At 32.8% G+C, this 72,089-nt stretch overlaps 2 pseudogenes; one reads left to right on the forward strand and one right to left on the reverse strand.

Moving 5' to 3' along the window:
• Nucleotides 1-878: 878 nt before the first annotated feature.
• LOC113187268 (short coiled-coil protein B pseudogene) lies at nt 879-1,238 on the reverse strand (annotated as a pseudogene).
• Nucleotides 1,239-42,306: 41,068 nt separating this feature from the next.
• Nucleotides 42,307-43,640, forward strand: LOC144257240 (pyruvate dehydrogenase E1 component subunit alpha, somatic form, mitochondrial pseudogene; annotated as a pseudogene).
• Nucleotides 43,641-72,089: the final 28,449 nt, after the last annotated feature.

Below are 72,089 nucleotides of genomic sequence, written 5' to 3' on the forward strand. Positions count from 1 at the left end.
ACAGGGCAGATTGTGTGCAAGCTTTTAGAATGTTTTAGAACATTCCACCACAGATAATCTCCTCATGTTAGTCTTTTTTCTGATAATGCACTGTATTTCCAAAATAGATGAGAAGAAAACACTGTGGGTGATTTTTTTTCTTTTTTTCTCCTCTGAAATAGCTTTTTATTAAACAGCAAAGCAGAACAGCAAAATACTTTTAAATATTTGTAAATTAGGTCACAAAAGGGATGCAAAATGTTTGTAGTTATTATGTATTCATACAGCTAAAGTCACATATCAAATCTTAACACTAATACATAAGATTATTTCGTGAGTAAAAGTAGCCCAAAGCTAAAACTGTAAGCTGTATTAATGGATCTCTTTTCCTGTTATAGCATCTTAATATTATTTCCAATACTAATTCTTCACCAAATGCAATCTACAAATTTTTAAAAATTCTTGAAGAATGACTAAATCTCTTCAAACTAAATGATTGAATTTATAGAACATTCTGGGAGAATAAGAGATCTAAAATACTAAGCTTAAGATTACCAATTAGTATACATTTAAATTCTACCACAGTGATAAACCTATATAGTAAAGCAAATTCATCTTCAAGAAAACATTCATCTTCAAGTCTCATACACACATGCAGTTCTAATTATACAGTCTCTATAATACATTTTTGCATTTACATAGACTAACATAATACTCAAACTCATGGAAATATCTTGTTATGCAGTTAATTTTGCCTATATCTGCCATTATCTTCATAAATATTCAATGAAGCCACAGACAAAGGTACTATAACTTTTGGACTCTATCCAAGTTTTAAAGGAAAACAGGAAAAAAAAAAAACAGCAGCAATTCAATAAAACAGAAGGAGAATCAATCCCTTACTTTCTTTTGCTTTTTGAGTCAGTTGTTTGAAAAACACTAGAAGCTGAAAAGGGGTTTCCTATACATTGTCCAAGAACTTGATTTTCTGATTTTAGCTTCAGATTTTTTTCTTTAACTGCATCTGTTCTTGCAGAGAGAACTTCAGGCATGTGTTGGAGTTTCAACACTTGATTAATAAATCGTGTATTTTCCTCCAGTTCCACCAAATTTTCAGCATCCACGTCAGCACTCATCATCTTGGGTAACAAACTTTTAGGCATTCAATGCAAAATTCTTGATGAATGATCCTTGTCATCCACTACAGAAATGTTAGTGAATGTGCTGTCCTCCTCTTTTCTGCTGGACCTGTCCATCTTAGGCAATTTGCAGATCTGGACATGGTGGCACATGCCTATCATCCCAATTACTTGGGGGTGATGAAGTAAGATTATTACCCATTTGAAGCCAACCTGGGCAACATAGTGAGACCCTCAAAGGGCTCTTATGAAGAATCAATGAAATAATGTACATCTAGTGCAGAGCTAGCTCAGACTTGGGAACGTTCTTTTGCACAGTTCTATCCTTCTTAAGGATGTTTGCTGGACAATGGTGAGGAGGGTGAGGTAAGGTGCCAGCCGCAGGGCACAAAGTCTACAAAGTCTCTATAGGAATGTGGTGATAACATTTTAAAAATGGTGCTTAACTTAGCAAGAGGCCTGGCATGGATTAACTATCATTCTTAACAACTGGCTTTTCTTGGAGGAGGAGGAAGATACCCAGTCAACAGAGTCTGAGAGAGATCTGGCATACCTGTTGCCCAAGTAGAGGAGGACGGGTTCAACTGAATGGCCAAGACAGTGGTCCTCAGAGGGGCAGCTCCTAACAGGAGATCACATTCTCCTATGAATGACTACATTTTTGCTAACTGGTGACAAAATTTCTAATTGTAATTTAAAACATCCTTTTCTCTTAAAATCAAAATTAATGTACAAAACTGATATTCCTTGTGGAAATATAGGAAAATTGAAATAAGTAAAGTAAGGCGAAACATTCATTATTTCACTAACCATTTGTTTCAACAATAATCTCTTGCTATGTGTCTTATCTGAAATCCTGTGAATCCTGGGATGTAGTTCATTCAGTGTAGAGCACTTCCCTAGTATTCCTGATACTCTGGAATTCAAAGCCCAACACCACAAAAATAAATAAATTAATTAATTAATTAATTAATTAAAAAAGAAAAGACAAAAAGAATTTATTCCAGGAATATAGAGTAAATGAGTATACTGCTTCAGAACACATCCTTCAAATTTGCAATACTTTCCATCTTTACTTAAAAATTAACAATTGACACATTTTTTCCATTATTTCTTATATACGTGACAATAGTGGAGTGCATTACATTCATAATTTTTTTGCATTACAGTTCTTAAGACACATTTAATGACTAAATATATTTATCATATGCTAAATTATTAGATGTTTATATTATTTCTATGTTATGAATATTATTTATTTATTTATTCATTCATTTAGGGTAGGGGATTGAACCCAGAGAGGCATCACCACTGAGCCACATCTCCAATCCTTTATACTATTTATTTTGAGACAAGGTTTCACTAAGTTGCTCAGGGCCTTACTAAATTGCTGAAGCTGGCATCAAACTCATGATCCTCCTGCCTCAACTTCCTGAGTTGCTGAGATTATAGGCATGTTCCATTGTACCTAACTTTATTCATTATAAAATATTATGAATATTTTAATCAAACATTGTAGCTAATCGTTTGGTTAGAAACCCAAGTATACCTTCATGCTGTCTTCTTGAAGGTGGAAAATATGTGGCACAGTCATGTGTACTTTTCCAATTTTTCAAACATATTACACAGTTGATCTTCAATGTGGGTTTAATTTGTTCTTCTTTTCAAATTTAAGCAAAGTCATTAAAATTAAAACTTTTTCATATATTTTATGTCTGTGTGATTTTACATTGTAATTATTTTATAGAAATGCTTTTATGAAAGTTACAGAAAAGCTTATGAAACACATATTATTCTCATTTTATAAAACTAATACAAACAAACTTAAACAATTTTCCCATTATTATGTTATTTTGCAATTAGAAAGTGAGAAAACTGATTTAAATCTAAGAAAGCTTAATCCAGAATCTATATTCTTAGATCTATTGTATGTACTTAAGTACATTTTGAATTATAATTTCATGATATGTTAATATCATGAAAACATTTTATAAGACACAAGCAAGTTAATGTCCAAGACACCAGAAATCAGCAACTTGCCATCAATGCTTGTTTTTCTATACTACATTTTGCATCTAAACTAATTCTACATGTCTGAAACAGAGCAAATATGTTGTCACTAGCAAGCCATGTAATAGATATAAACACCTCTTGGAAGTTTTGTGATCTAAAAGCTTAAAAAAGTTGCTTTAATGAAGGATAGATATTGAACATTGTTTGTAATATCAATAGACTATATTCTCTATTAAGATCAAGTTTTAAGCAAGCATTTCTTCCCTCTTATATGGCATATCTAAGTTATTCTTATATTATTATCTGTTTCCAGGTATTTGTTTGCTACTACATTAGGGGCTACATAATCGTTGGAACTATCCATGCTGATCATTGGGTCCCTAGTATGGAGCAGGCTGCCATGTTTCATTTATTGATTTGATAAAAATTTATTTAGCTTACACTTGGAAACTACCAATAGATTAGCACTGAGAGATATAGGACAGGCAAACCTTCTATACTTGCAGGTCTCATGCATTATTGGAAAGGATACGTTAACTTGTAAGTAGCTGAGCCATCTGAATGTATTCTTGGAATAAATTGCCTTACCAAGTAGGTTGGTATCAACATAGTCAGGATATATTCTGAGTATGGTCAGAGTTTGATGCCCAAATATCCAGATTCAGGTGTTGACCTGATACACGGACTTAGGGCCATTTACCAGGGATTTAGTAGATTCAAGAAAAGCTTCTCTACAGAGTACAGCTTTACCTGTATCATGTTAAGCAGCCTAGGTAAGAAAACCCAGAGGGAACAGTTCACAAGGAGGAAGCAGAAAACATAAAAGCCCTGAAGCAGGAGAGAAACTGAGGTATTTTAGAATTAATGGGGGAAAAAAAAACTAAAAGAGAGTGGAAAGTAATGAACATGCAAGATAGATGAAGAGATTCATGAAACCAAAAGTTGGAATGAAAGCAGAAATAAATTCATTCAGTCACAACAGACTAAGAAATTTATATTCTAACAAAGGTTAAAATCCAATGATATTTTAAGTGGAGAGAACGTTGATACTACCAGATTTACAATTTCAAATACATCACCCTGACTTCCCCAGTTGATTAGAGAGGAGGACATGGTGTTTGTTAAAAAGAACATCCTATAAGAAGGTTCTATGGACAAGGCTGAAGCAAAGGCATTTGAACTAAGTTGGAAATAGTAAAGGTGGCATAAATGAGTCTCTTTGAGATCTTCTTTAAAGTTAGAAATGATAGAATTTTGTGAAGTTTAAAGTGGTTCTTTTGTTCTATATAAATTTTGAGCTCCTTGAAAAAATGGACTATTTTTAAGTTGTCTTTTAATGCCTCATGTCTATAACAGAGCATAACCAAACAAAATGTTCAAAGATTTTTTTTTTAAATGAATGTTTTCTCATAGATAGTAAATGTCAGAACTTATCTGTAATTGAAGCCTCGACTTGACCTCCACATATAAAATCTTAACTTTTTTTTTCATTTCCAAATAATCACATCCACTATTTTATTTCTTTATTTTCTGGTATCAAATCTAATTTAATTCCAATAGAGAAAGTAGAGTAGAATCTATGTTTCAGACATTATGTTTTATGTTGAGAATCAAGGGTGAATAAGTCATATACTCATTTTTTCAAAGAGTTTATAATCCAAAAAGAAAAAAGAAATTGTGAAGTTTAATTGATAGTTACCTTTCCTTTAATATTAAACGTGACATATTTCCAACCAAATTTTTTTGAGAAAAGTTGGGTATTTATTTTTAAACCCTATTTGAAGGTATTAGATAGCTTCCCAAAATGATAGGACCAGCCAAGGTGAAATCCTAGAGAAAAAGAAATCTCAGAAAGAAGAGATGTTACTTTTTCCCTTGAGATATTGATCTATATAAAAAAAAACTGAATTAATATGCTTAGAAGCTAAAAGGAAAAAACTAGCAATATAGATGCTGAGGACTAGAGAAATAAGCCTGTACAGAATTCCTAATGGTTTCATGCATCTGGAGACAAAAATTGAAGTTCAGTGTCAGCCCAGAAAGAGAAAACTGTGATAAACACTCCAAGTTTGTACTGTAATCATGAAGCAATATGCCCTAAGAATAAAAATGAATCAGAACTGGTACACTATCACACCTTCAACACCAGCTACTTGGGAGACTAAGATGGGAGAATCACCTAAGCCCAGCCTCTGCAATTTAGGCAGACTCTGTATCAAACTAAAAAAAGAAAAGTTCTGGGTTTGAGGATCCATAGTGAGACTAAGTCCATCATAGGAACAAAGGGAAAATGCACTTCTGGGCCTTGGCTCATGGCCTGACAGCTCACCCCAGGAGACTTAATGAGTGTCACCTTTGACCAGTTTCAGCTTTGCATGGTTTAAGTTGAGGTGCCCTAACTATGTTCTCTTAAAGAGCTGCAGAATTTTTTCTTTACCACAGGGTAAAATCCTTGGGTTGAGTTTACCTAATGTCAATTACCATTCTATCCCTTCATTCACCCAATCTGCCTAACATCTTCTTATCAGAGCTGTGCCTCACTTTTTAATGGAAACCCCAATAGGAGCCTTCTCTGCATGCTCATCCACCTGACTTTATTTCATTTCCATTGCCATATATCCAAGAGTTCCAGGATCCAACATCAGTAGAGGGCTACTGGATTCAATCCTCAGTATCAAAACAATTTAAGTGAACCAAAAATTGACTTCCCACAAAAGGCTTCCATTGGGACTAAAGGAATATTATTTTGCAACTGAAAATCAATTTAACAAAAATTATCATCTTTTTAGTTTTGGTTTACCCTTTTAGAAAAATTTCTGGAAAAAATATCCACTTGATAAGTCTTCTCTCACATCCTACATGTGTAATATAATTTTGTGCCGCAGTCTGGCTGGGCACAAATCAAGAGCCAAACTTTATTTTTGAACTTCACCAGCAACTCCTCCCGAACGCCACGCAGCTCATCCAGGAACCAGCCACCGGAAATATCTCCTCCGGAAATCCCTCCTCCTGCACTTCCCCAACCAATGGGAACTCTTGGGGAATCCCCAGGAGAACTCCAAAGTAGCCCGAGAACTCAAAAGTAGCGGCCCAGGCGGATAGTAATGCCTCACCTGTCAACCAATACTGTTGGCAAAATGCCAGGGGCCATACCAACTCGGCTGTGGCTCTCAGCAATTTTGCTCTACATCATCATAATGGGTGAATCACCAGCTCTTGTTATGTGCTATTATCATTCAACTGAAGCACCAACACTGTAGACCTTTCTGAATCAAAGCATAGCAACTTAGTAAAGCAATTTACCATTGGCAATAGAAAACATTCCTCAGGGAACTTACTTCACCCAGATAGATAATTATGATGTTAAAATCTGACAAATCCCCTTTGAAGCATATTGGCACTTGGGAATTTCCATTGAAGTTAAATAAAGGAAACCGTTCCAAAGGAATCTTCCATGGAACAGCCAGATCATTAAAATGATGAGCATTTTTTGCAAATGAAACTTTGAAAGAATTCTCACTCCATCATGCTCCTACAGTTACATATGAATGACAGATGGGTAAGAAAAAAATCATAGGGCAGACCTTTGGAAAATGAGCTGGTGATTACCAAGGTCTTTATGATAAAAAGAGGCAAGGGAAAGAACTGTGGTCTCCCCAGTCTCCTCTGCACTTAACACTGGCTCTGAGGCATAATTCTAGCCAAAACACTGAAAGAAGGAAAGAGCTAATAGCATTCTGAGAAGTATTTTTGATTACTGATGAAAAGAGGGGCATAAACAGTTGGTGTAGCCAATGATTTCTCTTATGCCCTCTTCTCGTCATTTGTCATATATATGATGCCTGGAAACACAGAAGCTATTTTACAACTTTATGGTAATGATAGTGAAAAGTTAGAAAATGTTAGGTTTCTTTAATTTATTGTTGATTGCGTAAAACGGTACCTGAAACTGTTCAGTTTCAGAGTTTTTGTTGTTGTGGAAAGATGTCTCTATTTGGTTGCTTCACTGTTATTCAGGTTTTCTGTTGATTGCTGGTATATTCTAGATAACAGGAACAAATTTAAAAAGTGAATCAAAAATTGACTAATATCAATTAGTCCTAGATATATAACAAAATACCCCAAACATTGGTGGCTTGTAAAACAATAATCCTGTTGGTTGGCAATTTGAGCAGGTCTTGCCTGAACTCCTTCTATCAGTGACAGTTGGGCTGAGTTGGTATAACAGGCTGTCAGCAAGGGATGTTGGGTTGGGTTATTTTCAAAAAAAGGACTGTGTAATAGGTAAGCTAAAACGTCTCACACCATGATTTTTAGGTTCCTTACAGAAAAAAAAACCCACAGGATATATTTCTATATATTAGTTTTTCTGTAATATTTTAAAAATGTTAATAGGGAAAAAGGATTTAAACAGTTTAAATATGGTTATTTCAGGGGTCTTATTATATTGAACACAAAATTTGGGCAGTCTAGATAATAAGAGGTTGTTATTCAAATTTTAGAATTTCATACTCAGTACTTGAAGGGAACAACATATTTATAAGAAAGTCAGAACTTCTGGTCTTCTATATTTTTGATGAAAGTTAAATTTCTTATAAAGCAGCTACAAAGACATACCATTGTGAAATAAGAGAATACCTTAAGTGGATATTTAATTACAGGCTAGTTTGGCCTATCAAAAATTCAAAGGTAACAAAGGTAACATCATCAGGAATAGAAATCATATTTCTGAGCATATTACTGAATTAAAGACCTTATGTATTTATCCTGAAAAACATGACCAGAGATAAATTTAATGAAGGAAGTTTTCAAAGTGATTATTACCAGTTTTCTTACAAAAACTATAGGATAATTTAATTATTGTTCATAATAAAGGATTGAGCTTTGAGTGACAATTTTGATAACTTTTCTAAACTGAAAGCTGTGTAATTCACTTCAATTAACTAAAAATTATAGCCCTTAATGATTATCAGGACTCTTGTTAAAATTTTTAGTTCTATTTATATTTTTTCATAGCACTCATCACATATTGATACATATATATATAATGTTATATACATTGTACATATGCATATATGATTCATTGCTTTCAATTTTTCTTTCCTCTATAGGCATATAAGCTCCATACAGAGGGGGAGCTGTTACATATTTTGTGTAGTTTCTCCCATAGTGCTCACAGAAACTTTTTCTCATTATTTGCTGAAATTAGATACCTACTTCTTTGTTTTAACATTTCCTGGAAATATACATTTCTTAGAAATAGCTTATATCTTGAATTATATCCTTCTATTCCTATTCAGTATATTTTAAAATTTTCACCCCCATTCTTTCTGAAATTCCTGTGTCATTTTATTTCTCTGTCTCTTGAAAGAATCTAAATTTCTGAGCTCAGTTATGTTTGACAGTCTCTCCAATTCCATTTCAAAATCTTACAATAAGTAAACAAACAAACAAACATACATCAATATGATGGCCACAGATTCTTTAACAAAGCTTGGAGTTCTTTATATTTGTATTTTAAAAATATTATTATGTAAATAAAACAATGTTGTCAATATTTTCATGCACTAGAGAATTTCTAAGAATATCATTATAGGTCCTACATCTATGTGTTGTTTAATCCTACTGAGTATTAAGCTGGTTTTGTTATATTTCTGGAATGCTGTTTAGGGTTTAAATAACACCATTTTCAAGAGAAAATCACATAGATACGCTAATTCCAGCTGGGTTCTGCCAAAGAGGCAAAGTGTTGTTATGTCTACTTCTATTGTCTGTGCCAAACGCAGTGGCGCCCTTTCAGTAAGCAGAAGATGGTCTTCATATTCATTTATTAAAAATATGAACTTTGCCTTTTCAATAAATAAGACAAATAAACAGCTTTTTTGTATCACTTACCAAAAAATAATATTTTTTCTTAAATAAATTAAGCTAACAAAACAAGACTGTTGGTTACTTGCACTTTGTGAGATCTAGTGCACAGAATATTGGCACTTGTACCCAAAAGAGACCTATAAAATATTTGAATTTTCTGTTTGGTTTTACTTTTATTGTTGTTTTGTTTTACAAACAACAAACTTAAGCAACTGTTAGAATTATTCATTAAAATATTTTTTTAAAGAGAGAGTGAGAGACAGAGAGAGAGAGAGAGAGAGAGAGAGAGAGAGAGAGAGAGAGAATTTTTTAATATTTATTTTTCAGTTTTCGGCGTACACAACATCTTTGTTTGTATGTGGTGCTGAGGATCGAACCTGGGCCGCACGCATGCCAGGCGAGCACGCTACTGCTTGAGCCACATCCACAGCCCCATATTCATTAAAATCTAAGCAACTGTTAGAAATATTTATCAAAACCATATTAGCAGAAATGTGTAAAAGAGGATTAAATTTAATTTTGAGACATGTTAAAGCTCTTCTTTTTAAATATAAATCTATTTCCAAGTAATCAAACTGCATGAAACTTATGTTTTATTAAATATATAATAAAAGTACTCACTGTAAAACAGAAGCCAATTTACTCTTTAAGGGAAAAAATACATTTCTATAAGTCATGGGTATAGTATGAGAATTTGTCAAATGAGATAGAGACTGAAAAAGTGGCCCAAATAAGATAAAAAAAAAAATATTTCTTGCTTGCTAAAAGACCAAGATAATTAACATATTTCTTGTGGCCCTATATCCCTCTCTTTTCTTAGAAATCTGCTTCTAGGATTTTGATGTTGCCTGAATCAGCAGCATCTAGTATGGAGAAAAGGAAAAAAAAAATGGAAAGGGGATCTTCTGTCTCTCAGCTTAGAAAAGACTTAGCTACAAATCTAAGATAGAATTTAAGCTTGGGGTTTGCTAAAGTACATTATATGCTAAATTCACAATCTATGCAGGTCATTAAATAAAAGACTGAGCTGAGGAAGATTCCAAGCAAAAGAGAAGACTTGTCAATATGTTGGACTGGCTCAGTAATCTGATACCAAAATGCCACTGCATTTTCCTTAGAAGAAGAAGAAACTACTTCTTCATTCTGAAATAGGATGTTAGGGAATGATTAAGGAACTCAAAAATAACTTACTTGAGGTCATTATTTTGCAACGGGATGTCAATCTTTTTAGGCCCTATCTATAACATTGAATTTCCAAACTAATGTAAAGGTTTAGCCTGTCTTAAACAGACAAGTATAAAATCTAAACTGTGGTAGAATGTGTACACCAAAATACTGTAAGACTTTTATGCAACAAAATATGAACTCATATAGAAATTGATACTCATGGTACTGAATTTAGGAGTAAAAAAAACACATATTTTCATATCAGACTTAAAAAACTAATGGAGCTCATTTGTTTAGTAGCAAATCTGTAGTGGTAGGTCACTCAGCAAATGGTAGGTCTGCTTTTTAGTCAGCGGATTGAAACTAGCATTTAATTGCACCCTACTCCAAGTTGAGATGCAAAATATTCCTTAATAAAATGTACATAATATAAAGTGTTAAGAAGATACAAAAACTGGAGAAGTGCTTAATAAACCACCGAGTCCTCAAAACTGTGTCTACTGAAAGGGTTTAAAGAACAGTTTATCCACCATCACTGAGATATGGACTGGTGAGCAAAGCATGAGCATCTTTGAAATGTGCTTGTGGAATAGTAATTTGCAAAGTACGGATGATAATAGCAGATGGGATTTTTTTCCATTGAATTGATTCCTTAACTTCATTGGAAGTGGTGGGATCTCACAAGGTCAGAGAGAAAGTGGTAGCAATTAATTGCCAGAATCAAGGGAATGGTGATGACATAATCTACATGAATGGTGGAACTCAGAACAGTGAGCACATAGGATCTCTGGTTAATTTAGATTATAAAAGAATTTCTAGGACTTAAATATAACACCATCTGTCTTAACTGGGATTACTTAAAACCCAAAACTGAGATTAAAGTGTAGGTTTTAATTCTTTATCATTGAATGCAACTCCCGAGAAACAAAACTAGAGGTGAAACACAAGGTAAAGATGTCCATTTTGCTACTTTCATTCAGTATTCTGTTACTGTTCAGTATGTGCTGGCCAATGAAATGCTGAAGACAAAGAACAGATATAAGGATCAAAAATAATCTTTCATTATTTATGTAAGGAAGAAAATACATAAAATAGAAGCAGTCCAAATCCAAGATCTAGGGCACCTGAATGATGAAAAATCATTCCATGCAAGTGAAGAGTAATTGCAAAGAGAGCCATTGATGAAGCATATCAAACCTGCTGATAGTTCAAAAATATTAAAGATTTTAGCAAAGTAAAGGTAAAAAAATATAAACTTGGAATTATTAATTTTGGCATGGTGGGACAAAGTCTGAACAGAAGATATTTTAAAAAAAGGGAAAAAAACAATGAGGACAGCAAGAATAAGGTAAGCATTTAATGCATTGTTAAATACAGATCCATTTGTCCTGATAAAACTCTGTATCAGTTGGAGCAACAGATACAATTTATCTCAGCTAAAGGAGATAGATGGATCGTCCCTGATACAATATATAATTCATGTAATGAGTTTTCCTTCACAGGGAATAAAATAAACATGGCAAAAACAGGAGAGAGAGGGTTCAGACACAGGTTTGTTTTGTGTATTTGCAGATGGCAGTTTTGTATTTTGGTGAAGATGAAACTGCAAGGAGGAAAAATTACACTTACATGACAAAGAGAGCAGAATCCTGGGGATATTTTAGATTCAAACTATAGAAATAAATAAACTAAAGCTTTTTATATCAGTGTAAAGTAGGTTTATCTAATGTAGCTAATAACATTTAATTAATGTGGTGGAACTTGTGATTATCCATGCCACAATTAAAACCAAATTTGTACTATAAGGGAAATCACACTATCTATAGTTTGAAAAAATATAGTAATCTATTATTTGTCATAAAAATAATACTAGATATAATATTATACTATGTTGTACTTTTGTGACAAATGATAAATTTGTCACAATATATTTTTTAAACACATCATCTCACAATGACAAAAAGAAGGAAAATACAGCCACGAATATGTGAAATTTACATAAGTAATGCTGGTAGAAAATGTTTAAAAAAAGGAATCTTCAAAATAATATTTAATCACACTAATGAGCAAAAATATTTTAAATAAAGTAGGATATTTTCATATTTAATTAGCAATAATGCTTTATATAAATTGCTTTACAGGATAGGTGGGTCTCAAAGAAATCTCTACAGTTCTCAATTGGAAATTAAACCCAGGAGAAAAGTTCTTAAATTTATGAATGTCACTCATAATTTTTGATCCAGTAAACTTCCATAATTCCTGTTATAGGAAATTCTCTATAGTACTCCTTAAAATTATGAAAAATTAAAATTGTTAAAATAAGAAATGGGTTACATATTTGTATATCAATATATTGGAATATTCTGCAGTTTAAGGACATGGAAAATGCAGCTAGTTGTGAAATTTATAAAATATTATTGACTGAATTGGTAATATGATACAAAATATATTCCTTTCAACTATCTTTTGTCTGGATTAATGCATAGATTGATAAATGGAAGGTAAAAAGCACGAAAGAAATAGAAAGAAGGAAAGAAACAAGATTTATAAAATGTATATCAAAGTGAAAGAATTAGAAATGGATTATAAATTAAATTTTTCTTATAATATTTCAAGTATAATATGTTAATATCAATATTATTTATAGGAAGTATTTGCATGATACAATTATTTATATAATATAGAAGGTATCAAATCACTTCAAAGATGAAGTAAATATCTGCTAGTGACATTCACTTTAGTTTTTAGTGATGCCATTCACCTTTACAACATTTTTTTTTCCGTGTGTCAAGCACTTCAAGGCATATCATTGCATCGAAAAAATATTTTTTAATACAACTCAGTTCATATAATCTAGATAAAAACATTTAATATTCTGTGATGTTAGTAATAGACGGTATTGCAATTTGAGACTTAAATTGACCTTTTTACATTTCAGTTGGGGTGAAATTTTCTAATCAAGAACATCTATACTTCATTCCATTTGCCTCACAGTGCAGTTATTAAGATGTTAATAATCTCTGAACTATTTGTCTAAGAGCAAATCTTTGTATCTGTATGCGTTCTAATAGACTTTGTGTTTGGGCCATCTGACTTTGTCCACAATCTCTATACACATTTGGTTAGTGAATACTGGTGTATTGTCCCCTGAGCACTCAATAAAAACAATCTATGAAGCATTTCTGAGTTGTGGTTTAGCATGTGCATCCTGTTGTTTATATTTAGTTTCAGGCAAACATGTTTTATATATAAAGCAAGCACACAAAGAATGAGACTGAGACTACAACAAAGTAATAAGAGAAAATTCTAGTTTAGAAATAAAAATACATTTTTGCAGATGGTCCAAGGGTCCTTCAATGGAAAGGTCAGAGGAGATAAAATGATTATTAGATCTGTATATAACTCTTTTTTTTATTAGTTACACATGACAGTACAATGATCTTGACATATCATACATTTGAATCAAATGGGGTATAATTTCTCATTTTTCTGAGTGTACAGGTTGCAGAATCACATTGGTTATACTGTCATGTATATACATACAGCAATACTACTGTCTATTTTACTCTTATAGTGCTATAAGTGCATAATTCTCTTTGCATTCTACTAGTATGTTTCAGAAAAAAAATCAGAGCTAAGAAACAGAACAGAGATGGTTCATGATTAGAGACAGAATCAGAAATAAAGGTATTCAGAATAAATACCTGTGGACAAATACCATGAAATGATACTCTATGAAAATGATTTTAAGATGTTTGCCTATGCGGTAAAGCTTGCCTGCAATGCAGGAATATGCTCATGAGGCTGAGGCCAGAGAATTGAAAGTTCAAGGCCAGCCTCAGTAACTTAGTGAGGCCCTAGGGAAGTCACTGGGTACTGAGACCCTGTCTCAAAATTTAAAATAATAATAATAATAATAATAATAATAATAATAGGCTGAGAGTGTTGCACAGTGGTTAAGTGCCCCTGGGTTCAATTCCTGGTACAAAAAAAAATCTTGTAATTGTATAAAGTTGATTTTATGTGTATTTGTGGATGGTGCACATGCTCTTTCAATGTTACAATGTAATTAGAAAGACATCTCTGTTTTCACTGAGATTAGGTGCGTCTTTAAAAAAGAGAAAAAGAAAAAGGAGGGGAGACAAAAGAAAAAGAAAACCTCGAAATTTTGTTTCATATTTTGAAGAACCTGTTATTAACTTGCAGTTACCCATCCTATTTTGCATTTTAAATTTATTTGAAAATGAAATGGGCAAAATAAATCACTGAAATAATTAAATAGTATTTAACTGGTTATTGCACATTTTCCCTAACTATAATAAACTAAGCTCCATAGGTTGAATTAACGCTCCTTTTGCGGAAAAAGAAGTAAGAATGAGGCTTAAAAATACAGATTGAAAGCCTGGTGTTTGACAGTCCCATCATTCTAAAGGATTGTTTTATGATGTGCCTATAATTAATAATAGTTCTTTGGAGGCTCATAACCCTTTTTGTGATTTACCATGGTATCCCTCACAACACCTGTGCATGATATTAATTAAGAACTAGGGAGACAGTGTTATAAAAATGAAGAATTTTCTTAGTCATGGGGTTAAAAAAAAAATCACTAGATAGGTTCTTTGTTCATCAAACTTTAGTCATGCTCCAATCACTCGTTCCAAGGTTAGAGTTCTATATCTCTATGGCTTGAGGCAATAGAGCAGCAGACAAATAAAGCTTGCAGTTCAATAGTCAACTTAAATATATAACCATGCATTTCTTTGCACTCGGATTAAATGTGCCTAGAGGCCTGAATGTGGTGTGCATCCTTTCAAGCACAAATCTGAAGTACAACATAGTGCAACCAAGGTGCCACCTACCTATTAATCTACTAAGTAGTCCATTAATTTCTGTCACTTCACATTAATGAAGTTTTTATATTCCTCATGCATTTAACCATACTGATTTACAGATGGATTTGCAGATGGATTAAATATTTCTTCTTTAATTCTCAGAAAGCTTTCCTACTGAGAATTTTATAAATTAATAGTGTTTTCTGCTCATACAACCCCATAAAATGTGATTTTGCTTGATAGATCATTACATAGAAAAAGAATAACAGTTTACAGATTCTAGCTTCCACTATTTAAGAATTTTTTTAAAAAAACTAAAAGAGGGAGTCATTTAGAATAAAGAGTATGCAATAAATGTAGGTTATTTATTAATATTGACTCTGCTGTTATATTCTTCTGGGCATTTAAATATATTAATTTTCTAGACTGGAGATTTAAATTCTTATATTCTATGTTTCTTTTAAAATTTTCAAAACCAAAATATTATTTTGTAACAATTAAATAAAAGTAAAATGTATAAACACAGAAATAGTTTCTCTCTAATTTCTCATATCTAAGGTAATTGTTGCTACCAATCAGATAATTTTCTGCTACACACACACATGCACACACAAACACACACATATATATATATATACAAAAATAAAATATTAATTTAGCATACATAATTGGATAAAATAAGCCATATTTGCTTTTTAACTAAAATAGGATCAAAATACAATGACTTTGGCAATTAATATATCAAACTTGTTTATTTTAATGGCAGCATAATATTTTATAGTTATTATTCATAGAATTTGGATTGGTTTATGTGGAGATTTATAACAATGATACAAAGTGAACCATATGTTTATATATCTGTGTACATACATATTCACATTTATTTTTGTTATGAGTTAGATTAACTAAGTAGCAATTGATTGGTTAAAAGTACACACATTTTTAATAAGTACTTTTAATTAGTTTTTATTTTTATTTATTTATTTTTGTACTGGGGATCGAACCCAGGGGCACTTAACCAATGAGACCCACCTCTAGCCCTTTTTAGGAGGGATTGAACTCAAGAGCCCTCAACCATTGAGCCACATCCCCAGCCCTATTTTGTATTTTATTTTGAGACAAGGTGTTATAGTTTGGATATGAGATGTCCCCCAAAAGCTCACGTGTGAGAAAATGCAAGAAGACTCAAAGGATAAATGATTGGATTGTGAGAGTCTTAACCCAATCAGTTAATTAATCCCTGATGGAATTAACTGAGTGGGAACTAGAGGCAAGTAGGGTGTGGCTGGGGGAAGTGGTTAATTGGGGGCATGGATATGGGGGTATATATTTTGTATCTAGAGCTAGAGTCTCTCTCTCTCTCTGCTTCTTGATCACCATGACGGGAGCTGCTTTCCTCTGTTGCCTTCTCCCACTATGATATTCTGCCTCACCTCAAGCCCCAAGGAATAAAGACAACCTTCTCTGGACTAAGGTGTCTGAAACTGTGAACTCTCAAACAAACTCTCCCTCCCCCTACAGTTGTGCTGGTCAGATCCTTTAGTCACAGCAGGGAAAAACCTGACTAAAACACTAAAGCTTAGCATCTTGCTTTTACCAGCTTTGAACTTGCAATCTTCCTGCCTCAGGCTCTTAAACTGCTAGGATTACAGGCACGAACTACTGTGCCCAGGCTCAAATAGTTTTTAAATGTACTGAAGAAACTTACATTTCCCACTATTTCTTGGGAAAATTCATTTATTCCATACATTAGAAAATTGGAAATATAAGTTATTTTTCTATACTACTTAAGAAGTTGAAACAGTTATCACAGCATGGGATTTCTTCTGGTTAAATGTTGAGGGCCACAGCCAGAAGGGAGTGGTTGAGAGGTGACACCAGCGAGCCATTGAGATGATGATGGTTATGTTAAGCTGTATATTCAGTAGTATATGGACCCCTGCTGTCCGGCAATAGGGTGGCTCCAGGGTGGCCTGCTACTTTGGAGTTCCCTTTGAGTTCTCTGGGGGTCCCAGTGGGGTAGAGGTGGAGCCGGGGGAGAGCTGAGAGAGTTCACGAAGAGTGTATGTGGAGTGCTGGTGGAGTTTGGGCAATAAAGTTTCCTGTTTGAACATACAAGTGTTTTGTGGTGGCTTGGTGATTTGTGCCCAGCCAGACTGCGGCAGTTAAAATTAAGAACAAATTTAAGAAAAAACTATAATGTTTAGTAAAGTAAATTCTACATGTTATAAAGATTTTTCCATACAATCTAAATTTTACCCAAACTTTGAGAATTTTACACTATACTAATTTTAGAGGAAAATGAAAGAGGCTGAAGTACAGTAATTATAATCACTTTCAACTAGGGATTCTGAAAAGCAGGGTGTAAATTGTATCTCACTAGGCTCATCTTAACTGAAGAAATGGGAACAAAATGTTGACCTCTATATACTATTAATCTAATAGCAGATTTATCATTAACAAGTATAGAAAAATGTTTGGAAGAGAGAACTAAAAATTTACACATTTTAGCATAGAAGCCTCTTGGCGAATTTAAATAGAATAATGCCATCAGAAGCTTTGTTGGTGCTCATTCTTTTACAGATATTATTCCCGTGGAGAACTTCTAATAATTTTCCTTTAAAATGCTACCAGAGTGCTTCTCAGTTATAATAAAGAGTAGCTTGATTATAATTATAGAAGTTTGGGCAGAAAATTTTAATACAGAGGTCATCTAATGTATAATTGGAAGATAATTGTATTTGACATTACATTGAAGTCAATAAGGATAATTATTGTCATTAAAATGACATTAAAACCTCACAACTTTAAAGGCACAAATTTTCAAACTTGAATATTTTGAATGACTTTTCTTGTAACTTAAATGCAATTAGTTATTTTCTTTTAAAATTAGTATATCTAGAGGCTGGGATTGTAACTCAGTGGTAGAGTGGTTGCCTCACCTGTTGGGTTCAATCCTCAGCACTACATTTAAAAAATAATAAAATAAAATAAAGATATTGTGTCCATCTACAACTAAAAATTTCAAATAAATAAGTAAATAAATAAATAAATAAATAAATAAATAAAATTAGTGTATCTAAGCTGGGTATGGTGACACAAGTCTGTAATCCCAGTGGCTCTGGAAGCTGAGGCAGGAGGATCCCTAGTTCAAAGTCAGCCTCAGCAAAATTGATGTGCTAAGCAACTCAGTGAGACCCTGTCTCTAAATAAAATACAAAATAGGGCTGGGGATGTGGCTCAGTGATTGAGTGCCCCTGAATTCAATTCCTAGTACCAAACAAAAAAAAAAATAGTATCATATAAATCTCTCAGGATACTAAAAGTATAGACATATACTTAACAACAATAAAATTTCATTTTATGAAATTTCATGTTGAGAGAAACATAATCGTAATTAGGATCCAAATTTCTTTTTTTATGTTTTTTAACTAAAACTTAAATGAAATGCAGTAGCTTGTATCTTGCTAATATTCATGGATACTGTTATGAGCATTTTTAAGGCAATAAAATGTTTTGATTATTTAAACACAATTAAATCTTTTCCTTTCATATGTTTCAGTCAATATAAAACCCTATCTCTTCACACAATGAGTATATCTTTAAAGTAAAAAAAAAATGAACTGAAAAGACATTAAAAGGTAAGATAATGATACTTCTAGGTATAATATTTACTTGAGAAAGATGTTCATCACAGATCCAAATTGAAATAACCAGAATACTCCAGAATACTGCTACAAATGTGGGGGAAGGAGCAAAGATTGAGTTGATTTTAAAATGTTAAGAAATACATCATTCAGAGTCTAGTATCTTCAGACAAATTTCTAGTAAAAAGGGAGATAGAACCATAATAAAGGATGCATTGAAAATTGAATCATTCTTTTTCATTCCAAGAAAGTGATTCAATGTCAGAAGAAATAGGCTTGAGTTAGTGTATAACCCTTCTAAGCAATTTAGAAGGACCCACACTTAAATCAGAATAGGAACTCTGTGAAAGCTTTTGAACATATCAGTTGGAATGATTTTCAATGACTTGTAAGGATGTTATTGACATATTTCTGAGTACAAAATAGAAGCAGCACAATCTTCAGAAGGATTGCTGTTCTAGAAGTTAAAATGCCTGAATTAAAATTCTTGGTCTGTCATTTGCTTTTTAATTATTCAAAGCCTCAATTTCCTCATCTGAAAAAAAGAATGATTACCTTATACAATTTTAGCCATGCTGTTTTGATAATAAAACACCAAATAATCTGAAATTTTCGAAGTTACCCAACAAATTATATTATGAAAATGTAAGTTATAATTTCTAAAATATATAAATATGTAATGAACTTTCATTAGAAATTTGATAGAAAGATATTGCTCAGGTATAATTTTCTTTCACTTTTCCAAATAAAATATTGTGTTTCACTAAATAAAGGAATCATCTTAAATTAATAATTTAAGCTTCCATCTTAGGAAACTAGAAAAATAAAAATAAAATAAATTCAAAACTAAGCAGAAGAAATAATACAAATTAGAACCGTAATAAATGAAATTGAAAATAGAAATAAAACAGATACAATCAACAAAATCAAAAGCTGACTCTCAAAGAATGAGTAAAATCAATACAATTCTAATCATGCTAAAATAAGAGGAAGATACAAATTAAAAATGAATTAGAATACATCACTACAGATTCCATAGACATTAAAAAGATAATGAAGGAAGATTATAAACAATTTTATGCCCACAAAATTCGATTTGAACCAATTCTTTGAATGACATAATTATGTTGTCTAAAATCCACTGAAGAAGAAATAGACATAATGAATAGGCATATATATATATATATATATATATATATATATATATATATTAAAAGAAACAAAGTCAGTAGTAAATAACATTTCAAAATTGAAACACCAAGCACACGTGGGTTCCCTGGTAAAAATCTTCTAAACAATTAAAAAAAATTAGACAGATTCTCTATAATTCTTCCAGCAGATAAAAACAGAAGGAATATTTCCTAGATTATTCTATGAAAAAAAAACAAATACCCTCATATCGTAATTAACAACACCATATAAGAAAGGAAAACTACAAACCAATATTTCTTATGAATATGCAAACTTGTGTGAAAGTTAGCAGTATATAATAACTCTTATTACTTTCCATTTAATTTTGCTGCAAACATAAACTGCTCTTTAAACAAAGTTTATTACTTTAAAAATAGCATTTTAATAAATGATACTGGCTGTATTGACCCAGCCTTGATTCCCTGCAATTTCACTGTCCTTCAGTGTTTTTTTTTAATTTTTTTAAGACAGAGAGAGAATTTTTTTTAATATTTATTTTTTAGTTCTCGGCAGACACCACATTGAGGATTGAACCTGGGCCACACGCATGCCAGGCGAGTGCACTACCACTTGAGCCACATCCCCAGCCCTCCTTCAGTGTTTTAATTCCCAAAGGCATGCCTCCAATTACCCACTTCCTCCAGCCCCTCCTACCTATCTACTATTACTAACAGGTAATACATATCAATGAATTAATCTATTGATTAAGTTACAAATATCACAAATCGAACTATGACCCCTCTGAACAATTCTTCCATTCTCTCACACATGAGTTTTTGGGTGACACTTCATATTTAAACCATAACATTCAGGCCTGACCTCCAGAAGCTCATGAGCGTTGCACAATAAAAAATATATTCAGGGGCTGGGGATGTGGCTCAAGCGGTAGCACGCTCGCCTGGCATGCGTGCGGCCCGGTTCGATCCTCAGCACCACATACCAACATAGATGTTGTGTCCGCCGAGAACTAAGGAAAAAATAAATAAATGTTAAAATTCTCTCTCTCTCTCTCTCTCTGTCCCCCCTCTCTCTCACTCTCTCTTTAAAAAAAAAGAAAAAGAAATCAGTTCTTTTGAAGACCTATTAAAATAACTTCATAACTATCTTACTCTTTAAAAAAAAAAAATATATATATATATATATTCAGTCCATTTTTTAAGAATTTCCTTCCTTTTAACAGTTCCAGCATTACCTTATATCCAAGACAAAAATCTCATTTGAGACTCAAGGCAAACTCATGGATGTCTTTCCCGGTAGACAGCAAAAATAGTTACCTATGTACAACATATAATGGCAGAGTAAATATTTTCATTTCACAAGTGAGAAATAGGCATAGACAGAAGGATAGGACTGAAGCAAGACTGAAATCCAACTAAGCAAACAAGTTTTGTAGCTTCACCTCCAACACTGGAGCACATAGTATCATGATGTTCTCAACAAAGGGCTTGTATCAATCATTAGGCCTCATTGGAGTTGCAGCCCACATGACCTCTCTCTTGTTTCTGCTTGATTCCTGCAGCTTTCCTTAGCAGGTGTTCAACATTGCTGGCATCTATTCATCTCAGGATGTCGCCACTGCAGCTTTAGCTTCCTTCTCATATCTTCACGTGTCATGGGCAGCCTGCAGGAACTCTGACCCTATTTCACATTGACTAGCTTCCCCGGCCTTCCTTTGAAATCTCAGTGGAAGCCTCCATGACCCCTTAACTCCAGCATTATGCATTCCTCCAGAACCAGGATGAGGTAGTTGATACCAAGCCCTGCCACCATTTTGAGTACTTGCCAAGCTTCTGGGGATTATTGTTGAAGCAGCACAGGTAAGCACGGTGAAAAAAACTTCTTAAGCACCACTATGCAACCAGGTTACCCCCAGGTTACCTTTTCAAGGAAATTTCATTTTTACACGATTGTTACTGAGATGGATATGTCTTTGCAAATTCATGAGAAACCCTCAAGCCAGCTTTCTTCTTCCTGATAAAGTACTTTGTATCTTCTTTGTAACTATAATCTCCTTAACAATCATATATTCCCAGCCTCAGTTTTATTTCCACTTTTCTGGTTGAACTTTAAGTTTTTCAAATATTTCTGCTGTGCTTTCTCTTCCTGATCGTGGCTAAATGCTGACAATATCCATGCCACTACCTGAATGCTTTGATGCCTCAAAATTTCCACCACCAGAGTACTGAATCTATCACCTTTAAATTCAGCTTCACAAAAGGTCTCGAGATCTGAGAAAATGTAGGTAACTTTTTAACCAGAATGTAATATGAATGGCCTCTAGCCCAATTTCCAATAGTCTTCCTCCTCTGAAATCTCATAAGCTCAACCTTTACTCTCCACAATCTCATTGGCATTTTGTTCTTCTGAACTCCCTCCAGAATTGACCATGAAGTTCTGCTTCTAACAATCTAAATGTTTACCAGATTGCATATCTAAACTTTTCAAAATTCCTCCCTCCACAAACCAGTTCTAAAGGCTTCTGAACTACATGGTCAAATTAGTCACAGGAGTAGACCGACTTCCCAGTGCTAACTTCTACCTTAGTTAGCCTTTTCATTGCGGTGACCAAAAGATTTGATGAGAATAACATAGAGGAGGGAAAGTTTATTTTGGCTCACAGTTTCAGAAATTCAAATTATGGTCAGTTAACTCCATAACTGTGGTGGCAAGGTAAGACAGAACATCAGGTTTATTCATGTGCAAGATAATCTTAGCTCTTCTTTTTGTTACAGTAACAATGGTGTAAGTATTTGAAGGATACTTATTTAAAATGAAAACAGAAATTCTGGCAAGCACAGTGAATATTTTGAAGAAATATCATTGGACAAACTTTTCCCAAAAAACATGACATGAAATCAGATGATGTAAAGCTGCATCATAGATAAATTTTCATGATTGACACTCAGGAGTTGAGGAATTTTTTAAGACCTGCCATTTGTTATGAACAACAAATGTCAAATGTCATTGGTGATCATCTAACCAAGCCTGTCTCAAGTAACTTAAGGTCTTTCAAACTTTTGAATTCAGTACTTACGTCTTTATTTCTCCAGGAAAACAGATAAATAGAACAGAATGAATAGGAAAAGAAAATGGGAAGTAAATATTGGCTAAATTCCTGTAAAATGTTGTGGCAACATTTAAAGTTTGATATCTCATTTATTCAAATATAAACTGTCTCTAACATCAGATTTTATTAGATGTTAACATTTATTAGACAAGTTGGTCTGTAACTATAACACATTGATTTAAATTGAACTGATGTAAACCAAAACCCTACTTTGGCTTTGAGAACCGCTTTTCATTACTTAACCACCTGTTTCATTATAGTTAAATCTATTTGTAGTATTTTATTAAACAAACTGGACTTGGTGAAGTAAAATCATGGCCTAGCTTTATTTATCCTGTGATAGATATTTCATTTTTCTCTTAATGCTATGTTTGCAAGACCAAATATTCTTTTATTTTCCATTTAGGCAATTAAAAATATCTTTATTTAAGGTAATAGAGAGTAAAGGGTAATATAAAACAATAACGAGTTCTCACTAGGTTTAAATATTCATCCATGTTCCTTAACTAGACTTAGAATCTTAACTTGAAAAGGACAGATATTGTCTTTTTCTTCCCTTTTTGCTCTCTCTCCTATTACCTCCACTCAGACTATAAGCAGAAATAAGGGAAATAAAAACTCTTAATTGAAGTTTGAATCTGTAGTCTGAATGTAGAGGAATTGGAACACTAAAATTTCTCATGTGTGTGTGCGTGTTTATGTACACACACACACACACACACACACACACACAAACACATACACATGCACACCAGACTCCTGCTTATTTTTAAAATAAAGAGGATGAAAGATTGAAGGATTACACCTCTGTCTCTTCCATCTGGCATGCAATCCTTGGTTATGTGTTTGATTTAATGACTTTGCCAAGACCTCACTACACATTATGTTTCTGATACATTCCTGGTGTTTGAAGTTACAGGAGAAAATAACTTTTCTACATGGCTTTCATCCTCAGCCTTTATATTCTTTGCTTGTTTCCAGATCCAACATTTTAAAACTCCTTGGTAGAAAAGATTAGTCTCAGCAGGTCTGTTTCAGTTTGAAAGACTCAACAAACTTTGGTTTTTCTCCAGTTTTAATTAATTTGACTAAGGTGTGATATTAGTTCTCTCATTCTTGAAGCACTCTTAAATTATCCGTTGAATAGAATCAAAATTGTGTCTTCAACAGAGTTTGATTCTTCTGCTGACAACACTTAAAAAGGTATTATATTTTCTGTTTCCTCTACACATATTATAAAGAATACATGGACATCAAAAATATAGTTATTTTGTTGGTTTGTTTTGCCATAAAATATTATTTATATTTATTTTTCTTTCCATGGAGTTTAATTGATAAATGATATTGCAAAGAAAAACTTGGAACAGAAGAATAAAAATGTCACAAATTTCACAAACTTTTTGATTGCTTCAGCATCATTCAGGAATTCTGCATTAACACAATATGTTTAATGGAAAGAACATAGGTTTTGAAATTGAAAAGTTTCTAATCCCAGTTCAATAGCTTTTTGGCTTTTTTATTGGCGGGGGGGGAGTATCATTCCTCTCAAGTCTTAATTTCTAATTAGTAAACAACCTACATTTTAGAGCTCTTATGCATATTGGATAAAGTTGCTTATGGCCAAGTAAGTGACTGTAGCACCCATGTACAACAAGACCACCTTCATTTACATATCCTTCCATGGTTCATGGAAATCCTGTACAGTCTTCTGTCTCCAATGCTTCCACAGAGCAAAGTGCTTCTGAAGAGCACCTCTTTATTCCAGTCTTGGCCATAGTTCCTAATCACAGTACTCACACTCCATTTATCAGTGACTGATGGTCTAGGAAATGAGCCAGTGTTGAATATAGAATAGGAGACAATCCATAGAGGAATCAGGACAAATTTCTTTTCACTAAAAGTGAAATTCAATAATAACATTATCTTAACAGATATATTTTAATTTTTGGATATAATGCCTAGAGCAACTATAGTTATCTTGCTATAAGCCTATGGATAAAACCAACCTAAGATGGTAGAAAGATGAAGGGATCTTTCCTATCATAGATCATGTGATTAGGCATTGTTGGAACCACAGAAACTGTGGACTTCTGTAATGAGGACAATACAATTTCCTTTAGTTTAAGTAGAATAATCATTTACTTTTACAAACAAAACCAGTCTAATCAATACAGTGATGACGATGGTGTATAACATATTCTAAGTGTATTTCCCTTATCCACCTGTTTTGTCTCTAGTTTTATAAATTATATATGAAATTATTCAACTTGATTCTTACTTAAATGCTATGTGCAAAAAAAAAAAGAAAAACAACAATTTATTGAACTTCTTAACTTATTTAATCTACAGGAGAAATTTACAGTCAGTGATAATTATCTGCCAATTTAATCCTCATTTTAAAAATAAAAAGTAACACATCAGAATATTAGCACATGGTAGACATTAGACAGTTATTAGCATAATTATATATCTTAAAGTGTAGAAATGAGAGGAGAAACCACTTTATCTTGTCCTTTAAACTCTTTTATGTTTTCTGTTCAGATCATCTTGTAAAAATGTTTTGCATAAGTGGTGGTAGTTAAAACTGAAAATTGAATTCATCACTGTTTTTAAAGTAAATAGAACATGTAAAATAAATAAAATAATAAAAATGTGCATTTAATTATTACAATATTAAAAAGTTAAAAGAGATATGTAAAAGCTAAGAGGGAATGGGTACATCTGCTACCTTCATTTTCCACCCAGAAAATGAACTCAAAGAGTTAATTCACTTTGTGTACAGTGAACTGGATAATTACAACCTGAGTTGTTTCCATGAGTGGAAAACAATTCAGGAGCAGAAATTTGACTATAGGTGACAGTGCAAAGGCTTTCCTTTAATTAATTGGAAACATTCAGAAAAGAATAACAACAGAAACAGTTTTAAAAAAAAAATCTCCAAAGGAAGGAAGCCCTTGACAGAGAGGAAAATTCACTTGCATGGATTTTTGACAACCCAATGCCTGAATAGTTCCTAGGAAGGAGTTATTTTCTACTTTGTTAAGAAAAACAGGTTAAATTACAAAAGAACATTCCCATTAAGAAGTGGGAATAAGAAATAGATTTGGATAAATTGACGACAATTAAGGACTTTATCCTTATTTGAGTTCTTTTAGCAATTACTGTCTGAACTATATTTATGGCATTTATTTTTAATTGTGTCCCTATGCATTTTTTGTGTACCTCTTTTATCAGCCCTAGTGCACTGTAATTTCATATAGCCAAGATATAGTCCCCATTCTTGCCTTTCCTATCATTTTTCTTGGCATAGAAGAAAGATTCATTAATAATAGGCTTTTAATAAATTTCTTAGATGAGTAAAAAATAAAATAGAACTATAATATACAATTTGGTGACTTTCATTACAATTTGTTTATAACTTGTTTCTTCTGTGCTTATGTTGACATATTTTGTAAGAAAAATATTGGTAACTGGAAAATCATTCCAAAAACTTACACTTCCCATTTAAAACTATAAATAACCACTCAAATTACAAGTTTTCTGAAAGCCACTACCTATTAGAACCACACCCTATTTCCTGGTAAATTTTAAAGAAGAAATAACTTCTAATGTATTGAATTAGATCCCCAAAGTAGTTGCCAATCATTTCCACTTGGGACTTATGTGTAAGTCTGGGTCCATTTCTAGTAGACACGGGAAGCTTGCGATTGAGGATCTTAGACATAACTTAATGACTGTACCATGCAGAATGCTCAGGGATTGTTGGGAATGCAGAATGTTGTTCTCCATTTCTTTTTTACTCTGACTTGTTCATACTTGCTTGAGTAACCTATATTTGCTCTTCAATCTGAGTTGAAATTTTTAAACTTTGTATCATCATTAGGACATAAAATTATAAGACAAATTTTTAAAAAAAGAAAGTATGCTGCTTGATAAACTTAATCATATCTGCATTCCCATTTACAAGATCCCAGGGGTGAGGTCATAGAGATTTTGATTGAAGTCTTTGTTATTCTTACCAAAACTATTACATTAAATTTTAAACATATAGAAAATTTGGTTTCAAAAATGCTTGGTAAATTATATCAAATATTTATACATATTAAGACTAATCATTTACAAGATCTTTTAACATTAGAAAAAAATATATTTCCCTCTTTGTTTAGTAAGGCAAGCTAGTAGTATTATCATGCCTAAAACAGAAAAAGACAATAGAATAAAAGTATAGAGAAAAATTATTATGAATATAAGTGCAAAGATCCTCAACAAATCCTAGAAAATTTATTTCAATATCACATGAAAAGGATTATATATCATGATCAAACTGTTTTCATCCCAGAAATGAAAGCTGTTTTGATGTCAAAATATACATTAATGTAATATACCATATTAATTAAATAAATAACAACATACAACCATCAAATATATACAGAGCAGGCATTTTACAAAGCAAAAAAAAATTCAAGCAGATTAACAATGGAATTTCCTAAATATGATAAAAAAAATTATAAATAAAATCCATAGCTAATATCACATTTGGTAAAAGGCTCAATACTTTCTCTTTGTCATGAGAAACAAAACAGGAATATTTACTTTCATCACTTCTATTTGACACTGTATTAAAGATACTAATGAGATCATCGGTCAATAAAATAAATATACTTATAGCATCAATATTAGAAAGTAAACAATAATACTAGACCAATTTTAGATAATATAAGCCTGTATACAAATATTCTAAGGAATTTTTAAAATTTTTAGGACAAATTCATCAAGATGACATAGTACAAGATCAATAATAAACTTTTATATATTTTGACATATGAGTAATGAACAATCCCTAAAGTTAAGGAAACAATTTCATCTATGAAATAATAATGAAAGAGTAAAACACTTGTAATAAAATTTTTTAAAATAATTTCATTGTTCCCTAAAAATTATAAAATACTATTAGAAAGAATTAATGAATTTTTAATAGAAAGATACCACTATTCATAGATCATAGACCTGATATCATTATTTCCTAAATTGATCTACATATTCAATGCAATAACCATGAAAATCCTTGCAGATTTGTAGGTTGTTTATTTCCTTTGGTCAGAGGAGGGGGGAAAATTGACAACAGCATCCTAAAATTCATAATGAAATGCAGTGTACACAGAATATTCCCAAGAAATATAAAAAAATACCAAAATACAATAAAACACATTTCCCAATTTCAAAAATAACTATGAAGCTTGATAATCAAGGGAATATAGTACTAGAATGATAGACATGTCGATCAAAGGAATAGACCTGAAAGTCCAGAAATAAATCCATACATTTTGGGCTAGTTGGCTTTCAATTTGGGATACTAAGACAATTCAATACAGAAAGAATTGTCTTATCAAAAAATAATGCTAAGACTTTGATCACTATACAAAATACATGTATGAAGATGTGAATTTGGTGTCAACATACTTTATATATAATCAGAGTTATGATAAATTATGATATAATGGTGTATTAAGAATTAAAATATGGGCTGGGGATGTGGCTCAAGCGGTAGCGTGCTCGCCTGGCATGCACTCAGCCCTGGGTTTGATCCTCAGCACCACGTACAAATAAAGATGTTGTGTCCACCGAAAACTAAGAAATAAATATTAAAAAATTCTCTCTCTCTCTCTCTCTCTCTCTCTCTCTCTCTCTCTCTCTCTCATTAAAAAAAGGAATTGAAATGCAAATATAAATAAATATTTTTTTAAAAAAATAATGCTAAGAAAACTAAATATCAACATTTAAAGGAGTAAATTTGAATTCTATCTTACAACATACAAAATTATTAAATCAAAATGATTTACAGCACTCACTTATAAGAAATAAAATTATAAAATTCTTAGGGAAAAAAAACAGGACTAAACCTTCAGAATTTAAGGGTAGACAATGGTTTCTTATTTTCAATGCCAAAAGCACAAGCAACAAACAAAAAAAAATTGAATAAATAAGATCACTAAAATTAAGAACCTTTGTGATTAAATTAACACCATCAAGACAATGAAGAGATAAACGACAGAATGGGAGAAAATACTTTCTATTTATATATAAAATAAAGCAATACTATCCAGAGCACATTTAAAAATCAATTAAATCTAAAAGTTTTGAATAAACTTTTATCCAAAGAAAACATACAATAACTAATAAGCATATGAGGACTACTCATTCAAAGCATATAGTCACTAAAAAAATGCAAACCAAAACCATGTTGAAATGACATACTCACTAGGATGGCTAAAATAAAAAGACAGCAATAACAAGTGTCAACAAAGCAAGATGTGGTAAAATTGTAACTTTCACACATTGAAAACTTTATATACATATATATATATATATATATGAATTTGGGGTAATCATTTTATATATATATATATATATATATATATATATATATATAATGATTACATGGCACATGAATCTTAAAAAAGTTCAAATACAATAAAACTTTATCTTAATAAAGTGTTAAAAATAGTGTAGTGTTCCAATATACTCTTCATTTTCCTTTTATGCAAACACCAAGAAAATATTAATCTCACATAAATACAGTGAATACATTGAAGCTAAGAAATGACTGTTAGTTCCAAAATATAGAACTAATTCACATTTTGTTAATTTTTCTACTAATTTACTTTTTCTACCTGAATCAGGGTCTAATTTCAGATTCTCCACTGAATGCAGCTGTTTTCTAATCTGTGATAGTTTGCCAGTTTTTTCATTATTTCAGAAATTTTAAATAGTGACTGGTCTATTATTTTGTAGAATATCCCAGTTTGTGTGTGTGTGTGTGTGTGAGTGTGTGTGTGTGTGTGTGTGTGTGTGTGAGATGTTTTCATGTGGCCAGATTGAATTATTCATTATTGTGAAAGATATAACAGAGGTTATGTATCCATCTCAAGAGAATCTATAATAGAAATATGATTTATCACTTTCATTTTAATTTTTATTACTTGGCTAAGGTGTGTCCCGGGTAATCAAAAGTGTTCTAAAATTATTTGGTGGTGATAACTGAAGAACTTTTTGAATATATTTAAAAATCATTGAGGTGTACACATTACACAGATGAATTTTATGTTATGGGAATTATATCTAATAAAACTGTTTAAACCATTCATGACCAGTTAAGTTAATAGGAGAACATTTTCCAAATTAAATGATAATAGTCCCAATTACCATCTGTTATTCAAACATCATCTAGTGTACTGCTAACAGTTCTAATCATTGTAGTTAAGAAATTGAAGCACTAAAAATACTTACAATGAAGTCAGTCCTGAAGAGGGCAATTAAGATAATAACTGAATAATAAATTGCAGAAAATATTAAGGGAGAGATAACTATACATGGGAACTTGCATAAACTTACCCTTCATTTATGTAGAAATTTTAAATGCAAATTCTATTAACTGACTCTGGGAGATGAGATTATCTTTGATAGATGTAATCATAAGGCCCTTGTCAGAAGAGAGGAGAGGAAGGATTAAAGTCAGTAGTAGATGTTAGAATGACAGAATCAAGATCAGCAGTAGTAGAGATAAACTAAGTAACCCAGATTACCTTGAAAAACTGAAAAACATAGGAACACAAATTTTCTCATTAGAAGCTTAGAAGGAACCAGCCTTACTGACATTTTAACTTTAACCCAATGAAAACTATTTGGGTCACTAACTACAAGATGATAAGTATGTGTTGTTTTAAGCTACTAGATGTGCAGAAATTTATTGCAGCAGCAATAGAAAACTAATATACCTATAAAATGGCTTATAATTATATTTAAAAGCAACAAAGAACTGATCTCTACAACCCTAAGAGTGTTATAAAGCAACGTTTCTTTCCTACTTTTAGGAAAGGTGTTTGTTCTTTATCTTGGAGAGGATATCTTACAATGCCGAAGATGGTGCCTGAAGTTCAATCTAAATTGAAATGTTTCTAAACTTCCTTGCATATATTCTGAAATATCCAGAGGACTTGCCATTTCCTGCCATTAAAAGACTAGACCAATGTAATATTCTAGGTAAATGTCAAGACAAAAAGTTTCCTTTGGATTATACTGTGACAGAAAGTATAGGATGTAGCATACTCCATATATATATATATATATATATATATATATATATATATATATCCTTCTCTCCATGCCTGGAGAATATAAGCCACTTTTGAAAATATTTTCTGATGGGGATTGTAAAGAAAAACATGTTTACTAGATAAACACTTATGTGTTGTACTTAACAAATGTGTAGTATTTTAAAACAGTTACCACCTCCTCCACAACAGCTATGGTTGGAGCTACCCCTTAATTATTTATGTTGGCTAGTCAGTTATTTGCCAGTGTCCACCATATCTACCTAACTTTTTTCAGAGTCAACACAGTGAATTAAAAATACATATGGGTCAAACAGCCTTGTATATTTTAAGCCTCTGAGATAGTTACTAACCTCTGGCACAGCATTTGGGATTCATTACTTGTGTTGATTTCACATCTTGGCCATGTAATAGATACAGATTCAGCACTTTCACTTATTCTCTTCTTGGCTAATGGTTCTTGCCATTTCAAGTCAAGAATTCATGGGAAGATTTTGCCAAATGATAAGAATGTCCATGGCAAGTATGTTCTTCTAAACAGGAGAAGTAACCCCCTATTCTACAAAATCTGTTCAAGATGCAATTTGTCACCTGGTCTCCAACTATCAATGCATTCACAGGAAATTACGAACTATTCTGGCTCTTACTCTTTCATCCCATGATATCAGTGTCAGTTCAGATTTGATACCCAATATTTACCTAAGCCAAGTATTCCTCTTTTCCTTGAATAGAAAATTGAAATATCCACACATATATTGTACATGTACATGCATATACATACACATGCATATTGTATATATTTGCAGTGGAATTTCAGAGTATTTGGCATTGAAGAATTGATCTAGCCCTTAAGTTACAGAATCTGGAAGGAAGAATTGGAACAGGTATGAAAATTTTATGAGATAGCATGATTTTTATGGTATCACATATAAATATTTTTCCTGAGGTTACACGAATATTAATTATCAGGGCCAAGACTTTTAGTCTGGCAGTCTACATTTAAAGCTTGTGACCAAAATGACTATTATACTGTTTTCCAATATAAAAAATAACAAATAAATAAAACAAGAAAAATGTGCCATATTTCACCAGGTTACTTGGAAATTGCAGTATCATGAATATAGCAACATAATTATGTAGCCATTAAAAAGTATAATATAGTTATAACTTTGATGGTCTATTAAGATATACAAGTAGATACTTAAGAGAGTGAAATCAAAAGTTAAAGAATACTATAAGCCAATATTTATAAATATGCACAAATATATGTTCATGTGAATCTGATTGGAATCTAGTATAATTGATTCTAACAATTGTTAGTTATTTTATTAAGTTTATCTCTAAAAGGGAAATAAAAAAACGGAGCATATTTGTAGATCATTGGAAAAAGAAAACATGTTTTAGGTGGGGAAATTAAAGTTTTAAGGAAAGGAAAAAGAATGAACCAGTATGAAGGGATTTCACAAAGAGTAATCCAATATTGTTAAGGAAAAAAAAAGTTTGAGAGATGTCTGTGCAATTTATTTTCCCACTTATTTATTGAGTCCTTTGTTTTTTTGATATGTTTTTTTGAGTTCTTTATATATCTTCTGTTGGAAAAATAACTAGTGTAGATTTTTTTTGCCATTTTTCAGGCCCTTGCTTCACTTTATTGTTTTCTTTGCTGTATAGAAGCTTTTTAAATTGATGAAGTCTCATTTGTTGACTCGTGATATTCTTTATTTTTTTAAATATATGTTTTCTAGCTGTAGTTGGACACAATACCTTTACTTCACTCATTATTCATCTTCATGTGGTGCTGAGGATCAAACCCAGGGCCCCACACATGCTAGGCACATGCTCCACTACTGAGCCACACCCCCAGCCCCTTGATATTATTTCTTGAGATATTGGAGTCCTCTTCAGGAAGTCACTGTCTGTGCCCATGTCTTGAGGTGTTTCCTCTATGTTTTCATCTAGCAATCTCAAAATTTTTGGTATTACATTTACCAAAATAAATGCTTTGATTCATTCTTATTGAATGTTATTCAGGATAAAAGGTAGGAATCCACTCTCAATCTTCTTCATGTGGATATCTAGATTTCCCAGCACCATTTGCTAAAGAATTCATCTTCCCTTCAACATGTTTTTGGCACCTATGTCAAGAATTAGATGGCTGTATCTGCATGAGTCCATCACTGTGTCCTCTATTCTATTCCACTGATACACGTTTCTGTTTATGGTCCAGTAGCAAGCTATTTTTTATAATGGCTGTGTAATATATTTTAAAATTGTGAATCGTGATGCCTTCAGCTTTGCTCAATTTGCTCTGGATTGATTGGACTATGAGGGACATTCTTGTTTCCATATGGATGGCCAATAATTATATGAACAAATGTTCAACACCTTTAGCCATCAGGGAAATGCAGATCAAAACTCTACTGAGACTCCAGATAGTTAGTCTGAATGGTAGTTGGAATAGTTATCAATAAAAAGTCAAAAACAATACATGCTGGTGAGTATGTGAGGGAAAAGGAACATTTATATACTGTCATAAAGAACATAAATCAGTAGATCCACTATGGAAATTAATATGAAATTTCCTCAGAAACCTAAAATAGAACTGCCATATGATCCAGGTATACCACTATTCAGTGTATACTGGAAGAATTAAAGTCAGCATACTATAGAGATAACTGCATACTCGTATTTATAATGGCAAAATTCATGAAATCAGCCTACTTGCCTTCAATGGATGAACAGACAAATAATTTGTGGAATATATACTTGATGGGTCATTATTTAGTCATAAAGAAGAATGAAATTATGCCATTTTCAAAACTATAAATGGAGCAGAATATCATAATGCTAATCAAAATGAGCCAGAAATAAAAACAACATGTATCATACACTTACCCTCATATGTGGATTTGAGGAAAATAAATAAATAAAGATGACATAAAAGTAGCACAGAGACTAAGACAAGGGGAAGTAGATCAGAATAAGGAGAGGAGCAGAGATAAAGCAAGGTGCTAAAGAGATTGTTCTAATGAAAGTCTGACATGCACATGTACAAATATACTACAATGAAATCCATTATTTCATACAAATAATGTATACTACTAATAAAAACAATTTAAGTTTATACATGGTTAGTACAGAGTCATCTTTTTAAAAACATCTTTGATTGTAATTGGTTGAATCTTTGGGTACCAAACCAAAGAATATCAGGTGGGCTGACTGTATTGTCCTCATGTTATCTCATGTCCATATCCATCCTCAAAATAATCCCATTAAAGAAGCCCATATCTGAGGCCCAGAAAGAGTAAATGATTTAGGCGATGGATTTCTTGAGGCCATATTTTACTTCACTGTGTTATATTACAGTATGCTGCTACTTCTACCCCTCAGAGACAGAGAGAGAAAAATAATAGTAAGTACTTATGCTTAAGTGCTTCAGCAGTGCGATTCCTCACCCTCAAAATCCAAACTTGTTGTTTATATCTGCAACTTAATTAATCATTGACAAAAAATTGTTCAGTCTCTTTTTGGCATTTCAATTTTTTGAAAGGCAATCAGTAAAATTATGTTAAATAACCACCAGATATCACACCAAAAGATATTAATAATTAAAATATATTTACACTGTTATTAATTACAAATGTGCATTTTTAAATGTGCTAAAACAGTTTTAAATAAAGTACTTTAGATGAGTGATTTAAATATGAACATGATTGGAAAGATCAAATACATAGTATCACAGGAAGAGTTCTAAAATTACACACTTTGGAAATCGATGCTGGATCTCACTTTGCTTCCTAGACTTAAAAACAGCAGTTTCTGTCTTTAGATTGCTGTAATTAGCACTAGCCTCAGATGCTCATTTACACCTTTGGCAGTCAAGGATGGGAAATCTGACTTTCACTGATGGTGTGTTATTCACACCAGCTTGGAGCTTTTTCTTCCTTCTGATTTTTGTTGATAACATTCATAGCAACCTTTTCTTTAAAAATCAAAGTACATTTCTCTTAAGTTAAATGCTTTAACTCAAAAAAAAACTCAGTAATGCATAAATAATTCATAATGGCATTTTAATTGATTGCCTTTTGTTTCCTTACTTTTTGTTAATCTCACATGGACAAATATACAGAACGAAAATAAAACAAACCAAAATATGGATGAAAAATAGCTTTCTTGTAATTATATAATCTAAGAATTTCCCACAAATTAAGATTATGAAATTAAAGCACTAAATCCCTTAGCAAAAAAAAAAATCTTATTATAATTTGAGCTTAAATAGAGATCTTGAAATTACTTATATCAACATAATACACTTTCATTATTGGCATATATTTTCCACTAAAGTCTAAGCTGTGGGGTATTTATGCTCTGAAAGTTTAGGGTAAAATGGAATCTGATTACAGAGTCAAATCTTAAAAACAACTTTCATTGAGGAATTGTGTGCCTATCAGTATGTGTAAATGATTTTTTTCTATATGTGTAATTGTATAATTAATGTATATTCCTGTTTCCTTCATAACTACTATGACTATGATCATCTTTTAATTCTAAATATTAGCTTTTCTTTTTAATATTATTATGAAAACCTTATGAAAATGGTCATATCCATCTGATTTGTGAAAAAAATGCTGTTAATAGTCACGGTTATTGTTCTTCTATTAGCCTGTATTCTGTAATTAATTTAGATAACAATCCTGAAAAATAAAGAATTCTTATTTAGAATAGCAGCAGAGGCTCAAGAAGATATGGGATTTAATACTAGAAGAAAGAGTGTAACTGTCACTCTTACTAGATAGCTTACAGCAGGCTTCTTTTCCATGTGTAGGAAAGAGATGAAGTTTCTTGCAATGGAACAAAGGCTCTCAAACCTGAGATAGAAGAAAAATGCAATGACGATTTCCAATATCTACACATCTTCAAGGTGACTCATTTACCCCAAAGATAGTTCAACTGATAACCCCTTTACTTTCCTCTGTGATAATTGAATCTCCTGGTGAAGACAAAAAGAAAATAGACACTGCTTGCTGTTCTGATTCTAATTCCAGTCATATTTCTATTTTCCAATTGAATTGAAGAAACCATTCAGGGTTAATTTATGCTGTTTTTTTTTAATTGTATTTTTTTATCTTCTCAAACATAAAGTTCCCTTGACATTATTAAAATAAATTTGTGGTGTATTATCTTTTGCTGTGAATAAAATTGGGTATCAAAATGGATATTTAGGTTTTTTGGAAACCAGAATGGCTGAAAATGAGCTAATGCTCCTAAAAATGAAGTAGTCCTGGCAACTCACCATAAAGAGGGTTATATCTTGGCTGAAAACAGTTGAAGAATAATTAAATAGGTGAACACTCAACTTGAGTAAAACAGTCAAAAACATCATGTAGTGACAAATCCATCCCAATGAACTAAAGCACATGAAGGGGAATAAGAAGCTCTGACAGTTTGATTATATTTATGAAAAATCGATCAACAAGAGCAGAGAAAAAACAAATGAAAACTTAGTGGTCATAAATAGGGTTTTTCATCAACAGATATATGAAAATTATATTAAAATATGGGGGCACCTAATAGAATAAAAGACTAACATCCATTTCTAAGAAAAATATAAGGAAAGATGGATTTCAAAACAATCTGTTGTTTTGAGTTCTGGTCTTAGTTTTAGCATTTTTTTTTGTTTGTTTTGTTTTGTTTTGTTTGCTTGAAATTTAGTTATGTTTTGAGGAAAAAAATGTAGCACAAAAAATGTAAAGAATGTAATTCAAATTTTATTCAAACCATTTCTTCTCTAACAAGTGCACAGTATTTCATAATTAAAAGATCTTTGGAGAAAATAAAACTCTCCTAAAGTGAGCATCCATTCCTAACATTCCTCAAGTGTATGAAGACAAAAATGTGCTACCACTCTAAGTTCAAATCCTTTTTTCTAGATCTGTGATGACCAACAAATCTCCACTACCAAATATGGCTATCCAAATTTAAGTTGTTATTAATTTAAAGTAAAAAACTTAAAAATTAAATCCCTTACTTATACTAATTACATTAGTTAAGGTCTCTTTTCCTGGCAAAGAAGCTTTACCAGAATTTAGAGACTCCTCCATGTTCTTAGTTTCATTTGAGTTTTCCCATGTAGCATCATCCCAATCTACAAGATCACATTCTTTCTCAGTCAAAGCCCTCACTTTAACAGTAGACTCTGTGGCAAGACTCAGCATCCCAATTTCAATTCATCCAATTACAGGATGGGATTCTCCATTCGTTTCTCAGCAATCTCAGCGTTGGGACTCTAGAAGATAGAGATTTTCCTCAGGACACACAGAAAAACATTTTGAGTCATTTATGCAGTTCTTCAGCTGGGAACAAAGGATTCCTGAGCTCATCCTTTTCTGTCATGAACAGTGGAATTAGGATCAACCAGCTAACTTCATTATTTTTGTTAGTTTTCCAAAAAATTTTGACAGCATCATATATCCAGTTACTCTGCTTCATGCATTATGTAAGTGATTGACATGAGTAACCAATAGAGATATTTTGTATATTTCCAATATTATATCACTCTATGGACAAGAAATGTTCCCTTTACTATTAGAAATAGAGCTATTAGCATTTTAAGTCTGATAAAATTAGAAAGCCAATTCCCAAAACTCCAAATAAACTAAGAAAATTTTTTCTTATAATTCTATTCCTTTAGAAATTGTTTCAGAATCAAAATCTATACATCAAGATTCTTCAACAAGACACATTAAGTTGTGTAATAAAATATGCAAAATAATTATTATAAGGAATAAAACCACATAACTAGGGGTACTGAGAAGTTTTTTTTTGATCTGCTGTCTACCATCTAGTGATTCAAAAAAGCCAATGGGATGCTGTTTTAGGTTTCCTCCAGAGACCTATGTGAGAATCAGAAATGCTGATCAAGTAAAACCCAGTTCTAGGCTAGAGGATGTATATTCAGCTGAAGTAGTTAGGAAGCGAGAGCACAAATTCTACTTCCTCTTCCTTTTTATTCTATTTGAATTCTCAATGGATTAGATGAAGTTCATTTACATTGGGTAGGTTAAGGGATTTACTCAGTCTGAAAATTCAAATCCTCACTCTTCCTGAAACATATTTATTGATACACGGAGAAGTAACATTTATTCAAATGTCTGAGCACCTGGTGACTCAGTTAACATAAAAATATCACTCATACTACCCAATTCTTAAGTGTTCCATTGCCACAGGGGGCTAACACTGAACAACATAGATATAGAACATTTTTGTCATCTCCCCAAATTCTAATGTCAGAGCTAATCTAGATTAATTATGTTTCTAGATACCATGTTTATGTACCTTGGAACAATACATGCCCTATTATTCCATTTTCCAGCTTTTCCCTTATTTTGTATAATGATTAAAGAATAAAAAATATTATATTACCAATTTACTTTGTAAGTCAAGTCAGTAACCCCTAGTACAAGATTCCAGAAAGTACTACAAAGTCAACACACACACCTGAAGAATTGATGTTCTTAATCTAAGTTGTTTTATGTTCCTAGGGCAGTGGTTGAGGAAATAGATTAAAAATAAGGTGCCAATACTACAATAGCATGTTATATCGCACTTGTGGGTAAGATTTTTAAAAATAGCGTGAATGCTACAATAATTTGTGAGTTACTACTCTATTCAAAATAATGTTTTATAAAAAAATTGTGAGTTAATCTAACCAAGGAGGTAAAAGAATTCTACCATAAAAATTATAAAACACTGAAGAAAGAAATTGAAGTACACCATAGAAAAAACAATTCTTAAATTCATTCAGAAGAATGGGAGATCTGAATAGCCAAAGCAATATTGAACAAGGATACAGGAGGCATCACTATATCTGATCTGATATTTAACTCCTGAGCTCTAGTAACAAAAACAGTATGGTGTTGGCATTAGTATGGTCATGCAGACAAAAGGAACAGAATACAAGACAGATATGAACCTACATATATATCCATCTGATACTTGACAAAGATGCCAAAAATATATTCTAGAGAAAAGACAGGCTTTTTAACAAATGGTGTGAGGAAAATTGGATAGCAATAGACTAGAAAACTGTAAAGCCCTGTCTCTCACCCTGCATAAAAATCAAAGCAAAATGCATCAAAGATTTAGAAATTAGACCAAAAACCTTGTAACTGCTGGAAGAAAATATAGGATGAACACATACATATTGCTGCTGGCACCTAATTCCTTAACAAGAACCCCAAAATGCAAATAGTAAAACCAAGAATTAATAAGTGGTATGTCATCAAATTAAAAACTTCTGCATAGCAAAGGGAACAAGAGCATGAAGAGAGAGCCTACAGAATGGGGACAATCTTTGCCAGAGATTCCTCTAATAGGGGATTAATATTCAGAATACATAAAGAATTCAAAACACTTAATACCCAAAACACAAATAACAAAATCAATAGATAGGCAAAATTAATTAATTAATTAATTAATTAAAAAAAACCTAAGCAGAAACTTTTCAAAAGAAGAAACACACACACACACACACACACACACACACACATATATATATAATATTAAATGTTTCTAGCAATCAGAGAAATGCAAATCAAAAGTACTCTAAGATTTCACCTCACTCTACTCAGAAGTGCAATGATCAAGAATACAAAAAAATAATAAATGCTGGCTAAGATGTGGGGGAAAAGGTACACTTGTACATTGTTGTTGGAACTGCAGACTAGTACAACCACTCTGGAAAGCATTATGGAGATTCCTCAAAAGACTTGGAATGGAACCACCGTATAACCCAGTAATCCCATTCTTAACATGTTTCTTAAAGAACTAAAATCAGCATTCTCACTCATATCCTGCGTGGGTGAGGGAAAGGCTCCTGTCAGAGGGATGGGCTGGCTGTGAAATAAAAGCTATGAAAATAGTACCACAAAATAAACACAAAAGACCAGAAATATATTTTAAAGAGCAATGGCAATGACCACTCAAGCTGACCAGAGGGGTATGGGTTCTATCAAAGGATGTAGCCTGCACTTGGTTTATTTATAGTGGTACATATCAAACAGATCTGTAGGAACTTCTTCACAAAAAATGGGATGGGGGAGGGTAAGCAGTTTGTTTGCCTCTTAGTGGGTTACTCCCATCATTGGGGCTAAGCTTGAACTTCAGCAATGATCTAGGACAGGGCGTGATGTGCATCAGGCATTCTCTAACCAGTGGATTCTGATTGGGAGTTGCCAAAACCAGGCTTCCCTGCCTATGGTTCCAGCTCATTCAGGTCACACAGGGCTCATGGATGGCTTCCAGCACAGCATAATAGCCACCTCAATGTTTATAGCAGCCCAATTCACAATAGCTAAATTATGAAATCAAACCAGGTGCCCATCTATAGATGATTAAGAATTTGAGGTAAGTAAGAAGTTCTTCTTTGCCATGAGTAAGAATGAAATTATGGCATTTGCTGGTAAGTGATTGGAAATGGAGAGCATCCTTCTAAGTGAAATAAGCCAAACTCAGAAACTCAAAGGTCTGATGCTTTTTTCTCATATGTGGAAAATAAAGTACTACAGTAAAATAAAGGAAAGGAAGAGAGAAGGATAAGATATCATAAAGATAGAGGGAAGATTAAAAATGTAGAAGTAGGAAATGGAGAGAGTGGAGAGATGAGAAAGGGGAGGCAATGCAGGATGAATTTTTTTAAAAAATCATGTTGTTTACGTAAATAAATATACCACAGGGAATTTCCCAATTATGTGTAAGTAAAAAGAGTTCATCAAGTACATAAATGGATGAACAAATGGAAGTCTAGCAGAGTAAAAGGAGAAATGTGCAGGAGAGGTAGGATGAGATGGAAAATGTTGAGGAAAAAGGAGAAGGTTATGAACTAAAATTCCATGCATGTATGATTTTGTCAAGATAAACACAACTACTATATCTAACTATAAAGCTCTCATAAAATAATATTTTAAAAAGCAAAGTAATGTTCATTGAACTCTTACCAGTTCCCAGATGTTTCTTGATATAGAATTATGATCTCATTTTTAAGATGAGAAAACTCACACACAAAAAGTTACACATGTGCTGATTTTGCATATTTTTTCAAATTTGCATATGTTTGCAAATGGCATTTCTAATTCATAGGATAAGACACAAATTTTGTGCTTCTTTGGACTAGGTATTAGAATCTGAAGTTACCCTAGTGGTCAACTATTTTATCAGTTACCCAAACAAAATAAGGAATCTTAGTTTCATGGTATGAAACTGACAAAAAAAAAAAAAAAAAAAAAAGATTAAAGTTCATAAAGATCTGGACATGATAAAGCAACATGTTCAATATAAAAAGAATAAATGAAAGACAATTTTAATATGTTGCTACTGAATTTTATACATAAAATATCTTTTTAAAAATGAAGCAAAATTATAATGTATTAGTGTATATTAACCTAAGATTAATCAAAAATATAAATTCAGCACTTAAACAATCTATAAGAATTTAAGATTAGTCTTCATACTAAGAGCTTTTACAAATTTCACTGGACCAGGCCTATTAATTTCTTTAATGTATGAAGAAGGAATATCACTATGGTATGGCCAAATTTAAGTAACTATATCCACTGAAGCATACTATTGACATCATTGAAAATTCCCCAAAAGGGGAAATGAGACAGACAGAGAAACACAAGAAAATCAATTTACTTGAAGGCAATGACATAAGCAATTTTTAAGGCTAACTTGTGCTCCCAGAACATGCTTAAATTATTATAGCATACATGCTAGTGTTTCATGTGAGATAGCAAAACCAAATATCTCCTCAAATACTTTATTATGAGTAGAAAAGAGAATCAAACTGTAGTATCCCTCTTTTCCTACAATGATGGCAACTTGAAGTCAGTTCAACAATTATGTTCTAGTTTAAACAATTTCATTTTCTCCAATGCTCTCTCTATATCCCAGGGTACCTGAAGACTTGATTTAATCACATGGAGAAAGTGCATTGAAACAACTCATACTTGTTAAGGACAATATTCAGGAAACTTCTGCACTCAACATTGAAATGGGCAATATTGACTATGATACTGTTAATATTTCTTTTTCTGAGGTGTTAGTCACCAGACAACAATTTCATCAAAATCCTAAATTTTTCTATTTGATGAGAAACAAGTTTTAGCACATAAAAATACCATCAATAAAGCATCTTTAGATTCCTGCCATAAAGTAAAATCATTGTCCCTGTTTTTGTATATTGCATTTGTTTGTTTCATATTCTGGTAACTTAAGAATTTCTCGCTAAGTCGTTGGAGTCGCCGCCGCCGCTGTCGCTGCTCCTGCTCCACGAGGAAGATGCTTGCGGCAGTCTCCCGCGTGTTGGCTGGCGCTGCCCAGAAGCCGGCAAGCAGAGTGCTAGTGGCATCCCGTAATTTTGCAAATGATGCTACATTTGAAATTAAGAAATGTCACCTTCACCGGCTGGAAGAGGGCCCTCCTGTCACGACAGTGCTCACCAGGGAGGATGGGCTCAAATACTATAGGATGATGCAGACTGTGCGCCGAATGGAGTTAAAGGCTGATCAGCTTTATAAACAGAAAATCATTCGTGGTTTCTGTCACTTGTGTGATGGTCAGGAAGCCTGCTGTGTGGGCCTGGAGGCTGGCATAAATCCCACGGACCACCTCATCACAGCCTACCGGGCTCATGGTTTCACCTTTACTCGAGGACTTCCTGTCCGAGAAATTCTTGCAGAGCTAACAGGACAAAGAGGAGGCTGTGCTAAAGGGAAAGGAGGATCTATGCACATGTATGCCAAGAACTTCTATGGGGGCAATGGCACTGTAGGAGCTCAGGTGCCCCTGGGAGCTGGGGTTGCTCTGGCCTGCAAGTACAATGGAAAAGATGAGGTCTGTTTGACTTGATATGGCGATGGTGCTGCTAACCAGGGTCAGATATTTGAAGCTTACAATATGGCAGCATTGTGGAAATTACCTTGTATTTTCATCTGTGAGAATAACCGCTATGGAATGGGAACATCTGTTGAGAGAGCAGCAGCCAGCACTGATTACTACAAAAGAGGCGATTTTATTCCTGGGCTTAGGGTGGATGGAATGGATATCCTGTGTGTCCGTGAGGCAACAAGGTTTGCGGCTGCCTATTGTAGATCTGGGAAGGGTCCCATCCTGATGGAGCTGCAGACTTACCGTTATCATGGACACAGTATGAGTGACCCTGGAGTCAGTTACCGCACACGAGAAGAAATTCAGGAAGTAAGAAGTAAGAGTGACCCTATAATGCTTCTTAAGGATAGAATGGTGAACAGCAATCTTGCCAGTGTTGAAGAATTAAAGGAAATTGATGTTGAAGTAAGGAAAGAAATTGAGGACGCTGCCCAGTTTGCCACAGCTGATCCAGAACCACTTGGAAGAACTAGGCTACCACATCTACAGCAGTGATCCACCCTTTGAAGTATGTGGTACCAACCAGTGGATCAAGTTTAAGTCAGTCAGTTAATGGGAGACGTGTGTAATGATGGGCTGTTTGCAGCAACTATAAGGAACAGCTTTGTCAACTTTAATAAATAGCATGTAAATTAAATTGAAGGGAGAGTAAGTGCATGCAGTTTTGTATGTTGTTGTGTTAGAAGATGTTGAGTGCTTGAGTGTTTTGTGATTATTATATTATTGTATTACCTATTTCAGATCTACAAGTCTAATAGAGTTTAATCTTCTCCCAAATAGTTGTTTGGTCACTAGAAGGAAGAACACTTCCTCGTGTACCTGTTCCAACCCTGACACCTGTTTTGGCTATGCCCTGAGAAGACGCAATTCTGGCATTGCACAGCTAAAGCCATCATTTCTTCATATTTTTTTTATTATTATAACCAGGCAACAGGTGAAAGGCCACACAACTAGTTTTCTCCATTTACACATCAGTGGTTACAGTCCTATCACATTTAGGTTCTATACTAGTTAATAATGCTTACCCTACAACACCTGTCTCATTTTAAACTACCATTGTATTTAAAATAACAGAATGCCGAGTCTCTCTTTCTGAGATTCTCCTAATACTATAGGATATCAAAACTAAAGCTCACTATTCACATTACATACAGTTCTATGTAATCTTTAAAACATTCATAAATAATAGGTTTAAAAAAATGACACAAAAAATGACAAACTTCACCAGATTCTTGAATTAATTGAACACATCTTTTTTCTTGTGTAAACTGAGCAGAATTTGTGTATACATGTACAGAAGAAGCTTTAACCACAAGCAGGAGGGTGCCAAAAGCCAAGTGCCAATGTCTCGGCTTGGCACAGAATCACGAGCCACCACACAGCTTTGTAGGTTCAAACAGCAATTCTTTATTCCCGATCTCACACCAGCCTCCACACACGTTCAGGGGCAATTCCAATATGTCCGATCCCAAATCCTACTCCACGAGGCTTTTTTCAAATCCCATTTTAATCTCACGAGAACTCAACGGGAACAAGCAGCAGGAACACCCTAATCCCAGCAGCAATAATCTTCAACCTCAACTTCCCTAAAACTCCTATTGTCACGCCCTAAACCCAAGGACGGAGATACTTCCTGCAGGAATACACCCTAATCCTGGATCCACCCTGGTGATTGAGCAGGGTCACCTTTCTCAAACACACAAGCAAGGTCGCAGCAAATTTCCAAGGCAAGTCCATTTAACATGGGGTACACTGGCAAGGATTAGGATGCGTCATACCTACTTGGTAATGGCCCTCAGCAGGAGGGTATGTGCTCACTGTGTCCTCCCAGCTTAGCTGAGTGTGATTAAGCCTAGTCCTCTGTCGCTGAGGACTCCTGAGCCTGCCTTCTGTACTGGGAGACTGCGTGCCACAGCCGACAGAGGACACCACCACTGTGTAACAAAGGAGTTACCATAAGAAAGGCAAAGTTCCAACTGACAACCCCAAAACTAATCTAGGATAGGCCTACTTATGGCAAAAGATAATTCTAGTTTTTGTTTTAAGATTGGCCATCTACTCTTAAAAATGCAGTCCCATTTTAATTTAGATAATGAACAAAACCAAAAAATATTCTCTTCCTGTGTGAATATAATCCTTGAGTGCCAGCATTGCTAGGACTTGGTATTAGAAGTTGCATAGGAGCGCTGATGGATTGGTGTAGAGGTGGCTATTTTAAATGACATGGGAACAAGACCACGGGAGGGGTTGGGTCTAGTGCACTGGTACCTCATGCCCAGCCCAAACCTGCCAAGATTTTGGAGGGAGAAGAGGTAGTATGTTTTTAAAGACACTGGAAAGGGAATGAATTTCAAGGAGGGGAAGTTACCAGTACTATTGCCTACTTATTAGAAAAGGTTCTAATAAGCCGTTTTGAAGCTCTTACCGTAGTCTAAGGCATGGTAAGTCTTCCTTAGTGATATTGTTAAGAATATCAGAAAGTGTATAATTTTCTTCAACAATCTGAAACAAAGATCAAGTACATAAGAAATAAGCAGCTTTTAGCAATATCATAGGAATAGTTTTTGGTTATAAATTTACCTTTTCAATTGTATTTGCATCTGTTCCTTGCAGTTGTAGCCAGTCTATAAGCTCTTTATCTGTTCCCTGCCTAGGAGGGGGTGTTAGGTTCTTTGTCATACCTGTAACAATTAGAAATTTGTTTCATTATATATTAATTGTGATGTGACCATAAAACTCTTTAAAAAGTAACTATCCATGATATAAAATGTGGTATGAAAAGATGTAAAAAAAAAAAAAAGAATTTCTCAATAACTTTAGGATCTGAACCTGTTATACACATAGATCTGTGCTCACTCTTCATCAGAGCTTGATAAGAGTTTGATATCTACAACATAGAGAAAGATGTTTACCTTAATACAATCTTCATGCTTTATTTCTTTCATTTATTTTCTTAAGACTATTCATGTCCATATTAATTTAAAACAAGTATATTACAATAAAAAGAAGCCTATCCATGATATCTTTTAATTTTATTCTTATTTCTCTTTTTGTTCAGGCTTATTTAAATTATATTATGATTCAAACTGGCAGATTTTAAGATTTATATTGAACTAAAATTAATTGAAATGCAATGCTATTTGTTTTATGAATAAATTTTCATTAAGTCTGTTTTGGAAAGAAGGAGTGAATATAGTACTTATGTTCTATAGTTTATCCATTATATCCATGAGTACTTATCCATTATACACTATTATGTGCCACAAACTATTGAAGCTAGATTTAAAGACAGGTAGTATAGATACATAAACTGGGTCTGATGGAGAAAATGGAGTCTGATTCCAGCCTGGGTAATTTGAACCAACCCATGGGAGATTGGAATGTTCATGTCTCCAAAGCCCTTTGATATTCCTCCTCCCAAAAAGGTTGTTAATTAAGCAACTCCTGAGCAGATAGGGAGCTCCTGATCAACACCTTCTGAGCTGCTGCTCCCTTCCTGCCTAGCACTCCACCTTGGCCCTTTAAATCTTCCCACCACAATGATGGGATAAGATAAGTGTGTGTGTGTGTGTTTATGGTGTTTCTGAGCTTATCATCTTTGCCTACTGGTGCTAAAGAAAAACATGCCTGCTCTTGCTCTCCCCCCCCCCCCTCTCTCTCTCTCTCTCTCTCTCTCTGATTGTATTTGTTTGAAAAGCCTGGAACTCTAGGAGAAAAGAACGGGAAAGTTCCAGCCCACCTGCTCACTCCAGGCCACTCCATAGACATCTCCCAGTCACTATGCAGGATGAGGGGAAATGAACAAGATAAGGGAGAAGAATGCAGGAGAACAAGGGGAACTTTAGACATAAAAGAGACAGGACTTCCTCATTTCACTGATTTGACTTTAGATCCCCTTTATGCACCCAGAGAAGTCTTATTTTACTGTCCTTTAATAAAGCTTCTTACTTTCTATTCTACACTTGCCTTGGTGGGCTTCCCTGATGTTATACTTCAACATTTGAGGAAGCATGACTCCTCAAGGTAGCCAGTAATCAGCAGTGTCCCTATGCCAGTTGACAAGTAACCTTGACTCATTTGATGTTTAAAAACAGAATGTGTACAATTTGCTATTCTTAATACTTAACCATATAGGCTATCTACTTTGACCAATATAACACAACTCCTGGAAAATGAAGAAAATTTTTGAAATCATTATTTTTTTTTTACTACAAAAATTTTGATATTTACTTTGCCTCCTAGTTCAGAAGGCTATATGAATAGAAATACAAAATTGCTATTTTATCTTTTTTAAATGATTAGAGAGATAATATTGCTAAGTATAATTAAATTAAAAGTTAAGAAGTAAATAAGTACAAAGGCAAGAGTATATTTTCAAAGTTGAAAGTAAGAAGATTAGGTGTGGTGATAGCCTTTGGTGATCAACTTACAAAAACAAATAGAACAGCTGGAAAGAACAATCACTCCTTATTTCTATGATTACATTATAACTTCCTTGAAGGTAGAGCCTTTGATTCCCCCGCCCCATTTTTATTATGTTCTAAACCATTGTTTTAATTTTGTCATATGCTTCCTGAAATTTTTGTAATAGAATTGAACTGCAGATGAAAAATTTTGCAAAAATTCACAACAAGCTAATAAAAACAAAATTAAAAAATAAAGACAGAAACTGCTTTAGGGCAAAGTAAACATCCAATTTAGAGGAAGTCAGGATATGTTAAAGGATAAATGAGAAACAGAACAATCAAAGAACATACTGGAAACCAATTAAAACTGCAGACAAAAAAAAAAAAAAACAATGCCAGCTTATTGATAAAAATCTTAAATTACCAATATGAAAAATTAATTTAGAAATAAATAGGTTGAATTTAAACTATGATTCATTAGTTTTGAAACTATTTTATACAATATCAATTTCATTCATTTTTTAAATGAATATTTAATTTTTTATCATTAGATTACTACTGATTGTAAACCTTAAGTTCATTACTGAAAATTTCATATCAAAATACTCAAATCAAACAAAGTTTTTGTATATAAAAAAATTGTTGAGCTTGCTTGATATTTTATACTTTTTAAATGAAAATGTGTTTATGATATACATTTTAATATCATATTTATACAGTTTAAATTTTTATGTTACTATTTCATATACGGCTGATCCCACTAGCTCCAATGGTGGGCATGTAATGCAGATTTAGCCCATAAAGATTTTACAGCTTCCAACCACAATGATTGGATGAGATAAGTGTGTGTGTGTGTGTGTGTGTGTGTGTGTGTGTGTTTCTGAGCTTATCCTATTTGCCTACTGGTGCTAAAGAAAAGCATGCATACTCTCTCTCTCTCTCTCTCTTTGATTTTACTAGTTTGAAAATCCTGGAACTTGAGGGGAAAAGAAAGGGAAAGTCTTTTTGTCTACATAAAGTATACTAAGAATAAAATGTAGCAGAAGTGAACAGAACTAATCCAGGAGTGAAGAGAGAAGGGGAGAGTAAGGATAATATGTTCTGGGTCCCTGAATTGAAGATATGCTCTAAACTTAAAATAATTCCACCCACTAGAATCCACAATTAACTCTTTTTCTTTTAATTTTTCATTTTTTTCATAATTTCTGACAGTTATTCAAAGTATTCCAAACTTGTAAAGTACTCTGTTAGCTGACAGATGCAAATTGCTGAACTATAATTTTAGCATGAATACAATTCTAAATCATTTTTTAGAAAAAAATCTGGTATTTTTATTTTTGTTTTGAATATTTTTATTCATAAGTTGTCCTTCCCTGGACTATGGGAACACAGGTGTGGTATATCATCCTACAGGGTTTTAACAAAATCTTACTAATAAGACCTAAAGAAATCAAAGGATATGTTTTTTGGGGGAAGAATCATTAAATATTGATACGTTCTTAAAGAACATATCAATTATTTTCAATTTCAACATCAGTGTCATAGCTTTGTACATCCAATCAACTGTGGGTTCTTTGAGGGCCATGGCCGAGAATTACTATTGTATCTCAAGTCATTAGTATTTTATTAATGTAATATGTGTGACCGTCCTGAGCATAAATAGCAGAAAGATCACATTCCATTCTATCATGGTGTTCCAAGTGGAGTTTGGCCATATTTTTAATATTAATAATATAGTCAGATCCCTTTTTCAGAAAACACTAGGAAACCCTACCTGAAGAGAACTCTTAAGCCAAAATATCTAAATGAATACAAAAATATTGATTTATTAAAAATGTATTTCAATTTGAAAAGAAAAACCTAATACATTTAGTTTTATAATAAAACAAATAATTGAAAGAAGAAAATTGAAACAACTATAAATCCACTTAGCCTATATGATAATACATTAAGATACATGAGATATAACCCAACTCACAGATAGCCTTTTTTGATGTTGTTGTTAAATCAACTTTGATTCCTTAATATAAAATGACACAGTTGTAGTATGCCAAAATATATGGATCAAATGTGCTGATTTTTTTTTCCTCTGATACTTTCCAATGCATGTTTAATATAAGAGAAACTTTGTCGAATTCTGTTATAATACACAGTCAGATATCATTTTGATAAAATTTTCATTTTTAAAAGAATAATTCAGAAATCAAATTATTTTGATTGACAGGTTTAAAGAAAAGACTTAAAACTACTGCTAAACTTACAGTTAAATTTCACAGGCATAAGTAATTCCTTTAAAGAAATTAGACATTCTCTCTCATGTATTGTCCCTCTATAGATATAAATTATGGTTTTATTAATATACACTCATGACTATCTTGTTTCATTAGAAAGAGTTTCAATGGACAGGCTACCTCTAATAGATACTAAGCAGAAAGAAAGAGTAATTTATATGCAGTGAAATTTTCAATACTTCCCAAAACAGTTATACAAACATCACATGTTTAATTTTTGTAACATCTATATGTTTCAGTTGGAAAAAAAAGGAACACATCAGATGATTTAAAATAGTTAAAGGTGACAATCAACTAATATAAGAAAGGAAGTAAATCATAATTTTTGTTTGAAAGCACTAGTATCATCAATGGGAATGAAATAAGATTCCTCTAGAATATTGATATTCATCAATGCCAACAATACCAGTCTAACTCACTCTGAATTTGTTTTATTCTAAGATGATACTTTTCTTCTTAAAAGCTATACTTTTTGTTTGCTTAATTGTCTTTTGCTAATCACATGCAATACATTTCAAATTATCAGTTGCAGAAAGTCTTTGCTTTGATTCTGAAAATGCTCAAATTTAACTTAGTGACATCTTTATCACTTTATCCAGAAATATCCCCCCAACAGCTAATCACTCTAATTTCTAAAATAGCATTTACTCTTAAATATGATGTGAAACTGTTTTTGTCTGATTTATTTTCAGATACATTATCATCCCCATGTCACTTTAATGCTGGGCAGATTTTCATTAGCCTATGTTTGATTTACATTTTATTGGGATTCCAGAAGAGGAAAAACGCTGCTATATGTGATTAGCACATGTTTCTCCCTGTTTCATACTAGAAAATGTCCTTAACATCAACTCACTACAGTTCAGATGTATTACAGTTTAGTCATTTTGTGCCGATTATTATGTAAAATACCCAGGAATATAATAATGCTTCAAAAATACTTTAAAAACTTAAAAATGAACAGAAGTAATATTTTCCAGTTTATATTCCCAGTGATTCTAATTTATTTAATGAAGAATTAAGATTATACTGTTTTGTTTTGTGTGTATGAATTATATATTGCAGTACTGAGCTGAAATCATCACATATATAATAGAATTTATAATGACCAAGTCTCACAACTTAAAAATGAAAAAAGTGTGTCCAGCAATTCCAATTCTGGGTATTTATTCAAAAGAATTAGAGCAGAATCTCAAAGACATAATCATGTACTCATGTTTATTGTAGTACTATTTAAAATAGCCAATGGATGGAAGGCCCCTATTATGGTTTAGATGTAAGATGTCCCCCTAAAACTCATGTGTGAGACAAGGCAAGAAAGTTTAGAGGTGAAATGACTTGAGTTATGAGAGCCTTAAACTAATTGGTGCATTAATCATCTGGTAGGGATTAAGTGAGTGGTAACTATAGGCAGATAGGGTGTGGCTGGAACAGGTAGGTTACTGGAGGCATGCCTTTGGGTATATATTTTGTCCCTGATGAATGGAGCTCTTTCTCTATTTTTGTGTTGCCCTGTCCTGTAGGGGCTCTCCTCTGCCACACTCTTCCACCATAATATCCTGCCTCACCTTGGGCCCAAAGAATGGAGCTGGCTGTCTGTGGACTAAGATCTCTTAAACTGAACCCCCAAGTAAACTTTTCCTCCTATAAGTGTTCTTGTCTGGTGCTTTGGTAGCAAAAGAGAAAAAGCTGGCTAAAAGAACCCAATATCCATCACTGGATAAATGGACAAGGGAAATGTAATACATACACAAGATACAATGTTATTTAGGTTTAAAATGGAAATAAATTGCCACAGTATACAATATAGATGAATCTATGACACTTTAAGTGAAATAAGACAAACACAAAATAACAAATACTGTGTAATCCTACTTATATGGGGTATCCAGAATAATCAAATTTATAGATACAAAAAATTAAATTGTAATTGGTAAAAGAATGAGTTGTTGTTTAATGGGTATAGAATTCCAGTTTTTCCAGAGGAAAATGTTCTGGAGATTGGTCACACAATAATAATAAAGAATTACTACTGAACTATGCATTTGGAAATAGTTAAGATAGTAAATATTATGTTATATAGCTACCACACCATTTTAAAAGTTAAAAAATAGTGAGAATCTTTGTTAGTTTATATGTTAAAAGTCCTAATGATGTAACTTGAGTTCACAACAATTCTAATGTGTTTCACTTCTTTTCTTTTATCTATTTTTCAGAATTCTGCATTGTCAACTTCTCAGAAATAATTATTATTAAAATTTAAACTAGCTTTAATTCCCCTTCAGTCCTATTTATTTTCTTCAGTATATGTTAAGCTTCCTGAAACATTCCCTGCAGTAATGTTCTAAGATTTTTATAGTGAGTAATTTAAAATTTCCCATAATATTAAAAATAGAATATTGGAAACATGTTATTGTGATAAAGAATAATAATAAAATACAGCAAAAGTGGTTTGAATGACATGTACACTTGAACTTTAAAAATTGTTGCTTTAAACTTGATTTCACGCATGTTTCACAACAAATTAAATCAAGGATGTACTTTTATGGGATCTGCGAATTGTTTAATAACTAACTTTAGGAAATTAATGTAATGAGTTCAGAGTATAATCTTTAAAAAGCTAGAGGCTAAGTTTCTGAAAACAGACATCTGTATAGCTGTCCCAATTATGAATGTGTCTAAAAATATGCCGAATGAGAAGTAACATGAGTAACTGTTTAGTACTTAAACTTGTTTCAAACTTTTCCATATTAATAGCTATGATTAAATAGGTCATGTAGCATTCATTTACTTGTCAATTAAATACATTTTACTTAGTAATGATTTTAACTTTCATCAGAATTGAATAGTATCATGTGATGCTTTCCATTGCACAGGAGAACCAAAAACATATGAATAATATAACATATACAAAATAAATAAGAAAATTATGAATGATATTTAAAACACTCAAAAACTACTTTGAATTCTTTTGTAAGATGAGTTTAGAAAATTTTCTTTTGAAATTCCCATCTTCTTTTAGAAAGACAAGTACAAATAATTGAGAAAATAAGTGCCTTTAATATTCTAATAATGGTAATCATGTTTTCCACAATAACTGTACATACTAAAATATACCCTTTATGTAAGAGCAAATTATGGAATGATGATAAAGAGAGGCTACAACTAATCACAAGCTTTATTCAATTATGCCATAACTGGAATAGTACATTTGGATTTTAAAGGAGTTTGAGCAAATCTTCAGAGGAAAAAAAGAAATGCCTATATATACTTCATATCTATAGCAAAAATAAAATCAATACATAAGCTTTCTAACATAATTAAAGAGAATACATAGTTTAGTAAGCCAAAATGTTACAATTGACTAGTCAAAAATTCATAAAAATACAAATACTTTGGTTATTTTTTCTTCATTAGGTACAAAGGGAAGGTGATAAGCATTTCTGCATCCTAAAAATTTTACACTCAGATTGATATCTGATTTAAAAACTTAACCCTATATCATCAATCAATATTCCAAATTATTTTGAATCTATGAAGCATAGATTATATTTAATTACTTTATAATATTTCATTACTTTAATTATATTTAAATACTTTAAGAAGATAAAGCAAACAAAAATAATCAAATAAAAATAGTTTTCTTGAAAGAAAATCTATTAAAACATTGAAATCAAAATATATTGAATCTAAGTGATGGTCACTGAATTCTGACTCCTGAGACTGTTTCAAAAGTATCTATCTTGAGCTCAATAAATAAGTGAAAACACAGCAAATTTCTGAACACTCTGAAATCACCAATCTTGAAGCTGCAGTTGCAAGATTGATTCTTTCTTTAATTGTATAAATTTACAAGAAGGACTGAAGTATGAAAAATTGATTAAGTAGAGAAAGTTAAAAAAAGAAAAATAAATTAGCTCTCTGTAGGTGAGAGCTTTGGAAACCAAAATGGCAACCTATTAGCCTAAGAAAACAACAACAATAACAACAAAAATGGCTCTAGGGAAAAGTAGAGATGGAAAATTAATAGTTAATTTTGCAAGCTTTATGTAGCTATAAAGTGAGGAATAGCCTATTCATTTTTTAAAGTAGGAAATGTTGTGTACATATGATACATGAATCGTACTTTGAGAAATATAAAATTATACATAATTTTAACATTATTTCTTGTAAACTTAAAAAACAATAATTTAGCAATATCCTGAGTCTTTATTGTTGTTGTTTGTCTCTTTCAATATGGAAACACCATCTTATCATGAAAGACAAATACCATTTATATTGCTAATAAATTGAATAGCATCTCTAATATTTACTTTTAGTTAAATTTGTAAATTTCAGTTCTTTGGCACATCTTCATCTGATGAGGGATGGGAACTAGCTTTTCTTCCTTGTTACACTGTGTTGCCCTCTCCTGTTTGTCCTTGTGGATGCCTGAACTCAGTACATGACAATAAATATCAACCATCCTCCTCCTTCAGGCCTAGCCCACATGGAATTCCTTCCTATTGTTCCTCTTCTCTCTCATCTATCTCCCTGGTAATTCACACTTCCCTGTGCTGTGTTCCTTTGCCTGCATGTTTTTCTACTGTAATTTGGAAAGATAGAACAGAGAAAGGAAAAATAAACCTTGGAAAGTTCTCTGGGGAAAATATATCTTCAATGTAATTGTTACTTCAGTGACAGCCTTAGGTGGGCATTATTCTAGCTATTTATGGGAAGAAGCTCATTTAATCTTCACAACTCTGATAGGTATATTCTTTTCCACCCCATTTTACATATAAAAATATTGAAATTCTGAGAAACAAATTAAATAAAGTCATGCAGTACACAGCAGACCCAGTATTTGAACCTGAGATGTCTGTTTTGCTACACAAATTTTGCTACACAAATTTACTATCTTAAGCCACCTCTAATAATTACTTTTTATACTTTCATAGCAATAAACATCTGGATATATCCTGTGGTTTTATGGTGAAATATGGCTTGGCTACTGACTTCAGATAGCTTGATATTTGCAGGATCACCAAGGGGAAAACCTTAAAAAAAAAGAGGGAGTAAAGTCTGTCATGTCGATATCTGTTGTTGAGAATAGATATTGAATAATTGTCAAGCAATTGGTTACTTGAAGGAAGATTCAGTAATTGCTATCCCCAATGAAATGTCAAGGTGGGATTACTTTCAGACATCATTTAATTCATCTCTTGAGAAGTAAATGAAGTTAATTTTTATTTGTAGCCATTGTGAGATATTCTATTACCTTTTGTTTAAATATAAAATGATGATGTTATAGTTTAACATATTGTTGATTGATAAGTATATCTGAAATATGTTTGCTATTGTCAAACTATTTTACCTTAACCACTCCAAGATTTAGTCTAACCACCAATTCTTTTTGTTTCTTCCCAGGCATCACTAAAAGTCCTTTGAAGCTTTTCCAAATATTTCTCTTAATATTCATTCATATTTAGTTATTTTTACACATATGGATTTGTAGTCTATATATGATTTTTCAATATAAAAGGTAAAAAAATAATAATATTCACTGCATAACATTTTGTTCATATTTACAGTTGTCCTTCAGTATTCACAGGTTATTGGTTCCAGGACCCTCCATCCATACTGAAATTTGAAGATGCTCAAGTCCCTTGTAGAAAATGCATGTGCATTTAAATGTAGCCCATGCACATACTCCTGTATGCTATAAAACATAGATGACTTATAATATCTAATGAAATTTAATTTAATGGAATTTAAATGCTATGTAAATAGTTTCTATATTATACTGTAAGGAATATCAATAAGAAAAAATGTCTGAACATATTCAGTACAGACCAATTTCTTTTTAACTTCTTATCTGTGTTGGTTGAATCCATGGATGTTGAATACTGAGGTATGGAAGGCTAACTATATTCTTAGAACATTTCATTCCCAGAGATGAGATGTTGAAATCACAAACACAATCTTAAACATTAGTAGTTGCTTGTAGTATTCATTCTTATTAGACGCTGAATACGTTATTAAAATGATAATATATTATGGGTTTTTTAATAAAGTACAGTTCTGTTGTACATATAAGTTAATGCTATGCATTATTTATGTTTTGTTGTTAGTATTTGGTATTTGAGTTTATTTTTAAAATGCAAGACAATGTCACAAATGTATTCTGTAGGGATTCTAAATATTATGATACCCTTGTTTTTCTATTTGTTATTTTTCCTAATTATACCTTCATAAATATCAAGTCCTTTGTCAAATGTGGGAATATAAAATTGAGAATGGAGAAATCTGAAATCTTCAATTACATAATACATTGGAAGAGATGGGCAAGAAGGCAAAATCTAAGTACTGTAGGGTTTTATATTACACTTATGTTTTCGAAATGCAACAGACAAGATTTTCATCTAATCATGCATTGAATTTGTACTGTTTGCTTAGATATTTTTAAGTGTTCACACTGCTCTTAGAAAAATGTTCAAAATCCTAAAGGAAAAAGAAAAGTAAGAACGGCTAGCTTTTGAAAGTCCAGAAATGGTAAAGCCCAAAAGGATATGGCTAGACTTCCACAGACTAGTACAGTACTTTTTACCTTCCTCCCTTTGACCTGAAGGATTTCTCTCATAGTTAGAACATATTATAATTGCAAGCTTAGAAGGCTGGGATTTCTAGAGAATTATTTCTCATAGCCAATAACTGACAGGAGTTGGTGTATACATATCAATAAGCCTTTGTTGCTCAGGTTGGACAACTCAAGACACTTTTTTTAAAAACATTGCTTCCCAGTATCCCTCTGGGATTAATCTTCAACTGGATGCTGTGGTACTTAGATTTACAATAATTTTTGGAGTTCCGGATTCACTTCTGCTCCCCTATAGCTATTTTCTAAGATAACTTCTCACAAAAACTCTTGTCAGTGAAATATTTGTTCCAGTTTCTGCTGCTTATGAGAATATATAAATCAATATAAGGAAAGGCAGGAGTGGAAATGGGAGATAGGGTAATAGACCTTTGAAGCAACATTGAATAGGTGCATATGGTAAGAAAGCATGAATTTAAATATGTGCCTGTGAACACGCTTTACAAAATTTGTCTTTCTGCTAAAGCTCAGTCCTTTCTCAACATTAAAGAAGATAATAAACAGGGTAAACACTATTCTTAGTAGAATACTTTTTTTTCTTTTTATTACTTTGATCTTTTTAAAAACTTCCTTAGATATAATATTGACCTGGTTATTCTTGGAATCTAACATACAGTGAGCAGGAATATGCTTTTTATTTTGTCATTAATGGTTTCTTGCCATCAAAGTGGCCTTCTAAATTTTAATAAGAAGTAATAAAGTCCCAACAAGAAAGAAAAAGCATACTAAAAATAGAAAACTTTGGGGAAAGTTTAATTTCCAAGAAATATTTTACAAATGTGTGTTTGAGGTAACCATTATGGATACAGCATTATATTATAGCTAGGCACATTGATAGAAAAAAGATGACCAGTATGGGGAGAGAGAGCAAGCTACAATGAGGGCACTGTAACGTTCCAGCTGGTGAAAGCGTCAGGATGACAGAAGGGCACGGGCAGGACAACAGAGGAATAAAAGTCTTGATGTCACTCTCCATTCACTGTGTGACCTCCCGCCCAGCACTCCAAGTTACCTGACCCCAATAGACATCTGGAGTGCAGAGAAACCACGGATAAAAACAATTCAGTGATCAACCATAGGCAGAGGTCCACTAGGAGAGGAGAAGAGAGTATCACCTTATAGAAAAAGCAAACAAAAGTGACAATGATGCTTTACCCCAAAATTTGGCACATCCCAGGAAAACAACAGGAGTTGACTTCATTCTAAGCACTACCCCTGCTCCTCCCCATAAATTTGTTCAGAAAAGAAGATGCAGACAGCAGCATTTCTTTGTATACGTGACACACTGTGCATTATCTTCCCCAAAAACCTAATTTCATAATGATTTAATACTATATAACAAGATAATAAAGCAAGTGGGAAATGCAAGACAAAACTTACTTTTCACGTAGAATGCCAGTTAAGGGATGCTTTTTTTAATATGCTGATAATTGTTATTACTTATCTATTGCTGCATAAATAACCCTAAAACTTCATGATAAATAATATCATATTTATTAATTCACAGTTGCTGTGGTTTAAATATCCAAGAACAGAAACAAAATCATCATAAACTAATATGTAAAAACAAATCATACCTTAGTTACAATAAATATAAATTCACTAAATTTTGCAGTTTATGGATAAAACTACAAATAAATAATGAACCAAAAATATAATATAATATGAATAATGAACCAACAAACTCCTTCAGTTTGTTGCTTATAGTTAACTCACTTTAAATCTCACTAAAAAGAGTATTATAAAATAATAAAGAATTGGATTATATTTGCACTCATCAATATAATATAACACAGAGTAAAATTAGAGTCAATTAAAGGGATCACTAAATGAATGAAGACAAGCAAAGTTCAACCTCAAAAGTAGAATTTCACTAAGTCAATTCTTTAAATTGACTAATTGAAAAAAATACAGTACTGAATTATATAATACAGGCATGTGAAACTATCAAAATTAATAAAAACTTCATACTACTTTAATACCAAGTTGACTACATCACAGTCATAGTTAACAGTACACAACTTTTTGAATAATAAGTCTATTCATGAAAATTTTACTGCATTAAAACACTGCAGTTCCTTATTCTGATTTAAGTTTACAAAACAAAATTCTTATCCAACTTCAGAAAGAGACCCTAACAATTGGAATGAAGTTAGCCAAAGGATTCAAATTTTCAGTTAAACAGAAAGACTAAGTTCAAGAGATGTATTGTATGTGGCAATTAGAAAAAAGTGCAAAAAAAAAAGGGTTAAGAGAATAGAATTTAAGTGTTCTCACCACAAATACCTATTAAGTAGGTAAGATAATATATGTGTTAATCAGTGGGATTTAGCCATTTTTCAATAGCACATATTTCAAACCTTGTTTATACCATAAATATACACAATTTATTTGTCAATTAGAAAGTGGTTTAAAAAGACCCTATCACACATGAATTTTATATATCCTTTTTTGAACTATTCATGATGTGTTTCATCTATTGGATTTTGTTTATTTGCATGTTTTTGCCTTTGTCTTTGTTGATAACCTCAAATTCCCTTCTCAGATTGATTTTTACACTCTGCATGTATAAGTTAGCTATATATATTTTCATCTTCTGTTTTTGACTGAGCTCTGTTCTTCAATTGTCTCTTACCCTGATTTTTATTCCACATATCACAATTAGAACAGGTGCCTACAACCACCACAACATCTAACTTTATCAACTAACATGTTAAGGGTATCACCTTTTCATTGTGACAATTTAAATTTACACTCCCTGTCAAGCAGTCCAAAATGTGTCCCTTTTCTCTAAGGACACTATTTATATTATGCTTATATAATGTTTAATAAAATATTTGACTTATCTTTTTAATTGTGTGCTTGACACCATCTATAATCATTATTACTGACTATTAGTTGGAAAATATTTACCAATGCTTTATAAATATATCATATTAATAAATATGAGAAATGGGAAAGGTTTAAAATCAAATATATTATTCAAAAATTGTCATAAAATTTTCCCAACTAGTAAGAAGTAAATTAAGATTACTTTTATATAAAAGTATCATTAAATATCAACTGTTTTAAAATGACATCCTTAAAAACCTTTTAGTTTTTATTGCTGTTCATCCTATGTGAAAATCAAAGAACCATGGAACATTGAGCAGACAATAATGTTAAAATGTTGCCTGACAATTTTCTTCTGGCTAAGCTTGGATAGTTTACATTTAATTCAATAAAATGTCATCCCTTTTAGATTTCACATATGTAAATAAAAATTGCATTTCTACCAATCCTGCCAGACATCACTTTACCAAAAGGATGACTACTTGTTCATTCATGAATGCATCAAATCCTTCATTATAGGGACATACCAACATTTCAGTGTCCAAAACCACTACTTTTGGAAGATGGCTTAGTCACTTAAGATATTTCTAGCTCCATAGTTTTTTATTGGTAAATTAGAGTGACTACTACAATCTTTCCTGCCTTCTAGCAGATCTGGTTCTAACTCTCTAGGTCTATAGATTATATTACAGACAAGGAAGTGAGTTACTAGGATTGAAAGGGAAGGTGGGGAATAGGATCCACGGGACAACTGAAGGTCTAGATAAGAACTACTCTGCCCTACATGGGGGGAGCTAGCCAAGTGCAGCTTCTGAATGCACCAGGTATGGCCAGTGAATTTGGAAAAAAAAAAAAAACAACACTATTATGAATATACTGAATTAAATAAACTATTTCATTGAAATTTTAAAAATTTTAAAAAGATGAAAAGGTAAAATGGAAGCAAGGAAAGAAACCAAAAAAAAAAAAAGATGTTTGTGACTCATTCTCAAAAAAAGAAAAAAAATCCCTCTACCTTCTTTTGTTTATTTTTATGGCAAATTTAGAAGATGTCAGATTTCCATTTTCTTTCTCTCCAAACATTTTCATGAATGTCCTTATATGCTCATTCACAGCTTTTCATTTGGCTCATCTCACTATTTGCATCATTACTTAGGTGCTTTTGCAGTGATCAGAATCCTGAGCTAAGCTTTGTAGATAAGAAAGAACAAAATAGTAGCAATTGGAATGGTAATATTTATAACCTCTCATATGTGACTTGAAAATGTGTTGACTGCTTTGGAGATCAAAAAAAGAATCTGTCAATATAGAACTTATAATATAAATGAGTACCAGTTTTTTAATAATGGCACAATTATCTTAACATTTAAAATACCTTGAAGAGTTCCTGCAAAAGAGAAGATGGTAAGTTATGAGTCACATGTCAAAAACTGAACTGTGTTAAGAAGAATGTAGAAAGCTGAGATCATTAAAGGTGAGAGAGCAAAGTTGATATGCCTGCATAGTTTTGCTCTTTACTGTCTAGTACCAGTAATATTATCTTGTGAAGTAAAACCTAAAAAGTTGGTCTTAAAAAAAGCATCAGTACTTTTTATGCTATATATCTTTTCCTATTTTGCAATATAGTTATGCATGTGCATAACTTAGTTCCCTTTCCTAGTATATCATATTCTTAGAATCACTATAAACATTCAAAAAATATTTCAAAGAAAAATAATTGATGCTTTTTTTTAAAAAAAATTCATCTTTATTTTTTATATGAATAACCAATATATGCTTGATATTTTGAGAAAATAAGGTGCTGCTTCTTTCTCTTTCACTGGTACACTTTCATGCTGCACTAACCACTTCTGACTACTGAGCTTTGGTGTCCTCAACTAGAAAAGCCTGCTGATTTGTAATAATGTATGGGGATAACTCTTCTCTGTGGGAAAGTGGGAGATCAACAAGCAATTAATAATAGCTATAAACATAAAAGAGTTTATTTCATCAGAAGAAGGGAGAATTTATCAGGTTAAAGTAAGGTTGCATGTGCTCCCTATGCACTCTAAGGCTTGGTATGATATACGCAGACCAATATAAAAATGAAATAGATCACAAGAAAAAATTGGTCACTGGCACCTTTGTCTTACCCATGTCATAGGTATAATAATAAAGTGATCTAAAATGTATTTGAGATTATTTGCTATAGCTAATTAGATATAGGATAGGTATAATAATAAAGTGATCTAACATACATTTGAGATTATGTGCTATAATTAATTAGAAATTGGATATAAGTATATCACCAACCATAGTATCCAACAAGAATAGAATATTAAATTGATCCATGGAATAATTTTTTTGGAGTATAATGAGGGTCAGTCTTCCATAATAGATCATTAAGGAGTAAATTGGAGCAATAAGCCCAATGTGTTCTTCTTTTGAAATCATGTACCAATTAGCAAACATGCCTCCTTTTATGTGACAACACATGAACCCTTTTTGTTCCTCTGGAAAGTTCTTAGAAAGGATATAATTTATTGATAACACCTAGCTTATTTATGAGTACACTTGTTCACCTTGTACTATTCCATTCTGAACACAGCTTTCCTTATATTCAGAGTGGTCTTAATTAAAGTCCTCTCAATACTCACACACGTTGTCCGGTGTCTTCATGTACCTCTCCACTGTGACTAAGTGATGAGCTGGGAGAGTTTCCTTGGTCAATGGGGTATCAGAAAATGTGATGTAAACAAGAACCTTGAAAAGTGCATGTTGTCTTTCTGTACATCCAGACTTCTCTTGCTTGAGTTCTGTCACTGGCAAGAGATCAAACCTGAGCCCACGCTTAAGAAGTGAGGAGCATGGAAGGAGCACTGAGGTCATCCTAGATGTGTGACCTCTTAGCCTGCTTAGTCATGCAGACACATGAGCAAGAGCAAATAAAATTACCCTAGCTTAGCCCACAGCTGCAGAACTACTCAGCTAGACCACAGATGACAAATGGCTGTGATTTTAAGGCTCTGAGCTTTGGGGGATTTATTTGATAACATGCACTGCTATGGTCTGAATGTTTGTATTCTGTCAAAATTCCATTTTTAATCCCCAATCCCCTTGGCAATAGTACGAGGAGGTGAGACCTCTGGAAGGTGATTAAGTTATGAGGGTAGAGCTCTGCTAAATGCAATTAGTGAGCTTAAAAGTGTTTCCAGAGAGACCCCTTGACCTTCTGCCATGTGAGGTTAAAGAAAAATGACCATCTATAAAGACAGACGTATACCATCTCCAGAAACTAACCTTGTCAGTGCCTTGATCTTGGACTTCCCCACCTCCATAAGTGTGAGAGGAAAATATTATTAAATTTATGGTATTTTTTATAGCAGCCACAAAGGACTAAGATGCACATACATGCAAACATACTGACAAAGCAAAGATTTCTAACCTTTTCCCCAATGACAGTGGAAATCCTGAGGTGTCTTAGTGACTGATTTCTGATTAGCTTCGATACTTTGGAGTGGATAGTGAAAAATAAGAATTTTTCTATATTCACAACTATAAATAACACCCTCTAGGAGTGTTGCTATTTTATATTGATTTTAAAACCAACTTACTTGCCCTAGTTAGATTATTTGAGAAAGCAGCTCTGAAAATATTTTGTTACTTGGGTTGAGCCTAGAGACTAGAAGAATACTGCTCAACAAATGCTAAATGATAATGTGTTTATGATCTTCTCTCCTCCCTGATCTTCCACATCTGCCCTTGTGCTGCTCGGTTTAACTTTATAGACTATCCTGAAAACTAATGATTCCTAAAGGTTAAGATTTTTCAATGAATATAAAGTAATGAATATTAGTTTTCCTCCTTTATAGTTTCATGGCCTATAATGAATTCCAGCTGAAGCATTTTCCCTTACTAAATAACAAGGAAGGTTAAAGGATGTCTATTTCTTGTCAAGGCCTTATCAATAAAATTATAATGAATAATCAAGACATATCAAAGGTTAGGAGTAGGATATTAATGATTCTGCAGGGGCACTCTCTCCTGAAGTTTTATTTGAGACATAAGGGAAGTACACTCATAATTGTACTCTTTTATGGGATGATATAATATAAAGTGTTCCATCATTCTCACTGAAAGATCAGGTTACCGAGCACAGGTTAAGCATCTATGTTCAGTTAATTAAATTGTCTTTTCAATGAAATAGTTTGAGAAATGGTGGTACTACTAAAATAGATTTTTAAACTCACATATATGCAAGGAGACAATGACTATGGATGTTCTCTATGAATTGCCTCGTCATATGCCTATGTTGTACTATAAGAAAGATATGTTATCATTAAAGACAAACATATGGTGCCTTAGAATTGTGAAGTGATGTGTTCAAGATAATGAAGTTAATAGGATAAGAACCATAATATACTATTTAGCTTCTAAATATCAAAATCATCTTTCAGTGATAACATATTGTAAACCTAAGTGTTCGTTTTAAGGAAATAAGATGTTTGTCATGATTCAAAGACCTGAAATTATCGCTAGTGTTTCAGTTAGTTTTTCCTTGCTGTGACCAAAACACCTGATAAGAAAAACTTACAGGAGAAATAGTTCTTTTGGCTCGTGGTTTCAGAGGTTTAGCCCATGGTCAGCCATCTCTATAGCTGTGAACCTGAAATAAAGTAGAACATCATGTAAGAAGGGCATGGTGGAAGAAAGCAGTTTACTTCATGCAGCCAGGAAGAACAAGAGAGTTCTGCTCACCAGGAACCAAATATTAACCCCAAAAGGATGCCCCCAGAGATCTATGTACTCCAGCTATACCCTTCCTGCCTACAGTTACAACCCAGTTAGTCCACAAGTGGATTAATTCACAGATTATATTAAATCTCTCATAATCTAATCATCTTAGCTTGGAACATTCTTTAATTATCTCACACATAAGCTTTAGGGGTCACCTCATATCTAAACCATAATGACTGGTTTATATTGCTGCAAAATTTCACTGTTTAGCCTAACTATGTAGTTAATAAACAAAACTTGATAGTTATCCCCTACTTATATAACACCCTCCCTTTTTCTTGGTTTGAATTTAGAGGTACGTTGTTTAAGTCATTTAAGCCTGAATTTGGAAACTTAAGAACTGGAATTCAGTCTTAGCTATGTCATTTAGAGGCAGTATGACCTAAAACAAATTGCTCAAATTCTCTAAGAATAAAGGATATTTTTTATTTGTAAACTGGAAATTGCAGTGAAACTTATTTTATAAACTCCCACAATGATAAGATGAGAAATACAGGTAAAGTTCCCACTCAAGTGCCTATTCCCAGTAGCATAATCACTATTTTCATTACTGATGGTATCTTGATTTTCTTGCCTTATGGTTACAGTGAGTACAAGTTAAGACTTCCAGTGTTCTCTTGCAGATATTTGAGCTTATTCTTAATTAAACCTCAGTGGACAAATTTCTTTCTCAAATTCTATTGTTTCTGGCTTCTTTCTCTCAAGCCCCAAGAATATGGCTCATATTACACATATTCATATAAAAATGGAATATGCTTTATTAATAATCATATGCCTTAATATGAACCCTAAGGAAGCACACAAAGTTAATTAAAAGTTAGCAATCAGTAACAAGTCTTACAGACCACAGTTGCTTTTGGAAATAATAACACAGGCTCATCCCAATGTTTCTGGAGGCTAACATGGCTTTAGACCTCTCTTTAATCTTCCTGCTCAGCATGTCTTTTTTGCATTCTCTTTGTAACTTTTAGAACACCTTCTGTCAGCTTCCCAAAATAAAATATTAAAGCTTCTTCCTTCTAACTTCCTTTAAATCCTACTCTATCCTTTACAGTAACCTCCAGTGTTGAGACTACAAATGCCACTAGCTTTTTTGGAGCCTTTAGTAATTGACCTCTGAAGTATTTTTCCTCTCCTTTATTTATTTATCTTTCTCCTATTTTGTTCTGACATTTCCTGCTGTTTGTTAAGATGGCCAGTAGTCACTACAGAATTTTTACTTCTATATTAATTATTCTAAGTTGTAGTTTTCTCATGTATAGATTTCTATTCCCATATTATGCTTGGAGAAGTTTCTATGCTTAAGAAAAAATGGGAAAAAATGCTTAATTTTCACAATGCTCAATAAAGAACTAAGTTTTGAGAGGTCATTTGACATATACATTTCATGTATTATATATAATATGTTAGTTTCTATTTTCATAAATCTTCATATATAGTATTTAGTATTCACCCAAATTTGTCGGAACTCAGGAAATGTTTTGTGTTATATAAATTTTTAAGTCAAGGCTTCTCCTTCTCCTTCAAAGGTTGCATTATTCTATATTGCCCTAACACTATCTTCTGCAGTGGAGATCACCTCATGTCAGTCACAAACATAACCATAATAATTTAGAGTTCCTCACACCATGTACAATAAACAAGGAGGACATCACAGAACTTTTTAATTATGTTCCAGATTTTCTGACTCCTCCATTAAATGATGTACTTTTCTGTCCCCATTTTACCTGGGAACTGTTATCAACTACCTCGTCTTTTTTTGTTTTTTGGTGAGGGGTGGGTACTAGGGATTGAACTCAGGAGCACTCACCCATTGAGCCACATCCCAAGCCCTATTTATTTAGAAATAAACAGGGTCTCACTGAGTTGCTTAGTGCCTCACTTTTGCTGAGGCTGGCTTTGAACTCTGGATTTTCCTGTCTCAGCTGGAATTACAGGTGTGCACCACCACTTCCGGCCTGACTTATTTTGATATTTGTGTAGGTTTGTTTTGCCATGTATCTCTTGTCTGGTTTGGTTTAGCCCATGGATTCTTTCTCACAATACATACTTTAAATAATTTAGAGCTCTGTATGGTGGTGCATTCCTGTAATCCCAGAGACCTGGGATGCTGAGACAGGAGGATCACCAAGTTCACAGTCAGCCACAGCTACTTAGTGAGATCTGGTCTCAAAATAATAAATAAATAAATAAATAAATAAATAAATAAATAAATAAGCAAAAAATATGCTGGGGAAGTAGCTCAGTAGTTAAGCACCCCTGTGTTCAATTGCTGGTATCCTCCCCAAAATTTATATTATATTATTACAGAGAAAATTCAATAATAATTAAATATAATAATAAAAACATGCTATAGACAATAGATGCATCTTGATTAATGTATTAAATTTAAAAATAATTGGTCAATTAAATATTTATCATTTCAAAATAATGAAAAAATAATACAAAATATGGACAATCAGTTTAATGAGAAATGAAAACATCAGTGAGTTCTCTCAATGAAAAAAGTGCCAGCCACCATTTATAGTATCATGATTTACTGGCTTACATAGATGACTAAAGAAAATGTAAATTCATATCAGATCAGATGTCAGTGGGGAGGGGTACATGTAATTGTTGACTGATCTTTTGGCAGTTGATGAAAGCAACTGATGCTTCCCAGAATTTTCTGTTTGTGGTCACTCGGTTTAGTGTCTCTACCTTACAAGAAAGTTATGTTGTGTTTGCAGGAAGGCTTCCAGAAAGTACTTTTTTTGTTTGTTTTTGTATTTCTGCTTATAGTGTAAATTGTATATAATTTTCTTGAGTTATGGTGGTTTTTGGTGCAGAACCAGTGTCCTATAAATAATATTTTTTAGTTATGTCCATTTTGAGTTACCTGACATGGTCTTCATTCATTCATTTTAACTTACCAAGAACAACATTAAACATTGGCAGACTGCAGTTTACTCCCAAAGTGGTAGACTACAGTGAATAGGATGATATACATGCACACTGTACAGGTATAAAAAGGCATACATTAATGCCTAATTATCATATTTATATTCCATTTATATACCATTATTTTTTCCTTTATGTAGTTTTTCTGTAATTATGAAACTTTATAACCATCATAGAATGAAATTCTCTTTCTTTTTTTTCAGCAGTTGAGAAGAGTGATGTACTAATTGCTGTCACTATTGTAAGAGTTAGAGTTTTATTTAAGTTTAGTGAACAGAAAAATTAAACATGAGTTGCTAGATCCAACCTAATGCTTCAGAAAGCAATGTCATTTGCCTGTATTTGAGTATGTTCTAAAATTAAAACTACTTGAAGGTATTCATAAAAATTTTAAATTTCATATTTTAAGTCATGATCATATATTTAAAGGATTAAAATTCTTAATAAACCTGAAAGTTTGCATGCACAAAATTAGAACATTTTAAAGAAACTCTTAATGTGTTTTTTTTTAACCTGGTCATTTGGTTTCCTTTAAATTTAAATATTGAGATTACACCTGGAAACGGAAATATCATTTTTGAAAAGAGAAAACTTATTTCACAAATCACAATGAGTTATGTACAGTTGTTCTCGGTTCAAAAACAATGTACTTGTTGACTTTTTTTTTTGGCCAAAGCTGGGTGGGAAAGAGGATTATCAAACATTCTTCATAAAACTCCTTATACCTTCCAGTTTTAGATGAATAGTAAGTTGGAATTTCTTAGTGGTTTGTCTTTCAGGAAATAATTTTATTCTGAAAAGTCAAAGATTGATATAATCAGCATATTAGGTATTATTTTAGCTGTGCCATACTTATCTAGGTACTTTCAGATAAAACTTTGACAGACAGGGAATTAACATAATCCTGAGACAAGATGATACATGAAATTCTTTTCTCCCCATGTAAATGCAAATTGTTTGGGATGCCATTTATTTATGGGAATTAAAATAATGCACTACAGTTTTAAATGTATTCCTAGAGTCAAAGGCTATGTTCATCAATACTAGTGAAGATATTATCTCCAGGAGAGCAGCTGTGTTTGGACCTGTATTTTATCTAAGTGGCGTTAACTCTCTGAGTAAAAAATAATATTCTACCATTGCTATGTTTTCAATGTGTTCCCTCAAAAATTCAGGTGTTGCCAATGTAATACGGTAAAGAGATGGAGCTTTATACCAGAGATTAGTTGATGAGGGCTTCTCCTTCCCCACTAGGTTTAACAGCCTAGTGAAAGAGTCTTCACACTGAATTCATAACTCTGCCTTCTGCCAAGTCATGAGAGGGCATGTTTCCTCTCTGGTGGATTCAACCATATGGCACATTGTGGAAGTAGAAGGTACTCTTCTCTAGACAGATGAATCTGCCAGCACCTTGATTTGGGATTTCCCAACTTCCAGAACTGTAAGGAAATATACTTAATTTCTTTCTAAATGGCCCAGTCTCAGGTATTTCTTATAGCAGAATAAATGGACTAAGACAACCATGAACTGCCATAAATCTTCTACATGTAGATGTCATGTTGCGAATTTCAGGAGTCCTTGATGGATTACAGCTCCTGAATTGCTGCTGAATAGGTACCTCTCCCCTGTCATTTCCCTTTGGAGATGACTTAGCTGAAGAGCACTGCCTCGCCATTGGTCATACCTCTCCCACTAGCAGCACATATCCAAGACTTTACCTTGACAGTAAACAGTTCAGGCCTCCTTGCCATATTGGAGGGAATCTGAAGGTAATTCATTCTTTAGATATCTGAGCCATTGCCTCAGAATCCTTAGGACCACAAAAGAGCTCAACTTCTTCCTTTGTTAAATCTGACCTCCTTCTCCTCTTCTTTATAGGTCCAAATAGTGAAATTACATCCTAATATTCTGTTTGCATGGTATCCCCATTGAATGGTGAATTTAGAAGCTGCAAAAAGGCTTTCAGTAAGTTAGGAATTGGTATACTCCAGCATCTTTCAAAGGATGGGTATCTTCTTTAGGGGATTCAGATTGTCCAAAATTTGGCATTGTTCATCCTTTTTAAGAAGAAAAAAAAAACACCAAGTGATCAGTATTGATGTCATTATTTTTTCCATGGAGTTAAGTCTCTTTCTCAGAGATATATTACTAGTCACTCTTCATTTTAATTTCTGTTTTCAAATACATTTCTTTTTAAGAAGAGACTTCACTTACTGGTAAACATGAAGAAATAGTTTTTATGAGCATCTTTGTAAGTAATAAATAAAATAATATATAAGGACAAGTGAGATATAATTATCCTGGTTTTGCAAATAAGGCTGAAAATGTTCAGTGACTTTCATAATGACATACAGCTAAAAGGGAAGGCCAAGTCTCAAACTCACAGTGAGAACCCTAAATTCACAGTAAGTACAATTCTTTCTTATTTTAAGTGCCACCTTGTTAAACTTTCCTCAGTAGACAAAAACACAAAATATAAACACAGAATATTTGTGGCAATCACTTTAAAATTCAGTACTTATTTTAAGCTTGGATTGAGTTTTATGTTTCCAAAAGAGAGAGTATATCATTAAATACCTACAAACAAGATGTAGGATGTATTCATCTGATCTCATGTAGCAAGAATGGCTAACAGAAGAAAAATAATACTTTGATAGCAAATATGTCCTCTTTCTTTGTCTCAATAGTCTTTAGACAGGAAGAAGTAGACATGAATAAAATAATTATAAATTAAAATAGTCAATGCTTTTATACACTTAGAAAGTGAATGTCACTGCTTTTTAGCATTTTGCAGTGTTGGCACATTCCTTGCAACAAATTTACCAGGTATTATGATCCCCATTTCACAGAAAATGTAACTGATGCATGGAGCTCTTTACTAATTCACCAATGGTTACAAAGGCACTGAATGACAAATATCTATTAGGAGAAAGACTCAGTTCAAAATTAGAATACCAACAAAGTTAAGATATAAAATGAGAAGATAAGAAGTTCTAACAATTAGAACTATCCCTGTTTCCCTTCTCTGTCACATACAGACCTTTTTGTACTCTCTTGTCAGTAATTAAATCCTTAGGTTTCCCTCAGAGTCCATGTATAATTGGAATGGAAGATACTTATGTATGATGATTTAAGCATTACAGAAATTCAGGTATACCCAAATTGACAAGGACATTTTTACCATAAGGCTCACTTCTTTATGTAAAGGAATTATGTCCAGATAATACCTCTTAAAACATATGAGACAGAGAATCTGACTGAAATGAGAAACAATCATTGTGTGCTGCATGTGTACCACAGATTAATAGATTATTAAGCTATATCCCCTCACTTAAGGTTTTGTAATCTAGGAGGAATGTTGCTTAAACAAATCTTAGGATTTTAAAGAACATGAATGGATTTAAACCTACAAATAGGAAAATAAAATATAGAGAGCATCCCTATTCTTATATCTCAAAATAGATGTTGGCAATTTAGTGTGATAAGTACTAGGATAAACCTATATACAGATTGGTAGGAACTCTCTTTGGGGAGATTCCTACCACAACCTGAAAGATAATAAGTTTTGTGAAAGAAAATGCCTGCTGAATTTAAAAGAACAGATAAATTTAGCAAATAAAAATAATACAATGAGATCTAGGGATGAAAGTCTTTGGGAGGTTTAATGATCTACAAGTCAATCAGCACTCTCAGGGTTTGGGATTTATAAGTCATGTGCATGTGGGCTGCCTATACAATATTCATTCTCCTCTTGTGTTGCTTATTTATTTTTGGTTTTGTTTCTCATTTAGCTGTGATTTGTTCAGATTGTCAGTGTGTACAATCTCCTTCCCAGACTCCCTGGAAGGTAGACGTGATCATGTACTCAATTCTGGGTAGTTTATTAGATTGAAGTTCCAGAAAAGCTGTTATTTCATGATAAAGTAGGGACATGTTCTGTTTTCAGAGTTTTTTCATTATACCTATCTTCCTCTTTATTGATAAAAACTTAAAAAAAATTTCTAAGTTCATGTTTGAGTATTGATATGGGGTCCAGGACAGAGAAATAGGAAGAATCAGAGCCCTTTCTAGTCTCTTCATTGTGCTGATATCCTAAGAGGGTCCTTCATTTTGTTCATGCATTAAGAGGTAAATCAGGGACACAAGACAACGTTGGATGAAGATCACCACCATTATTACTGACAGATATTAGGTTGGACTATGCGTCTTAATATAAGTATCAAAAGAGTTTGTTTACCAAAATATACAATTAGGTATATGTATCCACTCAGCACAAGCAATGCTGTTCCAGGCAACTCTCTGCATGCAGAGGGAAGAGCCTGTTTCAGAGGAGCAGTGAAGATTACCTGCATCAAAGGACCAGCTCACCGACTAGTAAAGCAGACTTTCATTTAACCATCACTGGAGTCACACACACACACACTCCTCTGGAGCAGAGTAAAAATGTAGAGAGAAGTCAAGGGGCAGAGTTACCATCAAAGGTCCTCTTATACATGAAGGGAATGAGAGAGGTAAGGAGGTGTTTCTTCCTGACACACTATTCCAGGCTGGAATGTGTCCCTTAGAGTTATCTTTTAGATTAGCAAAATAAATTTAAAAATCATGTGAGTCGTTATGGCTGGAGTTCTCTTAAGGTAGTCATGTTGAATCCTAATGGATTGACCACCTGGCAAATTCTGAAAGAGGAATGAATGCAAAGAAAAGTGGCTATAGAAAAGATATACTAAAGATTTTGAAATGTATTCTGTATGCCAAGGTATGTTTTTAAAATGTCGGAGTATATAACTGCAGATCAAATAATGTTACTCCCCGTACCCCATGTTGAGAAAACAAACAAAGGAAAGGGAATTATGAATTTGGTGAGGATTATGAATTTCTGGGATATTGTAATGCCATCATTGATATTGCTTGGTGTCTTATTTGAAACGAGGGAGAGAAAAAATGAATAAACTAAGGATGGCACAGTAAATTTACTATTCGGGTAACAGGAAGAAAATGAGTAAAATTTGAGAGAAAAAGAAGTAGGAGAGGCCAGAAGAATGAGGTCTATTTCGGACATGTTGATATTTATTTACTATGGACCAAATTATGGAGTGTGATTCAAATCCAGAGGCAACAGTGTATATTCAACTAAAACCTAGTCCTATATGTAAGCTAAAAACATATTTTGGAGATATCAGCACACTGTCTAAATAAACCAAGAATATATGATTTAAATAGGGAAGAGGATTGGACAAAAAAATAGAA

The sequence above is a fragment of the Urocitellus parryii genome, chromosome 10 (assembly GCF_045843805.1).
Source record: "Urocitellus parryii isolate mUroPar1 chromosome 10, mUroPar1.hap1, whole genome shotgun sequence".
Taxonomy (NCBI): Eukaryota; Metazoa; Chordata; class Mammalia; order Rodentia; family Sciuridae; genus Urocitellus; species Urocitellus parryii.